Below are 71,230 nucleotides of genomic sequence, written 5' to 3'. Positions count from 1 at the left end.
GAACTGGGGGCCTGGACTCATGCTGACTGACACTATATTCTGAGCCCACCACTCATTAGCTGTGTGGCCTTGAGCAAGATGTGCAGACCTTCATGACTTTATTTCTTTATTTTTTTGATGTTTATTTATTTTGAGAGAGAGAGCATGCACGTGTGCATGCACACAAGTGGTGGAGGAGCAGAGAGAGAGAGAGAGAGAGAGAGAGAGAATCTCAAGCAGGCTCCGCACTATCAGCAGGGAGCCTGATGCAGGGCTCCATCTGACAAACCGTGAGATCATGACCTGAGCAGAAACCAAAAGTCAGACACCCAACAGACTGAGCCACCCAGGTGCCCCTATTTCTTCATCTTTAAAATGGAGCTAGGGGTACCTGGGTGGCTCAGTAGGTTGGGTATCCAACTTTCGGCTGAGGTCATGATCTCACTGTCCGTGAGTTCGAGCCCCGCGTTGGGCTCTGTGCTGACAGCTCAGAGCCTGGAGCCTGCTTCAGATTCTGTCTCTCTCTCTCTCTCTCTCTCTGCGCCTCCCCCACTCGCATTCTGTCTCTCTCACTCTCAAAAATAAACAAACATAAATAAAATGGGGCAAATAATAGCATCTACCACAGGAGGATATATGAGGATTAAATGGGATAATCCACGTAGAAAGTTTGGACAAGGGGGTGTACTATTGGCATAAGCTATTGTTTTCTTTTCTAGCAGTTATCCAAATTGTAATTATAAAATTATTTTTGTTATTACTTGTTTAACATCTGTTTTTCTACACACCTCAGGTTGTAAGGCAGCAAGGCAGTGTCTCTCTCTCTGGTTCCCACTGTACTTGTGGTGCCCAGCACACTGCCTGCCATGTTACAGGCTCTTGATAAACATTTCTTGAGTGAATGGATGAATGTATTTCCTATTCCTAGGCCGGGTCCCATAAAAAAAAGCTCACTTTGTCAGAAAGTAACCGATATTATTAAAGAACATTGTCTGCACATTTTTGATTGTCAGATTCTGGGCTGATTAGCAGCCTAGAGTTAGATGTGACATTCACCGTCTCTCCCTTTCTGGGGCCCGTTCTCACGCAGGGCCTTGTGATGCTCATTGCCAGGCAGATTTATGAAACATCTCAACAGACGCTTACATTCCATATGTTACAATTTACACATTCCTGCTGGGGTCAAGGTGGGGAATGGCATGCGTGCTAATAGCTGCATTTCTCACATGAACTTTCACATAAACCCTTTTCCCAGCTCGTTTCACTGATACATTATAATATACTTTTATAAACATTTTTTTCAAGGTCATGAATGAATGTTTCCTAATTTCCATTTTTAGAGGATTACAAGTCTCGAAAGGGCAGCTAGAGGTTTCTTAGCCAAGCCCCATCCACAGGCCAGAACTCCCATCTGACCTATTCTAGCAGATCTCCAAAGAAACAGGACAATAACATTTTTCAGGGAATCTCACAAGTTCTCACTGGTTCTTCCTTCCTTAGGTTTCAAAGATACTCTGGCTGTACGTGTTGATTGCGCAGTTTTTACTCTAATTATATTTGAAGTCCTAGAAAAAGCACCCTTTTGCCAGAAAACATCCAACACAATTGCTCAACCCAAATGGCCACTGCTGAGCCAGTTCGTCATGTCGGTGGAAACCTCCCACAGAGTGCTTGCTTCTTGGCAAGAGGGAGGACCCACACCAGTCTTCCTGTGCCTTCTTTTTCTTTCTGACCTGAATTGTCAGTCAAGCTAGATCTTTGTTCCATTTGTCAAAACACCATTGTTCTCTCTCTTCCCTGTGGCAGTTTCATTTCTATTGTTAAAAAAAAAAAAATCAGAAGTCAGTGCAGCCTTGGGTTGTTGAAAGCAGGTCTTATTGACTGGGCAGCCTAGCTCGTGGCCAAGAGCCAGCCTCATCTTTGGTGTCCAACAGACCATGGAAATAATCTCGGGCCAAGCAACTTTGGCTCCATTGGGAAACGACAACCTACAAAAGAATTTCTGTCACCCACATTGTTCTGTGCTGGGGTAACTTATTGGATTCTGGTTTCTACAACAGGGTAATCTCCCAGTTATGATATCTCATGTAAAATAATAAGCTTATTAAAAATAAAGCTTATCATTTGTCTTTTTCTTTCAAATTTATTTTTTGGGGGGTGAGGGGTGGAGGGAAAAGGGGACAAAGGATCCAAAGTGGGGTCTGTGCTGACAGCAGTGAGCCCGATGAGGGGCTCGAATTCACGAACTGCAAGATCATGACCTAAGCTGAAGTTGGACACTCAACTGACTGAGCCACCCAGGCGCACCGTGCACCAAATCTTACCATTTTTCTAAGAGAAATGTTTTATAAATCTGCTTTTTGAAGAGTCTGCGGCCCCAGGCTATTGAAAAGACACACGCTGTTTAGTGGTAACCTAGGTTGATCTTACTCAACAGCGATTTCATGTGAGGATAGGATAACAGACATTTTTAGATGTTGAGTAGAAATACTATAATTTTGGATACTCCCACTATCGTGATTTTTTTCCTCCCCATCTCTGACATGATTTTCCCCGGAAGATGTATTTTAAACAAAATTCAAAATTCAATACCTCTATTAGACTGGCCTCTAAATGTTGCTTAAGGGAAAAGTGATTTCTCCAAAAATGGATAAGTAATTCCTTTTCCTGTCTCTGTAAATTGTTTTTCAAGATAGCTGTTGGGATAATTTATTTAATAGATCGATTGGGAGTTGAATTGGGCATTTTAGGGGACTCCTGAAGATCCTAGAAACTTTCAGGAAGAAAAAGCTAATTTATATATGGGCTCAGAAACCAGAATGGCTTTGGATTTCCCAAAAGCAATGCTAGAAGCTGAAAGGCAAAGAGCAATGTCTTCAAAATTCCAAGAGAGAATTATTTCTAATCTATCATTATATAGTCGGCCAAATAGGAATCAAGTGAAGGTTGGGATAAGGTCATTCTCAGGCCTACAAGCCCCTCTGAGTCCATGTCCACCTTTCTTCACCTTGCTCTGGGCCACTAGAGGCTGACCTGTATAGATTGCCATGATGGGCTTTCTTGCCTTCCACTTCCAGTAGGATTTGGCTAATGGGAAATACTGGCAGAGTTTGGAGGGAGTCTGCCATTTTCCATCTGTGGGACTTTGGACAAATGACAAGCTTTCTATGCCTCATATATACAATGGGGATGTTTATATGACTTTTCCTCAGAGTTTCTGTAGGGATAAAATGAAATAATCTAAGAAAATAGGTAGCATAGTGCCAGTCATTCAACAAACACCCAATAAAAGGTAGCCATTATTATTTATTGTTATTCCTATCCTTGTGCCACTGCTAGCCTGCCCAGACCTGTCCACTCTTCAAAGAAGCCAAATGACCAAAATGGCGGGAATGCCACCCTTATAAGCTTTAAAGCTTCATTTGTGAATCCTGAAAGGTTGCAAACAAAACAAAACAAAACAAAGCAAAACAAAACAATAACAACAAAAAACTGAACCAAGAAGTTTCATGCCCAGCCTTTGAAGCATGGCTTAGGCTAAGAGAGCTGCTCTTGCTTTCTGGGTTGGACCCCAGCAGGGTGGGGCATCCTTCAGCAGCTGGCTCCAAGTTCTACCCACAGTCTTCAGTTCATTATCACAGTGCTTACTGCCAGAGATAAAGGGGAAACTGGAACCAAGATGCATTTCTGAGAAGAGTGGTGGTCCCAAATACCTGACTGAGGACCCACAGCTGTCTTCCTAAGGCACTCAGCCAGCCAGAGCTGTCTCAACTTTTGAGTCTGGGACTCCCTCCCTGGGATATTTAACCCATTTCTCCTACCAACTGTATGAGAAGTTCCAGAAAGTCAACTGTAATGGAGTCTTGTCTTTTCATATAACCAGAAGGTGCCAATTTGCCCCTATGAAGCCATTTTCCTTTTTAAATTGGTAATATCCCTTTAGCTCACAACTTCAGGATTGTTTGTGCAAGTGGGAGTGAGGAGGGGAGACACATGTAAACAGAAGCTGCCCTTGTAAGAAGAAAAATTGAGAAGGCTCAGCTCAGTAAATGTCAGGAATGGTTGTGTGTGCGTGTGTGTGCATGCACAGGTGAACATCTATAGTACATGTGAGCTCTGGGTTTACAAAGGTGCATTTTCCTCTTCCTGTGACCATCAGAAAACGGCTAGCCCTGAGATCTTTTGTGAGCCACCTTGTTGGAAGCCTAAGTGGACCTTCAATAGAGTTTCCTCCTGCTTTATCTAAACACAATATTGGTGTACTCATACATGCCATTGCTCCTCTCGATTCAATCCTGCACATGAAAATTCAGGTCCGAAGAGAGGCAGAGAAAGAGAGAGGGGGGAATCATTTAGAAAGGGAAAAAAATTGCCTTGGATTCCTTGAAATAGTAAGTTCTTTCTATAACTCCCCCACAGTGCAGTAATACTGTTATTCACTATTTAACAAAAAAAAATTAATTTCAGGGACACAGCCATTGTATGAAGTAGGGCATGCCAGAATTTGATACAAACAGGAAGCGGGTGGGTAGACTTTGGTTGACACCGTGTGGTTGGAAACAGTTTCTGTGACAAAAGCAATTTAATTTTAATTGGGTCTGTGGATCTTGTCACAATTGGGCTGGACCCTAAGTATGAATCTGAGAATAAGCTAGGCCAAGGGCTTCTGCAGAAGTGGATCCCTGAAGTTTACCTACTTCACTTCCTTCCAGAATTCGGATGCTGCACCACACAGAGCATTGACTGTTGTTCTGCCTGCATTACGTCTTCGGTGGTTAATAGCGGGCAGTTCCAACCTCTCAGCATCTATTTCCTCATCTCAGAAATGGGGATCATAACCGTTAATTAAAATGGTTGTTATGAGAAGTAGAGAGAATGTATGAGAGAGACCAGCCACTCAGTAAATGATGGCCAATAATAATAATAACTATTATTACGAAAAGAAGAGAAGGAGAAGGAGGAGGCAAGAAGGAGGAAAAGGGGAGGAAAGCCAATTCTAATTACATAAAGAAGTCACCCCACAGGGCCATCTGGGTAGCATAAGAGTGATTTTATAGTACACTTTGAGAAATTTTACTTAACATTCTCTTAAATAAGCTCACTAATTTTCCTGATGGGATTATTCTTTGTTTCTAGGCTTCCAACATTTTATCCTGTTTTCAGTATACAATATTTTAGGTCTGACATCAAAAAGTGCATCGTCTGTTTTTATCTTTCTCAGCCTCATCCACATCCTTGGTTACTGTTGCCAGGTATCCTGGGGTCACCCAAAGTACTTTTGTTCTAGAGACCTTTCAAAGTAAGCCAAGGGAGGAGTTTAGAAAACTTCACTTGTTTGTAGACAAAAATATATTAAAACAACCAAGGGAGAAATTACTCTATGGGATAATTATTTTTAATGCCTTACTGGACACGTTTGAAATGCTTTTTGAGTCCTTTGGGAGTCAAATTAGGAGAAAATCTTTGTTTTATTTTGTTTTACATCTTGGAACTTGATCTTTGATAAATGTCTGTGATGTTTGCAGGTTGTGTAACACTCCCCCCCCCCCCCACCATGCTGTCAGGATTTCATCAGCCTTAAACAGGCAACAAAAAATACAGGGTAGAGAGGATTAACGGTTTCTTTGTGGCTTTCTGGTTATCTTCCTTTGATTATGCTACTAAATGCAGTTTGGAAAGGCTTGTGGTGCTTTGGGTTTGATGAGCCACTCGCTTCAATTCAGTTCCAAACCAGAAGAGCTCCCCCTTGGGGCATCCTTGTTGCTAAACGTCTGCAAGGCATCATTTACTAATTCAAACAAAAAAGATGGTTGTCATTGTGTGAGATATCCCTGGATGTCAGGTCCTCCATAAGTTATAATGATGCTTTCTTAATTTTAACAATATTGTGATTAGGTAATTATTTACAGGCCCACCATAGGCCCTCTCTCTAAAACTTAATGAAGTGGCCTTTAGTCTCCCTGATTACCACAGGGGAGAACTGAAGAGAATTCTTGGACCTGGTACGAGGGAGGGTTGTAACAAGGATATTTCTTTCAGTGGAGCTTCCACACCCTGTTTCAATAGTGACCAAGTCCTACAGCACAGCCAGACAGAACAAGTTGAGAGCAAGGACTGGGTGCCTCCTGTTTGATCATTGGGACTGCGATATGTACTCCGTAAGTGTGAACAATGAATGCTGTGACAGAAGGATGGATCTTCCTCCCATGGGCCTGACCTTAGGGAGAGCTCTGCCACTAACTAGCAGGGCAATCTGGGGCAAGTCATATAATGTTTTATCTGAAAAATGAGGGCTAGATGCTCTTTAAAGTGCCTTGCAGTTATAACCTGCTGCAAACTGCTGTTTTTTTTTTAATTAAAAAATTATTTTATTTATTTTTGAGATAGAGACAGAGCACAAGTGGGAGAGGGGCAGAGAGAGAGGGACACACAGAATTTGAAGCACGCTCCAGGCTCCAAGCTGTCAGCACACAGCCTGACATGGGGCTCAAACCCACAAACCATGAGATCATGACCTGAGGCCGAAGTCAGACACTCAGCCAGGCACCCCTGCTGTTTCAACCCAGAGAAAAATTACCTTACATATCCTGTGTGAAGTGAATGTTACCTGGGAAGGTAGCATATTGAATTAGGAAAAGGAGATGATCGAGAATTTCTTAGAAACTATTTAGAATCCTCTTGCTGCTCCACTTCCCCCAAATTACTTAAAGCATGTCCAACATTTATTTAAAAGTGAAGAAGCCCAGCTATCTCAAATATACTTGTCTTTTGAAAATGGTTCTATTGGGGGCGCCTGGGTGGCGCAGTCGGTTAACCGTCCGACTTCAGCCAGGTTACGATCTCGCGGTCCGTAAGTTCGAGCCCCGCGTCGGGCTCTGGGCTGATGGCTCAGAGCCTGGAGCCTGTTTCCGATTCTGTGTCTCCCTCTCTCTCTGCCCCTCCCCCGTTCATGCTCTGTCTCTCCCTGTCCCAAAAATAAAAATAAAATGTTGAAAAAAAAATTAAAAAAAAGAAAATGGTTCTATTGATGGAATTCAGGAGGGAACTCTAGTCTCCGTGGGGGTCTCCAAGCACGTGACCCATCTGAGATGACAGGTGAATTTTTCTATTTTTTATATCTGTATTTCAAACACAGAGATAGACGATCAAGGAGCAGCTTTGGCATTTTGCACTCATCTCAGATCCAGTTAAGATAGACATAACTAGAACTGTGTTCAGTGAATGCAATTGCCTTCAGGAAATAGGGCAAAATTGGCCTAACAGATGTTCGTGTTTATCTAATAATAATAATAATAACAACAACAACAACACCACACTGTGTTTATCTGGAGCACAACTAAATTGTTCCTGCTGATTTCAAGGTCCTAGTGCAAAATCCTGGATTCAGATCCTGTGGATTTATCACACCCACTGGAGGACATCGGCTTTCGAAAGCTCTGAATGGATTATCCTCTTCCAAGAGTGGGCTCATCCTTTCCAAAAGATAACATCTTGTTTCTCTGGTCTGAATTTCCCTAGACTTCTTTCAAAACACAATTCGTGAAAACAATGTGTGAGAACACATGACTATGGGAAGTGCTCGCGGGACTACTGCAATAAATATGTCAGGTATATAAACTAACTGATGCTATTTATTTGGTCTGTAAGAAGAAAGTATCGGGATACAATAAATTACAGTCATTTTTCAACATCTCAGATTTCTCCAGTAACGCATATATGTTGGCAGACCTTAGTGGATCATGCTAATTTATTTGTAAATCATCAAAGGAAAGAATAAAACATATGTTCTCAGGCAAGTGAATGGAATGGAAAACCGAATTGGGCAACAGTAATATTTTCCTCCCCCAGAAGTAAACATGTCAACATGGTGAAGAGGGTTTTGTCCCACTTCTGGCTGAACTTTGAGCGGTGAGATGGCTAATACCGAGGGACCCAGCTTAGCAGTCCTTTCTCACAAAGCATTCCATGATTCAAGAAAAGGGCAGTCTGCAGCGTGACATGGAGAACTAGGTCAGAATAATATTTCTTAATGGTGATTCCTACAATGTTCTATTAATTACAGCAGTGGTTCAGAATTTTCTGTGCCTTGGTAGGTTGTATTTTTAAGTAGGCACTAATTTTTTTTTAATTTAATGTGATATAAAACGGAGTTCGAAGGAATCCCTACTATGTAAGTGGGGAAAAATGATGTAGGGGAGTAGAAAAAAACATGTACTTATCCATATATATACAGCACAAGTCGGTATTCCAAAGATGATCTTTGTGAACATAAAAGTTTATGCTGCTTTTGATTTGTGTGGTTTAAAAAAAAACACAATAACACTAGCAATGTTTAGGGATCTTGGAGCATAACATCAGAACAGAAACTCTTTGCCCTAAATTCACGTGTACTCTCTGGCTTTCTCTCTTATTGCTTCACATAGATTCTCCCTCTTTTCTGGTTAAATTAGTTAACCCACAGTTGCCTTTGTGGAAGGCATCCCTACAACATGCCTTGCCTTTTCTCACCTGCCTGTTTTTGTTCCCACCATTTATTGAGGCTGGGGAGAGGCACCCTCCAGTTCCACTGGAATGGGGTGGGAGAACCTAGCTCAAGGGCCCCTCCTCCATGAAGCTTCTTTTTACCCCAGCTAGAAATGATGGTCTCTTCTCAAGCAGGCTTCCTCAACCTCAGCACTGCTGACATTTTAGGCACGATAATTCTTTGTTGGGGGGGGGGGGACTGTTTAGAGTGGTTAGCAGCACCCCTGGCCTCTAGATGCCAGTAACATCCGCCTTCCTACCTCCACCAAGTTGAGACAATCACAGTGTCTCCAGACTTTGCCAGATGCCCTGCACAGGGGGAGGTAGAAAATCACCCCAGTTAAGAGCTACTACTGCCCTAGGGCTCTCCCCAAATCAGATCACAAAGAGAACAAGGGTCAGGTTCCTAGCAGTGTTTTGGTTCACATTGAAATTTATTTGATGATTAATGAAGAAAAGGTGTTTTTTTTTCTTTAATTATCAGTTGGCAGTTTCTGAAAATTAATGCATTAGGTTAGTTTGAATCAGGCCAGACTCAGAAAACTATAAAAAGGAATTACATTACTGCCTCTTTCTTTTTAGAAAAAGCTTGGGTTTTTTTGTTTGTTTGATTTTTTAAAGAACTATAATTTTGTTACTGCACCATTGGATTGAAATGAGAAGCCACCAGAGAACGTCTCTGCATCTTTTGAAACGTTATTGTTGAAGTCACTAACCATTATCTGATGACCCTTAGAGAAAGGCCAGTAAGCTAAGTTTCTGTCAGAGTTTAGTACTAGAAAATTTTTTCTTTTCTGAAAAAACTGGGTTTCTTCTTACTATTTCATAATGGGAGATGTGTAACTAGTTTTATTTTCCTTTTTTGACTTGGCTGTTGGGAAGCTCAGAACTAAGTTTTATGCTCAATTACAGTAATTATCTTCATCCTTTGATTTCTAATATTAATCCAACTTTTTGTTCTCCTCACTAGCCACAATTAACTCTTGTCTTTCACTTTTGTTCTGATTGCTTTCTTGAATCTGTCTTTTTTATAAAATAAAATTTTAAGCAAGTGGAGTCCTTACCAAGCAGGACACTTTGGGAAGTAAAAAGAGAGCAATTAATGATTAAGCTGGACAATAGCTTAACCTGAGACTGTTTGGGGTAAGATAAAAATGTGGTGTCACTCTAGAAATAAATAATAAACATAACAGAGAACAACAGTTATTCCATTCTCAGGTTGGGGATAATTAAAGATAAACATATGCCCTAAATAGAGAATCAAAGTTATGTGTTTATCATTCATTGTGTGTCACAACTGTTGATTAGAGTTTAATATTTATTACCTCTTAGGAAATTTTGTAATTAGCCACTGTATCGGGAGAGAAAAAAATCTTGGGCTTTCTTAAATGTATTTATTTTCTACTAAAAGGGAGAGGGAGATCCTTTAGATCTGGAACAGTGATCACAATAGAAGTTTCATTTGTGTGTGATTTATGGAGACTTGGAATAAAGGCACTATTGACCAGTATCAGATTTCTAATGACTCTATCTTGTTTTTCCTAAGCAACTTCTCATAAACTTTTGTAATATCTTAAGCGGCCAGCTGATACTATGTTCAAGCCTGTTTACAGAGCTATTAATAAAAGCTATGTGGCAACTCCAGGAAGAGAGTCAAACCATTTTTTTTCTCTTCATTGGCTGGAAACAGTTTTCTGCTTATTTTGAAAAACATGAGATCACTAAAGTTCATGATATATGCTGGACATTCTGCAAAGAAACTCAGAGAAAATAAATGGGATTCTAACTTATTACCTAAAGGACTCATAGTCAAAAAGGAAAGTCATTGCCAATGCCTTGACTGCAAAGTCTTTCCTATGTGGAGTGAGATTTCAATGTGGTACAGGTGAATTTAAAAGAAGATGGGACTTTTTTTCTGTGTGTGCTCAGAATCATGCTGTAATTCAAGTTCTTGGTGGCTGATCTGTTTTTTGAAGTAAATTAATATTCTCTGATTAAACAAACTGAAAATTTAAGAACTACCATTTATTGATTTCTGACTACATGCCAAGCACCATGCAGGCACTTGACAAGCATTGTATTAATCTGTTCTCAAAACAGCTCTGTGAAATGAATGTATCATTAGCTCCATTTTTACAGTTATGAACCTTAAGCCTCAAGGACAACAAAGAATAAAGAGACGATCAGAGCCATCTGATCTCTAAGCCCTGCTCTTTATACTATTTCATACTGCCACAGTAAAAAAAACTATCAGTGTGAAAATGTAAAGCTCAGCTCTGGGAGCAAGGAGAATGGCCAGAGAAAGATAACAATAATAGTAACAGCAGCATTTAGGTAGCAAGCACTCTATGCCAGGTAGTTACATATGTCTCATTTAATTCTTGCAACAGTCCTGTGAGAAAGGTACTATGCCCACTTTACAGAGAAACAGGAGAGAAAGTGATATACTCTCCAGCGCCCTGTAGCATTTCTTGCCCCGGTTAGTTCCCATGTTACAAGTGGTCTTGATGTTTCTCTGTGTGTGTTGCTTAGCATTTTGCAGTTTTTAAATCACTCTGTTTAATTTATTTCATTCTTACGATCATCCTCATTTTACAGATAAGGATATTGAAAAAATCAAGAGCTTAAGCTATTTCCCCAAGGCCATGGCCATTGGGTTATTGGCAGAAACAGGATTTGAGCCCAGGTGTGTGTTTGTTTGTTTTTAATTTGAGAGAGAGGCAGAAGGAAAGAAAGAGAGAATCCTAAGCAGGTTCCACACTCAGCATGGAGCCCTACACAGGGCTCAATCCCACGACCCTGGGATCATGACCTGAGAGGAAATCAAGAGTCAGATGTTCAACCAATGGAGCCACGCAGGCACCCCAAGCCAAGGTAATTTTATACCTAGCCCAGGATTATTTATTCTGGACCACACTGCATATCTGAAATGTGGCTGTAAGGAACAGTACAATCCTAAACTTTTCAAGCTGATGCTGACCTATATAGCCTTCTGTACTGAAAGGAAAGAATCTAAGCTTGATTTTGAAGCAGAAGCCATATATTTCCTTTTCAGGCCTGGCTGTAGGACAGAATGATTTCGATTCACTTTAAGGTGGCAACCACTTTGCTTAAGGTCAGACTTGTTGGCAAAGGGCTTCTTCTCTTCCTGCCCTTCTCCCTGATCCAACAACAGTGCAGATTTTCTTAACCCACACCAATATTGATACTACGTGTAGAACTTATCAACTAATTAGAAGCAAAGGAAAACAGAGTCTATATGAATACAAGTAACAGTCACCATTTATAGAGTGCTCTCCATGAACTAGGAAATTTACATGCCTTTCCTCATCCAGTTCTCTCAACTTGAATAGGTGCTGTTGTTTTTATCTTGAAGAGGAGAAAATGGAGTGTTGCACAGGTAACTTTCACACTCAGCTGGTGGTGGTGATTTTAATCCAGCCCTATAGAAACTGCCACCCTCCTGATTCCATAAGTCCAGCCCCCTGATAGGCAGAGATCTGTCCAGAGCAAACATTCCAAATCCTTCAAGCCCTTCTTGCCCCTCGACAGTAAGGTAGGATACTAACAAACACATTAAGATAGAGGGCAGTTCAGGTAAAAGATGGGAAGAAGCGGGAGTATATTTGTTCCCATCCCTGTCTTACTTTTAGTCCTCTAGTCTAGAAAATCTCCTTGTTCCTTCGTAGCAGTTATCCCTATCTGAAAGCATCTGCCTTGTTTGCGTGTAATTTTTCTGTCATCCCTACTGGAATGTAACCTCTGTGTGAGCAGAGTAGAGCCTGTCCTCTTACTCCTGTCTTTCCGGTCCCTGCCACAATGCTTGGCACAACGGAAGTGCCAGTAAATAGTTTGCCCCATAGTGAATGAACTGATAGCACGCAAAAGCTGAGATGTCCCTGCTGAAAAAAGGGGGACTATTCCCTTTCTCTGGTAAACTCCTTGATTAGAGAGAGAGAGAGAGAGAGAGAGAGAGAGAGAGAGAGAGAGAGCTTTGGAACAATCATTTCTAAAAGGCAAAGAAAGCCTTGGTTTGCCAAGATTTACAGAGAGCTGTGATTATGAGCTTTGCAAGCCATTGCTCCTTAAACATTGTCAGATTTTTTTGTCTTGGTAAACCTCTGCTAGGAATTCTGACAACTCCCCTTCCTCACCCCTCCACCCCTCTTCTCCCAGTCCACCTCTAGTGAATACACATCCTTCTCCTGCCGACCAGCTACATATCCGGGTTCACAGACGAAGGCCCAGGTGGCTCTTCACTAATGGCTCATCCGTTATCTGTATGAAGAGTCAGTGCCTTTTCTGAGTAGATTTTTTTTTTTAAAGCTAAATTGACCTTTGGGGGGGGGGAAGCATTCTACAGATAGCAATGTTTTGCTCTCTATTCATCTCTTCTTTCCTTATTTCTTGTCTTCTCTTCGAATCTATCCTGCATACCTTTCTTCAAAAATTGTCTACTGAGTATTACTAATGCAGACTGTGGAGATTTTTTCCTTTCTGCCTCACTTTTCGAGCCACCATAGCGCTAACAGGCTGCTCTGAAGAACATACCCTTCCTGCCCTGCCATTGCCCCCATATTCCTTACTCAACATTTGGATATTTTTACGGCATATATTCAGTTTGAAAGATAATACTGATACTTTGTTTTATATGAACATTTATACACCAGGACCCTTGTGAGGCACTGACTTCATTGGGATACTTTATGGCTTAATACATCTGAATGATTTATATCTCATTTTGTCTAAGCATTTATGCTAATAAATTTAACAGATTCCCCAGTACTGCCTGGTCCTTCATTTTCTTCAGAGGGTCAAAGCGAGAGGAAAATAAGGCAGCATGTTACTTAAAGAAAGAAGGAAGAAATTGGCCTAACCGATTTAGAACACAAATAAAATTAAACGCAAATAAAATATCTGATTACAGTTTAGCTGGAGCAGGTCAAGTTCCTAGATCCAGATAGATTTCTGTAATTAAGCTGCTTCTCAAAGGCAGAATCACAAAATGACAGAATATTTAGCAAGCTAATTTACTGAGGTATATATTTTGGTCCCATATAATTAAATCCAACACTTAGGAAAAACACGGGAGAAAAAAAGCCCTGACAACTATTAAACTGAGTGCAGCCGGGAGAGGGAAAGGGATAAGATAAAATCCAGTCTATAAAATATATTCCATTATCTTTTATAGGTTAAAAAAAACACAAAAGAATACTTGGAAAGAATCTTCTAAGCTGGGAAGATTTTAAGATTGCGTGGAGATTTTTTTTTTTTTTTACAGGTGCAGAATAAGTTGGTTTGTTTTTTTTTTTCTTTTCCCCATTTTTTCCCCTGTTGTTTGCAAAGTTGAATCTGGGGTCAGGAGTTCTAATTGTAACCTCAGACTAGAATTCCAGATGGTGCGCTGAGGACTGCGAGCAACTCTCAGTTCATCAATTTCATGGGCCTACGTATCTGCTCTGGCCACGGCCCGGCCTCCATCCCCACTGTGGCATTAATGCAGAACAAATTGAGACATATCCTCTATATAATTAGTTCCAGAATTTAAAAAGATTTACGGTATAATAATAGAGGCAGCGCTGCGGAATCCTTCCAATGGGGACTCTGGGAGCTTGGGGACCATCATCTCGCGGTGGCATCAGAACAGACGGGTAACTGGCGATTCCAAGAACTGCACGCTGGGGGAGAGGGGATATTTTTGCAAGACCCAGGTGGTGGTTCTCGCGGGTCCTGAACCCCAAACTGGGTCAGAGAACGGAGTCTGAACTGTAGACGAGTGGTTGTTCAAAAACATCGGGTTATTTTTTCAAAGGGGCAGAGGAAACCAGGGTGGAGGGCAAGGGGAAGGTGGACTCCGACAAAAGTCCCTCCTTGACTTTTTTTTTTAATTTAAAGAAATGAAGCTGGGGTTTCTACCGCCAGCACCGGGCTGGAAACGGGCTTAAGCGCCTGCCGGGAGGCCGGGGGGAAGCAGATACCTAAGAGTTGGGAGCCTTCAGGGTGGAGAGGAGCAGCCGGTAGGCTGCCCGTCCTGCGCTCGGAGCTCCTGCGCGAGGTGCTAACCCAGCGCCAGTTCCTCGGGGCGGCTGGCGGTCGAGCCACTCCTCTTCGGCGTCTGCGGCCCCAGCCCTTGACAGATCGCAGTGCTTCGGTGTGTTTATTCAGTTGTCGGCGGCCGCGGGGTGACGCCCGGAGCGCAGCCTGGGAGTATGCGCTGCCCCCTGGGGCCGCGGCTGCTCCGCCGGGCCCGGCTCTTGGTCAGAGCCGAGGTCAAAGTGGGGGGTTTAGAGGTCCTCAGTACCCCCTCCCACTCAGCAGCGATTTTTTTGATCTTGCAATAATTAAGCACTTTCCAGGCCAGGATGCGTTTTACCAACGTACCAAAGCCATATGGATTGTCAGCTTCTCTCTCCCTCTCCTTTCTTTACTCATTCCATTTGCTCTAGGAAGGCAGAGGGGTCGTGGGGGTAAAGCCCCGAGCTAGACGTTGAGCGACCTGGGTTTCAGCTCGGCTTTGCCACTATCTTGCTACGCATCCTTAAACAAGAATAGTGACAAAATCGTAACGTTTATTGAACGCATAAACCAACACTATCCTCCTGTCTAATCCTTATGACCCCATGAGGTGGACGCTAGGATTCCACTATCCCCTTTGATCAATAAGAAAACTAAGCCTCAGAGAGGCTATGGAACTCATCCAGGGTTACACAGCTGTTACCTGGTGGACCTGAGGTTCCGTTCTCCGACCACCAGTTCCTGGCTCTTAACCACTGAGCTCCACAGCTGCCTTTCCTCCGCTGCCTGGGCCTCAGTTTACTTCTCTGTAGACGGGGAGTTGAACTTCCATCTCTGCCAAACGGTGATTCAGACCAGCTCCTCTGTGCCACAGGTCTCAGCGCTGACGTTGAGTGGGAACGTGGATGAGAGAAGTGCGCGGCCAGGTCTACGCAGCCCTCATTTCCTTGGGCCTAGAGCTCCGGAGGTGCAGGACAGCGCCTACATGCGGGGGCGGGCTACAGAGTGGACCTTCCTCGCGGCCAGACTGTCTGTCTCTCCCTCCGGCAGGCTCAGGGTGCCGAGGCCAGCGTAGCGGGCGCGGCTGCGCGGTTAACCGCCGAGCTCCCGCAGAGAACGTTACCCAACGGAGGAAGTGGGACCTCAGTTGGCTGGTTCCCCGGAGGTGGCTCAGGCGCTCCAGGGCTTCCGGGCGTGGGGATGGGCAGGGGGCATTCGAGTGAGGCCCTCTGGGGTGAGGCCCTCCGACTTCGAGCGGCTCCGGACGCACAGCACTTACTTCTTGACCCCGCGGGTTGCAGGGAACTCCTCCCACTCCTTCGGACTACTAAATCGGGGTGAGGAGGCACCCCAGGATTGAAGCGGGGATCGCACTACGGTTCCTCTCTCCCTCTAGGACTCTCAGACAACAAATGGCGGTGGAGAGAGGAGTCCTAAATTTTCTCGCCCCCCCCTTTCCTCTCCACCCCACCCCACCGGTGAACTTCTTCTGTAAAACATAAAGGCAGGGAATTAAGCACTTCTGCCCTATCTGGGATTCAAAACCACAAAATTTCCCGTTCAAACCACCTCCCCCCCAAATACCCACCAAAAAACTTTGCAATGTTGGGTGAAAGAGAAACAACCTGGATCTTTTCGTTTGCAAATGAAAATCCCTGACTTTTCATAAAGGGCTTTCCTTCCCTCGTGGCGCCTGAGTGAGTCCTAGTTGAGAAAAATTCCTTCGAAGTAGAAATAAAAGTGGGAAGTATGAGACAGGGGTCTGGGGCATTCTAAGGGCAAAATGGCCTGAGAAGTTTCGTCTCGCGGGGCCTTTCTGCACCAAAACGACCAAACGTCCTTGCCCTCTGCCTAGCCCTCAGCCCGGCTGCAGGTTTAGAGATGGCACTTGTGGGAGCGTGGTGGACAATCCACAGAGTGTAGGGGGAGGAAGAGATGGTCTCCAGAGCCTTTTCATTTCTTTAAAAATATATAAAGCTTCTGAGTGGAAACAAGCACAGTCAAGCACCAAAGTAGCGCAGAGAGGGGTGTAGGACCTCGTAGGTGGCCTGGGGAACAACCCGGTAGCGCCTGTGCCCGACCTTTGCCCTCACCGTCTCCTGTGCCTCTAGGACTAGCGACCCCAAGAGGAGGGAATTTTGTTTGGCGTGTGGGCCCTGAGCGTGCTAACGCAACTCCCACTTCCTTCGTTTTACTCAGTGCAGATTAAAAGCAAAGAGCAAGAAATGGAGAGTAAGTCAAAGCTTTTTAAAACGTTCTGTTTCTTTGTAAAACTGCGGCTACCTTGGTTGTCGCTTCGCTGGAGCTGCGGGCCCCATCCGCGGCCAGCCTGGAATAAGAGGCCTGGCGGCAACCGGCCGCTGCCCGCCCGCGCTCCAGGCGGTTCCAGGTTGCGCCGTCGCCGCTACCCCCTGCCTCTCCCGGGCTTTTCCACGTGCCCCGAAACGCACTCCAACCCGGGTTCCCAGCGCTTCTCCTTGCTTAGGGTCTGCATCCCCTTAAATCCTGACTGTTCTGGAAGAACCAAAAAAAAAAAAAAGCAAAAACAAAACAAAACCCCAAACACCTGCCCTGAGGCGCGGGGCTCCCAAAGAGTGACTAGTTGGAGGGAGGAGTCTGTTGCGGCGATGCCCGGATCTCAGAGCTCCAAACCACGCGAACGCTGCCACCGACTGTGGGCCACTGTGTGCTTTCCTTCGTGGTCCTCCTAGCCGGTTTGCGCCTTATCAGTCACTGCTTATCCAGAATGGTACTCTTGACCGTGAGCAGAGGCCGAGCTAGGTGGGATTAACTCTAGGATCCAAAGTCTCCCCGCGTGCTTGTCTTCGAATCCTTTCCACCCCTCACCCTCCAAAACGGGCTCTGAGATTCTCCAGTCAGAATATGTGCAGGCTCTGGGTGTTTCCCTAAGGGTATTCTTCCCTCCCAGACTAGCCGCTGCTCGCTGGAAAGGAAGATGAAGTGCCGCTGGCACCGATTTTTAGGCAGGCGGCAACTGCCCTCCTCTGGGCTAAAATGTCACCAAGTTAACCAACTACCAAACGATCGAAACATGCCGTTTATCACAGCTGATGCACCCCGTCCCCCAAGTCACCCACGTTCACCTTGAGTCTGGCCTCTGGAACCCACAAGGTGTCACCCCCACCCCAGTGAACCTGAGATTACGGCCACCACTCCTGCCCGGCGGCTCTAGAAACGAAGCAAGAGCCGGGCTTGCGGGCGCAGAACGAAGGAATTCGCCTCTCTGAAGCCCGGGAAAGTTTTCCGTGCTTTCCTGAAGTTCCCGCCGTCTGGGAGCTCACCTGCCCCTCCCTTGAGCCCGCCCTCTCACATTAACAACCCCATCCCCCCCCCCCCCATCACAAATGGACGTAGTGGGGACATTCACTGCTCACCTGGAGAGGCTCTCCCAGAGGCGCCCACACTTGAGAAGGCCGAGAAGGGGAGGTGGGGGGAGGGCTGTGTCCCACAGGCCAGCTGGGAGCGCGTGGCGGGTAGGAGAGGAGGGTGTTTCCTAGAGGTAGGCTCCCTCAGGCCCGCCCCCACCCCCGCCGCGAGGGCGCCCCCGCCGAGCCGCGCGCGCCGCCCGGCCAGGCTTGGGCTGCGGTGTGAATGGAACTGCCGAGGCTCCTGGCTCCTCCTCCTCCCCCGCCGCCGGCCCCTCTTATTTGAGCTTTGGGAAGCTGGGGGCAGCCAGGCAGCTGGGGTAAGGAGTTCAAGGCAGCGCCCACACCCGGGGGCTCTCCGCAACCCGACCGCCAGTCCGCTCCCCCTTTCCCGCCCTCCCTCCCACTCATTCAGTCACCCACCCACCCAGAGCCGGGACGGCAGCCCAGGAGCCGGGGCCCCGCTGCCTCCTTGCCGCGATCCTGGACTTCCTTCTGCCGCAGGAACCGGCTTCCACGTGTGCCCCGGAGCCGGCGTCTTCTCACTCGCTCCGCTCCGGGCCAGGGTGCTTTCCGCAGCCCGAACAGCCGGGGCTCCGGGGCCCGGGTGGCATCTGGGGCAAGTTAGGAGCGGCCGAGTCCAGTGCCCAGCATCTGCAAGGCCGAAGGAGCGGCGGGGCGTCCGGGGCTGAGCCGCAGCAAATGGGCTCTGACGTGCGGGACCTGAATGCACTGCTGCCAGCGGTACCCTCGCTGGGTGGCGGGGGTGGCTGCGCCCTGCCCGTGAGCGGCGCCGCGCAGTGGGCGCCAGTGCTGGATTTTGCACCCCCGGGCGCCTCGGCTTACGGTTCCTTGGGCGGACCCGCGCCGCCGCCGGCGCCGCCGCCACCCCCGCCGCCGCCGCCGCCTCACTCCTTCATCAAACAAGAGCCGAGCTGGGGCGGCGCGGAGCCGCATGAGGAGCAGTGCTTGAGCGCCTTCACCGTGCATTTCTCCGGCCAGTTCACCGGCACAGCTGGAGCCTGTCGCTACGGGCCCTTCGGTCCTCCTCCGCCCAGCCAGGCGTCCTCCAGCCAGGCCAGGATGTTCCCCAATGCGCCCTACCTGCCCAGCTGCCTCGAGAGCCAGCCGGCTATTCGCAACCAGGGTAAGCAGGCCGGGGAGCGCCCCCTATACGCGGGGTGGTGGCGCCGGGGCTACCGTCCCGCGCTGGCACTCCCCTGTCCTACCCCTTCCCTGACCCCAGCGCTTACCCGGCTGCCTCCCCAAGGACTGTGTGGATAGCGGAAGCAGCGGCTAAGGGAGAGGAGGCCCGGGAGAGGGAGAGGGAGTATGTGCCGGCATAGGCCCCCGACATCCTCCTGAACCAGGAGCCGGACTGGTTCTCGAGAGCCCGGGGGTCACCTGGAGCCCCTTGCACCCCGGGAGATTCCGGGACTTAGAGTCTCTGTGGGAGTGGGAAGGGGGAACGGGTGTGGTGTCTGGCGCTGTCTCGTCTCAGGAAGGTGTTTTGTGATTCAAGGCACCACCAAACTGTTAGGAGGCACTGGACCTTTTTAGCTTTTAAATTGAGGGACCAGCACGGGTGTGCAGCCGGTGTTCCTACCCTGAGCCAAAATGTCAGGAGCCGCTCCAGCCCCTAATACGGTGATGGCACACATTAGACGTGTGATAAGTATCACGGAGCAAAGAACGAGGCAAGGAACCCGCTAGCAAGTAAACAGTGGCTTTCCTGGAACCGTGTCCCTATGGTAGTATAAGAAGCGGATGTCTCCTGGCGTCCAGCTCAGGCGGCGTCCATGAGGGCTCCAGGGCTGGAAGAGAACTCTGTTTATCCTATTTCAAGCTGTGTGGGACCGGGTCCTCCCTACCGTAGGGCCCAAGCACAGGCCCTCCTTTCAGCGCGCCTTGCCTCCTTCTTGCCGTTAAACTCGGGGCTCAGATGAGGAAAGATTTTTGCAAAGCATGGGAGTTAGAACAAGAACAATTTACTTGCCCACTTCAGTCGGTGTACACATAGGGACACAGCCAATAGTTTTCTCATCCCTCTCTGGCGACTGCACACCTACTCCCCTCAGGAACTAGCTGGAACAAATCGTGCAGAGCCCCTGTAGTTTGTTTTACAAATTTATCCTAATTGGACTTCTGTGCTGTGTGAGAAACTATATCAATTTGAGTTGATTCACTATTTTAGGAAACGCCTTGCGAATTCAATGGCGGAGGGTTTTGCTGGAACAAAATTTCCCGCTAGCTTAGGGACTGGGATGCTTCTGGAATGCGTGGGATGGGAGAAGTAGAGCGTGGACAGTTTGCAAGAGGTGCCAGGGCTTCCAAGGCACTGAAGGGCTCTATGCTTCCCGAAGATTCCTGCAACTTCTAAAGGAGTCTCTTCAGGCGGTTCCTAACTTAACCCAGCCTGGAGCACCTGGCTCTCCAGAAGCCCTGGTGAAATCGAAACCGTCTTCCCTTCTTCGTTCAGGGAATCTGGGATCTGTGTTTTGAGGAGCAACCGCAGGCAGGCTCACGGGGGCCCCTCCACTCAAGGTCTTTCTAAGTGAAGTTCTTGATTCGCCCCAAGGGATGTTGGAACAAGTCGGTGTCGATTCAGAGGCTTGTGTTCTCTGATCGTGTCACCTCTAATTAGCAGGTTGTTACCGTTTGCAAATCTCCAGGTCTCAGTTTCCCCATCTGTAAGAGGAAAGCTGAAATGGGCAACTTGGGGGCTGGGCCTCACCTGAAGTTCTGTGCCACTGGAGCAGAAATCCAACTTTCCTCTGACTTGGGGTTCTAAATTCAGAAGGCAGGAGACCACCTAAAATTGACTGGACCAGAAACCCACAAGACTGGCAGGCAGGGGTGTGATGTGAGTCTGTGTGTGGATGTGTGCTCTTTGCAGAGTCTGAGAAGCCATTTGGTCTATTTCTGGGGCTCAAAATACTACCATGCTGTTATCATTTATTTGAGTTCATCTAGATTCTGTGATGACTTTTGGAACCAGGGCTCTCTCACTTTGTTTGGACCCCTTCTATAGGCAGGTCTGGTGCCTGGGATCCCATCAGGTTAGCATAGGGTTGGGGGGCGGTGAGACTGTGGGCTTCTTAGCCAGCAGGCACTACATTTAAGGGAAACGTCTGAATTCCTGTCTAGTAGGTAGGCCCAGCCGCTGAAGAGATAAAAGTCTTGGGAGTTGGGACCAGGATTGGCAGCTGGAGTTCTCTTCTCGACTCTGGGAAAACCCAGTGGAGAGCCAGCCCCAGACATGTACCACAACCTGTAAGGAGGTTCCTGTCTGTGAATTTAGGTTTTTCTTGCACTGAAAATGTAAAACGGGTCATGCTTGCCTGGCTGTTGGGACTTACTGGGCAGCTGGGAGGTGGGGTGGGAATGTCAGAAGCTGCTCAGCCCTGGCCTCGGGAATCCTGAGATTCTAGATTTATCCTCTTGATTTCTAGTGTTCCTGTGGCTCCCCCCAGGAATGCAGGGCCTAGCGGTGTGTGTGCGTGTTGGGAGAATCAGGGGCATCAGCTCCTTCCCTAAAGTATGGGAATGGCCATCAGCAGACCCAGGCCAAACTCCAGCAGAGAGGAGTCAAGACTCTGAATCCCCGTTCCTAGACAAGGCTGCCTTGCCGTGGCCCACACGAGAGGACAATTGGCACCCTCTCCCACCCCCCTCCAAGGGATCATACCATCACCTCCCCATTTTTTTTTATAATTTCTTAAATAGTATAGGTGGTTTCCTAATATCATAAACATTAACTCGGCAAACATTTGTTGAGCCTCTACTCTGTGCAAGGCACTGGGAAGTATTAAGACAGAGTGCATCTTTTAAATATCTCACAGCCTGATGGAGAAGTTGCTTATTTCTGGATGACAAAATCTAGGCTCTAAGAGATTATGTGTGCAAGAGGTCCCTCTGTGGCAGAGCTGGGACTCGAACCCAGACCATATTAGATTACTTCTACCTCCTTTTCCAGGGGTCTTGGCCCCTCTGTTGAGATGGATTTCCTTTGCTCCATTGGATGGGCACTGAACTAATTAATAGTGGTCTGGGCATGAGGGCTCATGGTTTGTAAGGGCAGTCAGTAGTGGAGTGAGGACTGGGGTAGTCTCAGACTTAATGCGCAGGGGGCATCACCAAGCCACCCTAGGTTCAGTGCAGAGACCAGCTCTAGAGAAGGGCCAAGGGCACTTCTCTTTGAGTCACTTGAGTATTTCGTTGGGGGACAGATTTTCCCCTATTCTGCCACAGCTGTGGAGTCATCATTTCCAGCCTTCTGACCCCCTTCCTAACTGAGCCTCCATTCTACCCCTCAGCTCTCAGGAGGCCCGGCGGCCAGGCGGTTCCTGGGTTCCTCCAATGCCTCGAGCAGGGGAAAAGACGCGCAGAGCGTGTCTCGCCTCTCCTTGCGGTCAAGGTTGCACTCCATTCCCTAGCACGGACTAACCGTGGGAAAAGCGCTACCTTGGCGGATTAGAGCCTCTCCCTCTCGGGCATGTACAAGGAGCCTTTGAATACGCTGCTCTTTTCGCCAACAACTGTCCCTCCCTAGGTCCCCGCCCCCATGCTCTCAACGCCTAGACCAGCACGAGGCCCCAGGACAGCGCGATCTAATCAGTCCCGCGTCGGATAAGCTTCTAATTAAAAGAGCCCTCCCTCCCCTCCGCTGACGCTTTCGCCTCGGCCCCTCCGGGGGGGGGGGTCTTGAGGGAGGGGGTTGGAGGCTGGCCTTTGTCCCCGGGTCTTCGTGTCCTGTAAGGTGGGGGGCCTTGGGAACCTCGCTGGACGCGGAGCCGACGCGGCGGGTGCGGGAACTGCAGCCTGCAATCCCACAGTTGGCGGAGCCCGCCTTCAAGAACAGCACCGTGCCCTGGGCCACAGCTTCTACTCATCAGTTCAGAAATGGAGAAGGGTTTGTCTAGGGACAATTTCTTTGCGGCTTCTGTTTCTCCTGTTTAAAAAAAACTTCTTTCAAAATTCGGCCTTTTTTCTGCAAAATGTGGCACTGAGAGCCAAATTTCGTTGGTAAACTGACAGGCCTCAATCAGGGCTGTGCCTTTGCTCCCAAAAGGAGGCCCAAGGTTCTCACCCAGCCCTGACAGCTAATGGGGCGGGGGGTTATCTTTGCCTACTTAGCAGGCGATAGATTGAGGACTCTGGGGTCATGCAAATAATAAAAGCTTCTTAAGTTGTCAACTTGTGGCACCAAGCAGTGTTCGAGACTTGGCCTGCCTAGTACAATCCGGTAATTGGGACCTGTACCCACCCTCTTCCCCACTCCACTCCAACACGTAACACTGCCCGGTGTGGGTAGGAGAGGCTGGGTTTTTGTTTTTCTTTGGGGGGTTATGTTTCAAAGATTGGGGTAATGGTCTCCTTCCTCTTTCCATTCTAAGTCTTCACAGACACTTGTCACAGAGCCTCTGTCACGCCTGGGGCAAGAGTAGGGGGTGAGGGGCCTTTTCACCCACCCACTCCCCCGAAATTGAATGGAGTTTGGAGATCCAGTGCAGGGACTGGGTGGGGGTGGGCTGGCACTGTGGCCCTGCATGAAGGCTGTGTGAGCGTCAGGGCAGATCTCATTCACCTCCTGTCCTGGACCCTCAGTCCTGAGACTCTTGGGGACTGCGTGTATAGAAGGAGGGAATCCCACTAGTCAGTCTGTTCAGGGTTCCAGGACTGATCTTTATCTTAGCTGGAGGATGCTTTTTCCCCAGAGATGGCAACAGTTTCCCAAAAGCTGGTGAGGAATAGATTTAAAGCAATTTAATAACAATTACAGAAAGAGATTACATTTTTCAATCAAGACACTAATCAAGACTTTTTTTTTTTTTTTTTTAACCCAGCCTTCGGGGAGTTGGGGAAGAACACAGTTGCCCTTAGTTTTTCCGCAGGGAAACTGTAGCAAGGGGCCCGGGCACTGCCATGAAGGGAAAGGGAGGTACAGTCCGGCACACTCTAAAACAAGCGCCCTTCCCCGCCTGGAGCGCAAGGAACGTGGCCCCCACAGTGGTAGAGTTAGGGACGCACTGGGTGCGAGTTGGGTCCGAGGGGGTAAGGAGGAGGGCATAGGACAGAGGCCGGCGGGGCCATCTGGAAGGGCCTCACCAGCTTTCCTGTCGTGGTGTAGGGTCGCGCAGCTTCGGATAACATTACTCGGTAATTACTCTTCCCATTTAAAGCCCATGCCGTTTAACTGGCTCCGAGTAATTAATGAAAGTTGGTGCGCGGTCCCCTGATTTACGGCTCCGAGTCAGCTCGGGGTCAGCCGAACAGATTCATTTCGCTCGCCCGCGCTGCCCCGGAGCAAGAGCCGCGGTGTTTGTTTTTGAAGAAGAACTTTCTCTGGCGAGCGGTTGGCGGTTTTCATACTTCACTTGCCCGAGGTTCGGCTCAGAAGCAGAAGGCAAGGTGGAAGAAGACAAGGGCGTAAATGAATTGGAAAAGGCGGGGAGGTCAGAGTTTTTCTTGAGAAAAGGCGGGGAGCCGCTCCGAGGTCACACATTTGGGCTTGGACCAGGCTCCCCGCCGAAAGTTCTGGAGACCGGTGGGGTGGCATCACCCTATGCTGGGGTTTCGAGTACGGGGGCCAGGCGCTTCTCTACCCTGGTTCTGCTTCAGAATCACCGACCCAGTCTCACCCCTGACGCTGTGCTTCTCTCCGCCGCGCTCGCAGGATACAGCACAGTCACCTTCGACGGGACGCCCAGCTACGGTCACACGCCCTCGCACCACGCGGCGCAGTTCCCTAACCACTCTTTCAAGCACGAGGACCCCATGGGCCAGCAGGGCTCTCTGGGTAAGCAGGCGGGAATGAGGTGGGGTCCTTCTCTCTTTCTTCCATGCCACTCCCGTCCCCATAATTTCCAAACCACAGCAAATCGGGAAAGGGAGAAGAGGACATCTAAAGGGATTTTTAGAAATAATCAGCCCAATCTCACTCAATTTAAAAGAAAAGATTGAGTTTTGTCCCGCCCCCCCCCCCAAGTATGTTAGGGACAGCTCCACTCAAACAAGCCTACGAATATGTCTACGTGTTCTACGAAGTGGCTAATAAAGGACTGTGCAGTGAGAAGCTGATTAGCTCCTTACGATCTGCACGCCCTCTCTCGGCACGCGCCGGCATCCAGACCCCTTGCCCCCAGTTTAGCCGAGGAGACTAGCTGGGGATGCTCTCTGTCCCAGCCCCTGCCCTCGGCCTCGCCCCGCGCGTCCCCACTCCCACCCCGAGCCCTTGGGGCGCGCTCACCCCGCTCTCCTCGGCTCTCCGCAGGCGAGCAGCAGTACTCTGTGCCGCCCCCCGTCTATGGCTGCCACACCCCCACCGACAGCTGCACTGGCAGCCAGGCCCTTCTGCTGAGGACGCCCTACAGCAGGTAGGAAGGCGCTCGCCACGGTGTCTGGGGCGCGCGAGCCGGCGGGAGCGGGAACGTCCGACGCGGGCAGCCCCGACCGCGGGCATGCAGGGTCCTGGAGGCAAAGGACACCTTTAGCTACTTAAAGCAAATTAAAGCAGATCTCCAGGCTCTGATTTGAAAGAAGTAGGTTTCCTCGTCTCCTGGTGTTCTTGGTTTGTTTGTTTTTTTAAATATAAATGAGGGCGATTACTGTTTGAGCTGAAGAAGAGTGGGGCTTCAAGAAGTTATTTTTTAAAGGGCTCCTTATTTTTTAAAGTCCTTTTTAAAGGACTTGAACTCGCTCGCGACCAAAGATTAAACATGGACTCGACTCGCACTCCGGTCTTCTCCCGTCTCAGCCCCCTCCTCGCCCACTAGCCACACGGGCCGGCCTTCTCTGGGAGTAATTCGAGGGCGCGTACACTCTGACCGCAGCCTTCTCCCTACCCCTGTGCCCCAGAGTGTCCCGCTGCGGCGGCGCTCGGTGGGCGTGGTTCCCAGCTCCAGGCTCCGGGCAGGGACCGGACCGGACTGTGTGCCGGGCTGCGGTCGGGTCGCAGCAGCGTCCTCCGGGGACACGGCTCCAGCCCGCGCCCGCCCTCCTTCCTGTTCCTGGGAGGCAGAAGACCAGCTTTTTTTTCCTTCCAAGCTTTTTTCCCGTCCCTTGTGCGTTCTCCCGGCTCTCCCTCCACCCTCCACCTTCTTTCCCCCAAATTTATTCTTCAACTTTGGGTGAACTTGGCCGGCATCCCGCTTCTCCGATAGCGTTGCCTAGTAACTGGTGCACACACCGGCGAGCGCGGGGCTGGAAGGTGGAGCGGGGGGAGGGAAGTGGCCGCTCTCGGCCTTCGAGGCGGGGGATTGGGCGCGCATTACCTCATATTCCGCCCCTCCCCCTCCCCCCACCCCGGTGCTACGGGGATCCTGATACCGACTGCCCCCAAATGCATCTCCATCCTCCCCCCTCTGCTCGAGGACCCGGGGCTGACGTCAAGGGAAGGAGGTAGTGAGGTAATGAAGGAAGGAAAAGCGCCTGCCCTGGGAGATTGGGTGGGGGGAATGGCCGCGCCTGGGGGACTTCTTAGTCCCACAGGTGGAGGAGGGGAAGGAATCTTCGCTCCCGAGCGGGCGGCTCATCCCAAAGGCCGGGTGTGCTTATGAACTTGAGCCTGGAACTGGTCTGATTCCCCTATCCGGTGGAAGTACAGGGTCGAGCCCCTTCTATTATGTATGCTTGAGACCCACGGACTTCGGAAACCTTTCCGTTTGATGGGAAAATCCGGCATACCTAATCGGATCTTGGATTCGAGATCACTCTTTTTTTTTTCCTTTCCTTTCCTTTCCTTTCCTTTCCTTTCCTTTCCTTTCCTTTCCTTTCCTTTCCTTCCCCTTCCCTTTCCCCTTCCCGTCTTTCGTCTTTCTTTCTTTCTTTGAGTGAGAGGAAGCAAAGAAATGCACAAAGGTTGTACAGAGAGAGGTAGAATGACCACACCTTGTCGTCTTCCTATTCATTCTCACTAGCTAGAATCTAGTTCTGTTCTTTGGCACAGCGGGCCCAGTGTTCAGCCCCAAGCTCTCTGTTTCTGTGCTTCCCCTTGGTGGGTCAGTCACTGGAATGGGTGTAGAACTCACAGCCATTCTCTGTTGTGGACACCCCTAGCCCCACCCCAGCAAAATTGTGGTGGCAGGGTCATCGTCATCTTTGAGGAGCTGCTCCTGCCGGTTGCCAGGGTGGCATTGCTGTTACTCTGGTAGCCATTGGGGGCGCAGTTGGAATGGTTCCCCATGGAATGACTTTCGCCCACTCCTCCCTCCGTGGTTCCTGGTTGGTGTCTTATCCCAGGCAGAGAGAAAGACCTTGATGCTGCTGGAGTGAGTGTCATTTAGATGCACTGGGATACCTCCATGGGGCTTGGGGACTGGGAGATGTTGGAAGGGGACCATCAGAGGGGCTGAGCAACCTAGAAAGTGAAGAAGGTGGGGATGAAGTGATCACAGCCACTGGTTTCATAATTCTCTGCCCCTGTGGTGGATTCTGACTTAGTGCTGAAATTGTGGTTGTCTTGGATGTAGGAAAAGTCACTTGGGTTGCATTTTATAGGTGAAACTCTCACATTTTCTAATCCAGCTTTTGATCGGCCACTGTATAAAGCAATTTTGTTAGGTTCATCTTTTGGAAATCTTTGCTTATCCATTGGATCTTTTTTCTTTTCTTTTCTTTTCTTTTTTTGCCATTTATCCATTTTTGAGAGACAGAGCACAAGCAGGGTAGGGGCAGAGAGAGAGGGAGACCAGACTGTCATCACAGAGCCCGATGTGGGGCTTGAACTCATGAACCATGACATCATGACCTGAGCCCAAGTCTGACACTCAATAGACTGAGCCACCCAGGCGCCTTGGATCCTTTTTTGGTTTTCATTTTTATATTTATGTTACAAATATACCATTTTCTTCTGTTAGAGAAAAGTTCTTTTTTTTTTTTTAATGTTTACTTATTTTTGAGAGAGAGAGAGAGCAGGGGAGGGGTGGAAAGAGAGGGAGACACAAAATCCGAAGCAGGCTTCAGGCTCTGAGCTGTCAGCACAGAGCCCGACATGGGGCTCAAATTCATGAACCTTGAGATCATACCCTGAGCCCAAGTCGGAGGCTTTACCAACTGAGCCACCCAGGTGCCCCATGTTAGAGAAGATTTCTAAGCAATAAATCTCCTAAAAAAGGATTTGGGACCCCTGTAGGAAAAAAGTCTGCTCCCTTGAATTTTGTACTGTCTTTGAAATTCCATTCACCCTACATTCATAACATTTTCAATCACTTTTCAAAGATCAGATACAGTAATAATGATAGAACAGACAGGTATAGGATATTTTAAAACTGGTCATATGCAATTACTGACTGCAGTTACGTCATTTCCTTTTTTCTTACTCCTAAAAAAAAGTTTGAGAGGGTACCTAAATGCTTTTGTGAATGCAGTGTTTGAAAAAGCATAGGAAACAAGACTAAATTTTAATCACTTAGTGGCTTAACTTTTGGGTTTTAAGATATTTAGTGGTGCCTCTATTGGCCCCTGGCTCCATTCCCTTTCATCTAAAATTGGGACCTCCTGGGAAAGGCTTGCTTGTATTTTGTTAGCCTCCTTGAACTTGACCCCCTGGGGCCGCCTGCCCAGCCTCTTCCCCACTGCTTTCCAAAGCTTCTGTCTCTCCAGTCTTTAATGTAGTCTCCCTTCCCAGAATAAAATCAAGGTAGTGGTACATACACTAATATTAAATAAGCAGTGCACAATATGTATTTGCTTTGAGGAAATTCTCAAAATTCTCTCCTTGTTATACAAGTCTTTTTCCTCTCTCAGGGAACAGATCTGGGGAGTTATGTGTGAACATTTGTGTGTAGATGTGAACAGTAGTGAATAGAAAATGCTCACAGTTAACTTACGGGAGGTGATAGGAGATGGCTTTTCCCATCCTCTCTGCCCCCATATGAAGATGGGTGGAGTTCTGTCCAAAGGTTACAGATTTTGGCTTCTCCGTAGGGGCCGTGATCACAGCTGGGTGAACCATGCATGAGTCCTTTTAACATAATGACGAGGATTTATTGCATGCTGACTGTGTGTTGCTGGGCACTGTGCTAAGTGCGTCACTCAGTTTACTCATTTAACTTCTGATGACTTTGTGAGGTAGGTACTCTAATCTTTATCCTACTGAAGAGGAAATAGATTCAGAGACGCAAAGTAACTTGCTTTGGTCACACAGCGAGTCAGAATCAAGACCAGGACTTGATCCTCAGTCTCTCTGACTTCAAAACCCATCTGTGCTCTGAATCACTGAGGGATTCCAGACCACCAGCATCCTCCACCTGGAATACTCCCCTTATACAATCTGTGCCAACACTGTTGCTGATAAGTGTGAAGAGCAAATGCTTATATAGACTTACTTCATCCAGACACCATTCTAAACACTGTATCAGGATTGACTTCTTTAATCCAGATGATGACTTTTTGACCCATTTTATAGAGGAGGTCCTGGGAGGTGAATTTGCCCAGTATGACACAGTAAGGTCCCTGATTTCAGGTAGTGAGGTTTCAGAATCCATCCTCTTACCCAGTGCACCCTGCTATCTCTCTTGATGAATAAGTGCCATTTTCTTTCCAAAGGTGGCATCTGTCCGGGGCCTCAGTAGAGAAAGGTCTTTATTTTCCAGTAATGAAAGAAATCCCATTATCCATTAGTTCTACCCATAACTTTCAATAGAAAGCCCTTAATGGATTCAGGGCAGTTTTCTCCCTGGTGAGTGTCGTCAGAAACAGACTTTCTCCTGAAGCGCTCATTCAACAAAGTCTGTCTTTCATACTTCAGACACCTCTAGCTTAGCCTTTACTGCTGGGGTGAACTGCTGGGGGTGAAGTTCAGTCAAGGCACCTAAAGACCTTTCTCCCCATCCCTCCAGACCTAGAAGGAATGACCGCTTGTAGGGCCACTGTGATTGTGCTTGCTCACGGGCAATGTTCCAGGAGTGGTTGGACCCCATGCTCTCCTGAGGGGAGACAGTAGTAAAATTCACACTCACTAAGCACAAAAACTTTCCCTGATTTCTGCCTAAAACAGGAAGCTAGCTGGGCCTTCTCTGCTCACGTCCTTTGAATCTTCTTCCATAAGGCCTTCTGCCTCTTCTGCTGGCTGACCTCAGTTGAGCCCCCGATCTCTGACTATGCCCAGTTCATGGGTTGATTTTCACAGCTACTTGTGAAAAGGAGTTCTGTGCCCTGTGTTTGAAAAATCCTCCTCTCCACACTATTTTTTAAAAGATATTCTAGTCCTTTCCCTTTCTTCTTGCTCTTTTATTAGGTTTGCATATCCTTATTTTTTTTTCCTGGAAGTTTATTTATTTATTTTGACAGAGAGAGAATGAGTGGGGGAGAGACAGAGAGAGAGGGGGACAGAAGATCCAAAGCGAGTTCTTTGCTGACAGCAGAGAGCCCCATGCAGGGCTTGAACACTGGAGCTGCAAGATCATGACCTGAGCCGAAGTCCAAGTGGGAAGCTCAACTGACTGAGCCACCCAGGCGCTCCTGCATATCCTTCTTTAGCAAATCTGCTACCAATTTAAATGAGGATATTTCCTTTTGCCCGTTACTAGGTAAAACTGCTCCCAATTTGGGAAGCAATAATTACTGATTCAGATATTTTTAATTGAATGTTGACAATTCAGGGGCGCCTGGGTGGCTTAGTCAGGTAAAGTGTCTGACTCTGGCTGGGGTCATGACCTCACAGTTCGTTGAGTACGACCCCCACATGGGGCTCTGTGCTGACACCTGAGAGCCTGGAACCTGCTCTGGATTCTCTCTCTCTCTCTCTCTCTCTCTCTCTCTCTGCCCCTCCCCCGTTCACACTCTCTCTGTCTTTCAAAACTGATAAATAAAATTTTTAAAAAGTAAAAAAAAATTTAAATGCTTGAATGTTGATTCATGAGCGACGAAGTTGACAGTGGAGGCTTTTACCAGCAGATTGTTTTTCATGTGAGAGAGACTTCCATAGCAGGCATAGAGTTTCTGGGGAAGCCAGGTCTTTGGGAAGTGCACTATATGCTAGTTAGGTGGGCTTTCAACATAGACATGTGCCAGAGGACAGCTCATGCCCAAGGAAATAATATTATATTCAATAACACTTCTTTTCACTTGCGAACATATGTACATTTACATGGTGTACAAGTTTCACTTAAGACAATACTGATATTTGTTTCCCACATAGGTAGTCATGAAGACAGAAAGGTGAAATGGTTTCCAGGGGTGGGCAGTATCAAAACCAAAGACTTGAAACGGACTTGTCTCCAGGGAGGGGGAAAAATCTAGTTTCAAATATTCCTGCAACTCTTGTGCTGACCAAGTGTTTATTAATAGAAGTTGAATCCCCAGTGGGTTTTTCTTTGGTGAACTGGTGAGCTGGAGAGAAATAACAATACCAAGAGATTGACTGTAAAATAATTATTCACCAGGGCCTGCTGGGCAGAAATTTCTCAACAGGCAGCCTCTATGGCGCCTTGGGGGGAAGAACGCAGGAAAAGGGCAGTGTGGAAGTCTGGCTGCAGCCTCTTTTCCTGAGCCGTGGTTATCAGGTAGAGAGGTGAACCCACAGGGGCCTCTCTGTTGGTGCGGGACAGGCCTATTGCAGCAAAAGCTGGACATCATGAATTCTGATCACAGATGGCAGTTATATCTGCATTTTTCTTGGTTGGTGTTTTCTTTTCTCATTCATCCATCCATTCATTCATTTTTTCCGTCAGTCTTCTGGGGGAAACTCTTTACTTCCACCAAGGTGCTACTTTGCCAGCTGGCAACCATCTGGCAGAGGAAACACTGGTCTTAAACAGGTTTGTCAGCTCCATTCTACTGGTGACATGAATTTTTCTACCTTGTTCTGCTGAATATATAGTAAACACTCTTAAAGATGAAAATGTACTTGAATTACACACACATTTGAAGAGCAGAGGAGTCCCAGTCCAGATACTAGCTGAGGGCTTTCTTTCCTCCTTTCTTTTTGTGTGGAGGTCGAGAACTCAGTAATACTGGAGTCCAGGCCAAAACAAACTCTATATGATCTACTACCGATTTCCTTTTAAGTTCCTCTTTTTGCTAGGACTGACTTCCTTTTATTTTACTCCAACTTGCATTAATCCCAGTTACAGAAGGTTTTTTCCTCTCTCCCTTGCTTCCAACTTCAAACATTTCTTACATAGGAAACAAGGGGCTTTAAAAAAAAGTCTACTTAAAAAAATATAAAGGATACCATGACTTTTGGAATATATTTTGGCAGCCTGCAATTGCAGAGTTCACTTCCGAACAGGGTTAGATGGCGAGCTGAAATGCCTACGTGACCACTGTGGTTGCTTTGAGCCAAACCACCTGCTTATCTGATCTCCTCTGGGAATGAGGTGGTCAACACCTACAGTGGTTATTTAATAATTAGATGCTTTATTTGTCAGAGGCCATATATTCCTTGACCAGCACTGCCTCTTTCTGTGGGTTTTCACGATGAAAGCTGGGTGTTGACCGATTGCCCAAAGAGATCAGAGCTGGAGCATGCTTGGGTCCAGTATTTTTAGCTCGGGTTCACATTCTGTCTCCTCCCCAGCAGAGGAGTTATTGTCATTGCTGTCATTGACTTCCAGTAAAAAGGTGGTGCCAGCCAAAGCTGACGGACGGAACCACTGAGGAACTTCAGCCAGCAGAAGGCAGGATGTGGTTAAAATTGTGCTCTGATCCTATCACTGGACTCAGGAAACCTATTAGTAGGTTGGGGGGGTTCTAAAAGTCCTTCTCCCCTATTGGCCCATCCCATCTTCTCTCCCTTCAAGAGGATTTGCAAGCTGAGCTATCAGGACCACTAAAACAAGAAGTGGGGCTCCTCCTGCAATCTTGGCATAGGATTCTTAGCTGAAAAGGACATGTTGGGCATCTTGCATGTTTTAACTTTTCTGGAGACAGAGAAAGTCACAATGCTTCCTGGAACATGTTCTCTTTCACCTCCAGACTTGTCTGTATTATTATTGTATAATGATTACTATTATTTAAATGGTAGACGATGAGCTTAGAGGCCAAATAATGCCAGGATGCCTTCAAAGGGATGTGGCAGGTGAGGTGGGAGCGTCAGGCAGGCCAGCATCAGGCATGTCTCTGAGCCTCAGTCTTTCTCTGATAAACGGGGATCATCACTGTACCTGTGGGGCATATTGGGGAATGTGTGAAAAGTACTGTGAAAAATTTGATAGATTAGGAAAAATTAAAATTTATGATCTGTATAGTCTTCAAAGAGCCATTTTTAGGGCTTTACAACATCCCTGTAAAGTTAGAATGATTGAGATTAATATTTCCATTTGGCAGATGCGGAAACTGAGGTGCAGTGAGCTGAACTGATTGGCTCAAGGTCTTAAAACTTACCGAGCAGCACTGTCCAATAAAACCAATGCAAACCATATTTATAATTTGGAATTTTTTAGTGGCTGCATTAAAAAATAAAACAGTGAAATTAACTTTTAATACATTGTATTTAATTCAAAATAGTCAAAATCTTATTTCAGCGTGTAGCACTAGCCACATTTCAAGTGCTCAATATAGCCTTGTCTGACTAGTAACTATCTTATTGGGGCAGTATGGAATATTTATTAAGCACACACTAGGACAATACATACACGGAAGACATAGACCGAATATTTGAGAAAATTTGCTTTCTGGGGGCTGAGAAAATGGCCTTAAAAATATTTTCTCTTTGGGGTACTTCCTGATAGAGACCCTTAGGAATCTACTGGACTACTCTTTAAGTCTGTGAGAAAATTCCTAAATCATAAAGTTAGATATTTGGGACTCATTAACCCATGTGCATAAACTTCTGTTCCTTGTCTTGCTTCCCAGCTCTCTTGAAAATTATGGTCTTAGTTTTATGCAAGGATGAAATAATTTCAGAAAGACCCCACATCCCAATAGGGCCTAGGAAAATTGTCAACCGGAGCTGAGTGATTTTAGTTGGTGAACAATTTTTTAAAAATCAGTGACAAAAATACAGAGCTGCCTGGGGAATACAATGCCTGTTGGCTGAGATTAATGGCGAGATTAATAAATGGATTGCTTGATGAAAAGGCGCAAGAGAACAAAAACCAGTAGAGATTGTGGAGGAGGCTGCTTATTAATGAGCTGTCAGCCCAAAGAAAGTTCACGAAACTCTTCTGTGTTAAATGCAGCAGGGCTGGCACTTCTAATAAAAATTGGGGTCCTTCAGGAATTAATTACACCAGCCTTACAGCAAGAATTTGTGGAATTGCGAAACGGTAGTGGCACAGACCAGCACGGGCCGCTACTGCAAATGGAGAAGCTGCAGGAGAAACTAATCATGTTTTTTCATTGATATGTAGGATATTGTAGTAGCATAATAGCCAGTCAGACACGAGGATGAATGATGGGGCCCAGATAGACACTGACTAATGAAAGGACACATAGTTCGAGTTTGAAGTCACTTCACGTTTCATATGTAAAATTCCCTCCTGGAATCTGATTTTCCCCTTATCCTGTGTGCCCGCCACGAAGGAGTTCCAAATCATTTTCAGAGTGATTATGTGAACGGCAGAGGGACTGGGCCATGATTTATCAAGCTATGCCTAGAGGGAGCACGGTGTCCATTTATTCCAAGTTGCTGCAATCTCCCTTACCCCCTCCACAAGTTCCCAGTTTGGCTAGCCTGACAATACCTTCTCTTAATTAAAATTTGGTGTTGCCCCTGCCCAATGAAGCAACCCAAAGGCATGCCATGACAAGACAGAGATTGTCTAGGTTTGGGGTCTGATACCGCAGAGTAGATACTGAAAGCTTCTCTCTCTTTGCCGTGAAGGTAGAATGAAGGTATTCCTCTGTAATGTGTTTAGACCAAGGGTTCGCAGACAACCCATTCATCTCTAGGTCTCAAATTTCGTAATTGACCATGTCGGTTCAGGACTAAATGTATTCCTATCACAGCTTGGTAATTAAGGAGATTTCTGCTCATTGATTTATGTGCCGGTTTTCTAGGAGTGAGATAACTATAAGAGGAGAGGAGAGAACAATTTTTGGTTGGTTTACATGAGAGTGTACTTTCTCCTGTGGAGTCTTAATGTAAACGATCAGAGATTGTTTTCCTTCTTAGAACTTTCTAGAACAAGGGCTGGGGCCTTTTTTTTTTTTTTAACTCCATTCAACTTGTACTAGGGTGATAAAATTTCTAGAGAGTGATTCCTTCAGTTGTGCATAGACTTTATCATCCTCTTCCTTTTGCTTGTCACATCCTTGAGTATTAGACCATCCACCACACATCACTCTTTGACTTTTTAGACCCTCATAATCCACATGATACTTATCCTTTTGATTAAAACAACTTAATGGCCTTTTCACGAATAATTAATCTGCCATCTTTTTACTTTCAGCTCCAGGCTTTTAACTTTAATGTTGAGTTATCCAGCCTGTGTTGCCTTTCAAGAGTTCTACTCCCTTTAGCCTCTTCCCCTGAAAGGTTTAATACCTCTTTAGAAACTTGTGTTTGCTGTACTCAGGTTTTTAAAAGGCTTCCAGATTACTCTCACATCCTTTCTGCTGTGTGTGAAGTGAATAACTGTGCAGGAATCAGTGGGGTGAGGTGAAAATCGTTTCAGACTCCCATATTCTGTCATTTTGGAAAACATGAAGGCTTTCGTTGCAAAATAAAGGTAAACCTCCATTGATTTTTGAAGAAATAGCTGTATATCTTTTTGTAATTATGTGTTTTTAACTCTGGATGTTTTTCTAACAGTGACAATTTATACCAAATGACCTCCCAGCTTGAATGCATGACCTGGAATCAGATGAACTTAGGAGCCACCTTAAAGGGGTAAGGTTTTCTCTGTTCCATGGCCCTTAAAAAGTACACCTGCTTGAACCGTTTTAAAGGCACTTATAACTCATGAAGAAAGTGCAGCTTTAGAATAGTCATGGCTCTCTGTAGGATTAAAATACTTCCCTCCCCCGGTTGGTGGCTTGTGAACAGTATTAAATTTTCAGGAACATAAAGAGGGGATTTTTGTATGTGTCTGGAACAAGGGATTGAGATTATTGAGAAAAACGCAATGTGTCTTTTATTTATTGAATGTTTTAGAATTCTTCACAACTGTGTCAGTTCAACCTCATTTAATGTTTGTTTTGTTAATGATATCACAGATGTTAACTATTACGTTATCTTATTGAGACATCCTTTCAGTTTATAATGCCCAGGATCCAAATTCGTATTTGAGCGATGAAGATTTGGACACTATAGAGTAAGATGTGCTCACACCTGGTTGTACCAAAAGGGTTTCTTCCTGTTTGATATACAGTCACAATAGGGAGAACACAGCACAGGCATGGGAAATGCTTTGCACCTGAATATTTAAAAGGGCAAACAGGTGGGACTTGCTTCCAACAGCACAAGGATTCACTTTTCATTTTCTAACAAGTCTAAGTTGACGGCATTAGGATAGGACTCTAGTGAAGATATGATATGACATTAGGATATGACACTAGTGACTCTAGTGACATCCCTGTGATGCAGTAGGTGCTCTTCTAGGTCACCTCACTTAATCTTCCTGACAACATTGTAGGGCTTAGGTATTGTCACCCTGTTTTCCAAATAAGTGAATCAAGCTCAGAGATGTACATCATTTCCCATGTTCACATCATGTTAAGTGGTACAGCTGGGATTCCAAGTCTGGATCTAATTCCAAAGCAGAGGCTCTTTCCAGCCTCAATGTGCTGCCTTCCACCCCACCAGCAACCCAAGTGGCACTGGGGATTAAGCTCAACACTCTGGACTAGACAACTAGTTTCACATCTCTGTGTATTAGTGACTTTTCATTGGATTCTGGGATCTGGGGGGGCTTGCTAGAGCCACGCATGCTCCATTCCCCATTCCCCACCTCTTCTTCTCTTCTAGAGTTGCTGCTGGGAGCTCCAGCTCAGTGAAATGGACAGAAGGGCAGAGCAAGTGAGTGGATGATGCGATGATGGCAAAGCCAATGATGTAGGCCTTGTTGACTGGCGCCTGGGGTGATGCAGGAGTTAGGATTGACAGTGGGTAATCAGGGTAGCGTTGGAGTAATGGGATGGGAAGAATCTCTCTCCCTCTCTCTCTCTCTCTTTCCCTCCCTCCCTCTCTTCCTCCCTTTCTCCCTCTTATTTATCATTGACATATTGAGGGCAAAAATGGAGGTGGTGACAATTCTCATCAACATACTCCTAGAAAGCAATTTTTACAATGATGCAGCAGGAACCCTGTTCATTTCCTCTGGAATGTTTTACTAAATACTAAATTTGGAGTATTATACATATTCCTGTTAGATCAGTCAGATCTTTCAGGCATACATAACTTTCTTTTTCTTTATTTGCTTTTAAATCTCTTAGGGAGAACTTAATTTTTACCCCAAGTCTGCCAGAATTCTTGCAAAAACTTTTTTTCATTCTCAACATCTGTGACTTCCCAGCGCTATAGCCTGCACCCTGGGACATTCCCGTAGCTCTTTCTTTTGATTTTATTTTCTGGAACCCTGGCACCGGTCTCCCTCTTCTTATCCTTCTTTCTTTTGTTTACTCAGTCCTGGCTTTTGAGTCACCCTTCAATGATCAGCAGAGTTGTTTTTGAGTCTTCCAGGAGTTACTGTTAGATCCTTCTCCCCACGTCCTCCCCCAATTTTTCTATTTTATCCAAATCTCACCTTTCTCTGTCTAGACCCAAAAGTAAAAAAGCCCATTGACTTGAAACTTTCATCTCCACACTTCCATCCAAGGGGCTGCTGACAATTTCAGCATTTTGTCCTTTAGCTTGTCTGATGTCCCTTGGCTTCTTGCTCTCACCCTTTCTTTCTGGACCCTTTCTTTTTCTTCTCTCTCCCATTCTCAGAATTCAGAAACTGTCCCCAAATTAAATGCCAAGAATAGTCAGAACATGATTGTGAAGTGAGCAGTATGTTTCAGTTTTTAAAATTCTTTGTGCTGGAGTACAGGGTTTGTTTGTTTGCTTGATTACAAAAATGACAGATAAGGAATCTTGGCATGTGTTTAACTCTGGGTCTTCCCATAGTAGAGATAATTTTGATACCTTTTAAGGTCTTTAAACACATGATATTAGTCACTTGCTGGGGAATCAGAAGCTATATTGTAAGGATGAAGCACAAAGTGAAGTTTGTTTTGTTCAACCCCATTTAAGAAAAAAAAAAAACTAGAAGAGTTTTTATTTGTCTGGTGCTTGCATTTTGGAAAAGGAGTTCTGAAACCAAAATATATTTCTTGAATACTATTTTTATTCAGAAAGCTGAATGAAAAGGATAAGATATCTCCTATAGGTAGTCCTACAGAGGAGCAACTCTTTGAAGAGCAAAAAAAGTTTCAGTTGTCTAACTTACTGACATCTTCTTTCACACTGGATTTATCCCTTTAGAACATATTGTAAGTCAACCAATGCCTGTTTCCATTTGTGATTTGTGCCTTATGTGGATGTTAACATTATTGGGCCTTGTGTAAGGGTCTTTTGATCTCATGACAATCCTAAGATTCTATGGTATGTCCATCTTTCAGATGAGGTGGGTGGAGAGACTAAGCCAGGTAATCCAAGTTCACACAGCAAGTAAGTGGCAGAGCCATGTTGGAATCCACTTCTCTCTGAGTCCAGGGTCTGAGCCCTTGATCAGAGTGTCTTAAACTTTTTAGATAGTGACACTTAAAAAACCTTTTACACCAAGATCCAGTATACACACATGCACACACACATACACATACATTTTCATAAAACAGTGCTTACCCTTACTCCAAGCTGTGCATGCTGATGTTCTCTACTGTATTCAATTTCATTTTTAAAAATGCTTCTTGTGATGTGTAGATTGATTTTACAACCCACTGATGTGTCATGACCCACAGTTTGCCTCTCTTATGGCTCTTAAAAATGGCTACTCCTTAGTTCTACCCTCCAAGCCCATGAATTGCCAAGAACTGAATTCAGTTGAATTCAGTTATTCCAGTAGAAAATTGGGCTTTTGTCCGGGGGAGACACAATCTGGGTTGGTGTCATTCTTCTTTCTGATGCCATATTCACTTACTTTTGTCACGGTACGAAAACACTGTTAATATGGAAAACACATTTGAATAAAGATATTCCATGAAGAAAGATAAATAACTATTTTTTATTTAAACTCACAGCTAGTGTCTTGCCGCTGTTTGAAATCAATGGTAAGAAGAATCATGGTGACACCATAGATATATAACAGAAAAACTGGAGGTTTGACTCCTGTTTTGGAGAAAAAAAGATAATTTCCATATCACTTATAAAAATGTAGTATTATCAAATTTTTTATTAAAAAGATGTGGACTTCAGAATAACCCCCATTAAATATTTGTTCATGTCTTTTTTTTCCTTGAAAATTTTACTTAAAAAAAAAAGAACAGGGCTTTTCCCTGTGTCCTAACCAGTTCCTTGGAGACATCTTTCATTAGATGTCAGGGAGCAGTGTTATTACAATGGTTGGGGATGGGATTTTAGGGAGAGTATGGGCAAGATGAGATGAAAACATGATATAATGGGGAGGAAGGGATACTCTTGACCCTGATTTACTCCTCTCTCTTCCTCTCTCTATTCATTTTCTTATATCTGTGTGCCCATTGAAATCAGAACTACTTTTATGACTTCAAATGGGAGAGTATTGTATTTCAATTTAAGTCAGAGAAGGTACTTTATGAACCCACTTTCTTAACTCCGACCCTTTTCGTCACTCACAAATGAAATTAGATTTTTTTAAAGCGGGTCACTGGGAGAGAAAATTGCCAGGAAAAGCATTAGTCTACCTTTATGAATAATTCTGTTTATGAGGCCTTTGTGTTGCCTACTTTTTATTTCTTTAAAAATCTTTCCTGTGTGTTCCTAATGGATGCTGAATTCCTAAAGCTGCCCACAAGCCCCAGCTACTCCGTTAGTCTGTTTTGTCTCTTCTGAAGAAAATATCCTACAAAATGGAGTAACACATCAACCTTGACTGTGGTCCAAGTTATTAAAACAAGGAAGAAGTCACTCTCCAGGGAGCTGGGCAGGGGGAGTGGGAAATCGAATACAATAGAAATGTTGAAGGAGTGCTGAGAAAAATGAATGTCCCTTTGCTGGTCCAAGAAGTTCACAGACTGTTGGGAACACACAGTATCTGACCTGTGGATGGTTGAAAGGAAAAATGAAAGGCTCACGATGAGTGATGGATGTATGGTGAAAACAAAGCTGTGCATTTTGGTAGGGCCAAGGCTGTCGAATCTGGAGAAAATCCCCGCTAGACATGGTCTCATCCCTGAGAACCTGTGCCAAGAGAGATAACTGTCTTCTCTGGCTGGGAGTTCCAGTACACAGCCCAGCACCTTCCCATTCCAGCTCATAAACATAAGGTACTCGTCCAAGAGATTTACTTCTTGAAAATAGATAGCCTGCTTTTAAGTGGCTCCTGGAGCTCAGGATGTAGAGGGAAGGTAGAGAGAAGCAGTTCTGTGAATATCAGCATTCTTGAGTGAAATTCTCCAGCTACACCCCCAGCAAAACTTTGTTAATTTCTTCTTTTAAATGGTTACCTTTATGCCAGGGAAAGTGGTTCTTTGCTTTGATTTGGACTCCACTAGGATCTCCTAATGGTACTGCCGGCACAAACATGGGACTCCTGGGTCAGCAGGATGGGGATGGAGACTGATTTTGAGTTGTGTCTCTGTTCCTTGCATCTGGAGTGGACTTGCTTCTTTGCCCTCACTTCTCACTTCCGTGCTACTTCTTTCTTCCCCATCGCCTCCTTTGCTATTCGCCTTTCCCACCCTTTTCTCTTTGGCCATATATTCAAATAATGTATTAATTTTTTAAATTATTGAAGTAATGTTACAAATTATGGAACACTTAGAAAATACAACCATACAGGGAAGGAAATTAACCCCACCCCCAATATTTCAGATGAAACTACTGTTAATGTTATGTTGCATACACTTTTAGACCTTTTTCTATGCAGACATATACATTTGTATCCTTTTCTTTTTTTATAACAAATGATTGGGCTTCAGCTTCTGTAGGACATTGCAAAGTTCTGCGTTTCAATCATCAAGAGAGCGTTTTTGAAAATATTCTCAACTTGTTAAAAAAAAAAAAACTTCATTTAAAAAACTATTTGGGTCACGATCTCGCGGTCCGTGAGTTCGAGCCCTGCGTCTGGCTCTGGGCTGATGGCTCAGAGCCTGGAGCCTGTTTCCGATTCTGTGTCTCCCTCTCTCTCTGCCCCTCCCCCGTTCATGCTCTGTCTCTCTCTGTCCCAAAAATAAATAAACGTTGAAAAAAAAATTAAAAAAAAAAAAAGAAGATGAAGTCGGATTTCAGCCTGTTGATAAGGGTGTGTGTGTGTGTGTGTGTGTGTGTGAGCGTGTGCATGCATGCAAGCACACATGAGCACATGCATGTGTGTGGGGCTGTGGGTGTTGGAGGGGGAGAAGTATACTATCATTTACCCAAGAAAAAAATCATAACCTCCAACTAGGAAAACATCGACATAGAAGCTACGCTAGTAAAAGGCCATCCATATAAATGCTTCTGTGAAGTGAGGGGCTGTTGCATGTATCAGTAGGGGTTTTTATTTTTCTTATTAAAAGTGAAAATTTTCATTTATCCTAGCTTTATTTCTTCTTAAAAAATTTTAAATGTTTATTGAAAATTTTTTTAATGTTTATTTATTTTTGAAAGCGAGACAGCACAAGCAGGGAGGGGCAGAGCGAGAGGGAGATACAGAATCCGAAGCAGGCCTTTGACTCAGAGTTGTCAGTACAGATCCCGACGCGGGGCCCAAACTCACAAACCCAACCCCGAGATGATCTGAGCCAAAGTTGGGTGCTTAACTGACTGCGCCACCCAAGCACCCCAATGTTTATTTATTTTTGAGAGAGACAGACAGACAGACAGACAGCACAAGCAGAGAAGGGGCAGAGAAAGACGGAGACACAGAATTCAAACCAGGCTCCAGGCTCTGAGCTGTCAGCACAGAGCCCAACACAGGGCTCAAATTCACAAGCCATGAGATTATGACCTGAGCTGAAGTCGGATCTTAACCGACTGAGCCACCCAGGCATCCCATTCTAGCTTTATTTCTAACTCTTCATTTTAAAAGCGAAGCCACAGATACAATGTTCTTAAGGCTAAGATGGTACTTTATCAAAATGAAAACAACTTTTCCCCCCTTGATTGTAAAAGTAACACAGGCTTACTTATGTATTTAAAAATTCAGGCCAGCACCAAAACATTATAGAGGAGAAAAGATATCTCTTCTCTCACCACCCAATGATAACTAATTTTTCAATGTATTAGGGTGTGTTTGCATCTGCAAAGAGAAACTCCTGGAAACATTTACTGAACTAGTAACTGTAGTTGTATCTGGAAAGATTAGAGGGAGAGAGAGAAAGCCTGATACAGGTGTGTGTATCGGTGATCTAGGAGGAGATAAACTGGAGGCATTTGTACGAAGACACTTCGTGGAGTTTTGCTGCAAAAAGGAGCAAAGAAATGATGTTATATATAGCTCAATGAGGATAGAATGTCAGGACAAAGTGGTTTCTTATTGTTTTGCTTTATTTCACTTATTTATATTTAGAGAGAAGTACCTGCATGCTTGTTTACCAATGAGAATGATCAAGAAGAGGGAAGAAGTTATTGGTGGGAGAGCATAGAATTGCTGGAACAGTGTCCTTGAGAGAGAAGAGGCTCCATGGGAAAGTGGTGACTGGTTAGCTAAAAGCTGGGATAGTTCATCTAGTAACCTTGATTTGCAAGGGTTCTTTGTTGATAAGAATATTAACCCTTTATATGTCATATGCACTTCAGGTATTTCCTCTGGTTTGTATTTTAATTCTTTTAATGGTTTTATCTTTTCCTTGCAGAATTTTTTTGTTTTATGGTAAACATTATCAGTTTTACTGCTTCAGGTTTTTGGCTTTTATATCATGCCTAAAAAGATTTTTCCCATCAGGGCGCCTGGGTGGCTCAGTCTGTTAAGTGTCTGACTCTTGATTTCAGCTCAGATCTTGATCTCATGGTTCATGGGATCAAGCCCAGCATTGGGCTCTGTGCTGACAGCATGGAGCTTGCTTGGGTTTCTCTCTCTCTCTGCCCCGCCCAACTCACATGCCTGCACGCTCTCTCTCTTTCTCTCAAAATAAATAAACTTAAAAAAATTCTTTAAAAGATTTTTCCCATCTCAAGATTTTAAAATTTTAATTGTTTATTAGTATCTTTTTGGTTTATTTTTTAATTTACCTTTTTACATTTACATTTTGTTAATGTTTGTTTATTTTTGAGAGAGACAGATTGCGAGCAGGGGAGGGGCAGAGAGAGGGAGAGACATAGAATCTGAAGCAGGCTCCAGGCTCTGAGCTGTCATCACAGAGCCCCATGCGGGGCTTGACCTCAAGAACTGCGAGATCATGACCTGAGCCGAAGTTGAATGCTCAACCGACCAAGCCACCCAGGTGCCCCTTACCTTTCTACATTTAAACATTTAGTTCATCTTACATTTATTTGGCAACTTGATTCCACCTTGATTTGTTTCTAGAAGACTAGCCAGTATTCCCAAACTATTTTGAATAATCCAGTCTTTCCTCATTAACTTCAAATATTACTTTTATCAATCCTTGGATCCTATCAAATTCCTTGGGTCCATTTCTAGACTCTACTCTTCTTTTGATCATTCTGGTTCTTTTTGTCAAGCTATCATACTGTTATAGTCTACTTAAATATCTGATAGAAAAGTTTACTAGCATTGTAGATCTTTTTTCAAACTAATTCTGGCTATTATTTCTTGTTTATTCTTCAAGATGAATTTTAGATTTACCTTGTTAATTTCAAAGTCTTTGTCAATATTGGTTCATTAATGGTGACAAATGCACTTATATTAATGTGAGATGTGAATCAGAGAGGAACCTGGGTATGAGATATATGGCAACTATCTGTATTATCTTAGAAAATTTTTTGTAAATATAAAATTCTAAAATAACAAGTTTATTTTTAAGTCTTAATTAGAATTTTGAATGGATAGTTTAAAAATTAACTTTGGGGGCACCCAAATTTTGGTGACTCAGTCAGTTGATCATCTGACTCTTGATCTCAGCTTGGGTCTTGATCTCAGGGTCATGAGTTCAAGCCCTGTGTTGGGCTTTGTGCTGGGTGTGGAGCCTACTTAACAAAAGTAATTTTGGAGATGATTGACTTTTGAAAAAGATCTAACCCTTTCTTCAAGAGCGTGGATGGTATTCCTCAACATTTTTTCAAGTCTTGTTCTGTGTCAGATGTGTCTATTTTGAATTTCCTCCTTTTCAAGACTTTTAGCAGTAATGCTCTGGCTCCGAAATCTCTTTGAGAATGAATGTGATTACACTCATGAATATAGTACAAGGATTTTCTTTTGTTTCTTCACCTTGAAATCCTTTGTTGTGTTACTAACATTTGTTTGGAGAGTGGGGCCTGTGAAAAAGATGATTATTCACACAGCCTTCACACCTACAAGCCTCCATTTCAACTGGAGAAGCAGAGGACATCTAATCCTTAAAAAAAAAATTTTTTTTTAGCGTTTTACTTATTTTTGAGAGAGAGAGAGAGAGAGACAAAACACAAGCGGAGGAGGGGCAGAGAGAGAGGGAAACAGAGAGAATCTGAAGCAGGCTTCAGACTCTGAGCTGTCAGCACAGAGCCCGACGTGGGGCTCAGACTCACAAACCGTGAGATCATGACCTGAGCCACAGTTGGATGCTTCACCAACTGAGCCACCCAGGCGGCCCTAATTTTTTCTTTAATGTTTATTTATTTACTTTTGAAAGAGAGAGAGAGACGGGGGGGGGGGGGGAAGAGTGCATGTGACGTCAGGGAAGGACTGAGGGAGAGGGTCAGTGCAGAGCCTGACGTGAGCCGTAACTCATGAACCTTAAGATCATGAGCTGGGCACTTAACTGAGCCACCCAAGCACCCCAGGGGACATCTAGTCTTAAGAGCCCTGTGCTTAATCCTAGGGTTTTAGGGAGGATAATTTTTTTTAACTAATTGAGCACAGTTGAGTAAATTTTTCAGATTCAAGAGCATGTAAGCTAGCTGGGTAGGAGCCTTTAGGAATCCAGGCTGAAAAGATCCTGTTCCATCTTTTCCTGTTTGTCTCTTGTGTGGGTTTGTCTCTTGTGTGGATCTGGGACACCCTAGCGGCAATTTCTGGCCGTAGAGCCAAAGCATTGAGAATGGTAAACCCAGTGAGTTAGATGAAATTGGGATTCTGATGAACGATCACCTCGATGCCAGACACATGTAAGGAGAGATCAGTTATTTATTATATGGTCTGAATAAGGTGGTCTGTGAAAATGTAGTTCCTGTGTTTGTGTGTGTTGAAGTAGGAATGTAAGTCCCACCTAAAAATACCCTTCCGAGTGGTAGGGCCCAGTAAAACTGTGGTGTTTTTGGACTGTGTTCTCTCCAAAAAGTTGTGAGAAACTGGATTTAAATATGTAAAATATCTCTTAGCTCTGCTCTGAGTGTTAAATAAGAGGGAAAAGTTCAGTTGAAGGAGGTTTGTGTACCATTTCAAGTGGTGAGGAAAGCTTGTTGGTTCATAAGGGCTGATTTATACAAGTGTTGTTGTCAGGCTGTTAACCACTCAGCCTGTGTCCCCTGTTAAATAGCGGCTGATGACAGGATTGCATGGGAAGTGAAGACCTAGGAGCCAGAACTATAAAGAAACTCTCAAAAGAGGAATACAACTTAGGTTTTAGTAATGATAACATGTTTGGAACAAGTAGGCATCTTCCAAAAGGTAACAATTTGAAGGGACCATTACTCATTTATAGATACCATGTTCTGAGAAATTTGCTGAAAAAATAAATCCAATTACTTTTAGATAACTGCTAGATTATGTATGAATCAAGACTTTTCTTTTTTTTTTTAATGTTTATTTATTTTTGAGAGAGAGTGAGACAGTGTGAGAGGGGGAGGGCCAGAGAGAGGGAGACACAGAATCAGAAGCAGGCTCCAGGCTCTGAGCTGTCAGCACAGAGCCCGACGCAGGGCTTGAACTCACGGACCACGAGATCATGACCTGAGCCGAAGTCGGATGCCCAACCGACTGAGTCACCCAGGTGCCCCAAACCAAGACTTTTTCTATAGCAGGTGGCAGAATCCCAGTTGTAACTGGCATCAATAAAGGAAAAATTTAAATTTGGCAGCTTACTATATTGTATTTTTATTTATCTATTTTTTAACGTTTATTTATTATTGAGAGACAGAGAAACACAGAGCGTGAGCAGGGGAAGGGCAGAGAGAGGGGGAGACACAGAATCTGAAGCAGGCTCTAGGCTCTGAGCCGTCAGCACAGAGCCTGATGCAGGGCTTGAACCCACGAACTGTGAGATCATGACCTGAGCCGAAGTTGGTCGCCTAACCAACTGAGCCACCCAGTCACCCCTGTATTTTTATTTTTTTTTTAAGTTTATTTATCTATTTTGAAAGAGAGGGAGAGAGAGCCGGGGAGGGGCAGAAAGACAGGGACAGAGAATCCCAAGCAGGCTCCGCATGGACATGCGGCTCAAACCCATGAACCAGGAGATCATGACCTGAGTCGAAGTCAGATACTTTACCGACTGAGCCACCCAGGCACCCCTTACTGTATTGTATTTTAAAACTCCCATGTCTGGATTCAGGGTCTCAGATGGTGTTATTAGGACACGGTTTCCTTGTCTCTTATCTCTACTGTTTTCTGTGCTGGCTGCCTTCTCAGACAGGCTCTCTCCATTGTGGCAAAAATAGCTCTGGTTTTTGGCAATTACAGCCTCAAAAGGAGAATACCTTTCTATTGGTTCTTTTCCGACAAAAGACCCAGGGAAGTTTCTGAATGGCCTGGGTTGGGTCATGTGGCTAGAGAATGCACTGGTCTGATTGGCCAGGTCCTGAGCATGTCCTCACCCTTGGAGCCAGAGGGGAGGATTAGAAGAGAAGGATGGTTTCCTAGAAAGGAAAAGGGCCCTGTTTCCAGAGGAAGGTGGGATGGATGTGGAGTGGGCAGAACAAGAGATACTCAACAGAGAATTAAAACAAAGTTAATAAAAGTGGGGTGAGTCCTCCTCCCTTCCAGATAACATGTGGAGCTGGATACCATAGGGATGTTTGAGACCTGGATAGAAAATAAAATGAAGGATGGTGCAGAGGAGAAGCCTTCTTTCTAATGCTCATGGGAAAAGTGCTCATTAAAAGGTGTAATAGTTAGAATTACTATAGTATACTTTCCAACTAAAAGTGAGACCACATAGGGGCATCTATGGGGCTTAGTTGGTTAAGCATCCGACTTCAGCTCAGCTCATGATCTCACAGTTTGTGAGTTCGGGCCCCACATCAGCCTCTGCTGTCAGCACACGCCCCCACCCCTCTGCCCCTCCCCTGTTCATGCTCACACTCTCTCTCAAAAAAAAACAAAAAAAACAAAAAAAACAAAAAACCCATTAAAATAGTGACACAAACTATATTATGTTTTCATTAAAAGTCAAAAATGCATCTTATTCTTTTTTGTATCTGATACATACAACTTATATTTTATTTTTTTTAATATGACATTTATTGTCAAATTGGTTTCGATACAACGCCCAGTGCTCATCCCAACAGGTGCCCTCCTCAGTGCCCATCACCCACTTTCCCCTCCTTTCCACCCCCAATCAACCCTCAGTTTGTTCTCAGTTTTTAAGAGTCTCTTATGGTTTGGCTCCCTCCCTTTCTAACCTTTTTTTTCCCCTCCCCCTCCCCCTCCCCCATGGTCTTCTGTCAAGTTTCTCAGGATCCACATAAGAGTGAAAACATATGGTATCTGTCTTTCTCTGTATGACTTATTTCACTTAGCATAACACTCTCCAGTTCCATCCACGTTGCTACAAAAGGCCATATTTCATTCTTTCTCATTGCCAAGTAGTATTCCATTGTGTATATAAACCACAACTTCTTTATCCATTCATCAGTTGATGGGCATTTAGGCTCTTTCCATCATTTGGCTATTGTTGCACCTTATTCTTGAGATCTGAAATGAAACACCTGAAGGGAGGAGGAGGACAAATTTTTCAAGAAAAAAAAAATAGCTGATTGTTTTCTGTAGACTATACTTCAGAGGAAATTATATACCCATGATTCACCAGATTGTGGACATTCCCTTTTTTTTTTTTTTTAACTCAATCAACTTTAACTTAGTTGTTTTATTTTTAGGTTCTACTTTCTGTGCTGGATTCATAAAAGAATCTGCATTGCTTGCTCTTTCCCATTATGTTTGCAGGAACAGAATAATCCTTTGACCAATTGATTTGTTAGATTCCTGCTATAAAAGGTGAAATTACTTGAAGAAAGAGATTGGCTAGATGGCATTGCTGATGATGTTTGTGCAGAATTTGATTTAAATATTGCCCTTAGCACATCACATCCAGGCAGAGAATAAAAAAGCACTCACGTTGAGCTAGAGGTGGTTGTGCTTCATTGCCACCACCTCTGACTATGTGCAGAAAGAGAATTCAATATGTATTCATCTTCTCAAGTCACATCTTATAAGTGGATGTGAAAGCGAATTTTGAAATTACTCTGGCTACAGGGAAATTAGGTTTTCAATCAGTGAAGCTTTTAAACGTAAGCATTCTGGTGTGACCACTTAGGCTTCCTAGGTGAAGTTCCTGTTCTTTCAGCTCTGAGTCCTCTAGTTTGAGTCCTCTAGTTCAAGTCCCAACTATCTCTGTGCATGGTGTGTCCTTGTGAATGCTGAGCATTTGTGCAGAGGCTTATTGTTTCTTTGGGCTTGGTTTTATTTCTTTGGTTGTCCTCCCTTAAGTTTCTTTTATGCTGTAACTGTCCTCACCCCCACCTCCTCTTTTTTTTTTTTTTTTTTTTTTTTTTCCTCCTCATGGTATTGATATGTTGGAGATAGCAGGTCAGTTGGCTGGTAAAATATCTCACAACCTGGATTCAGCAGATTGCTTTCTTTTACAGTTTTTTAACTTTAGACCTCCATCCCCTGTATTTCCTATATAAATAGGTAGTTAGATCTAGAGGCCTGATTAGATTTGGGTTCTTTTCTTTCTTCTTTTTCTTAGCAAGAGTAATTTAAACTGGTGTGTTTAGCCTTATCTCTTGTGTCTAACCTTTAAAGAGGCACACTTTTTGAACATGGTTCCAGTGCTCTTTTCCCTCAAAAGTGGCACATGGGACAGGGGTGATGGTTCTCAAGGCTTGCAGCAAAGTTTATTTTCAACACCAAAAAGAATCACGCATTTAAGCATCTTGTATATAAGCCTGAGTATCAAGGATGGACAGAGACCAGAGATTGATGGGTAAATTCAATTTTCTGGATATGCAGGAGTTTGAAGTTTTCCCAGGTGCTTTCCTTCAACCCAATTAACTTTGCAGAGGTGAGAAGACAGAGGTGAAGATAGGGGGATGCCTACCTGGCCAAGGACTAGAGGTGGAAGAGAGAAGTCACAGGTGGAGGTTTCCCCTTTTTGAATATTTATATCAGATGTTAATTACCTTCAAAAGTCTCTTTTCTTTCTTTCCTCCCCCCCCCCTTTTTTTTAAACCTCTTCTGTTGATAAGGGATTTCAGGGCAGCTCTGGTTTTCTTCATCTGTAAAACCTCAATTCCTTTTTATTAATCTTCTTGTGCCTGTGGAATATCAAAATTAATCATTTCTAAAGAAGCTACTCTTCTAACATTACGTTTTTTTCTGGGCCAAACCTCAATGTACAGGTTTTTAGCATGAAGAGGGTTCATAATTTGTGTTCTATGAGGGACATTTTTCTCTTTTTGTAAACTTTCTAAGGACACATGTTTACATACTTTAAAGCTGTCTAGGAAAAGCAGAATTTCTCAGGATGCATTTTTATGCATTTTAAAGCTGTTTAGGAAAATGTACAGTCCACACCTCCTCCAAGAATAAAGTCACGAGGTATATGCTCTACTGATAACTGTTCCTGCTCAGTGTACTTTCCCAGTTATGTGGAAAGAATTTTCTTTGTAACAGTTGTGCTCAGTTTTGGTTGCTCTGTCACATATAAGCAGGCCATTTCTATCATAGATAGCTTTGTGCTTTCTTTATACCATAACAAAAATAGTGCCTCAGAGCAGAAGCTGGAGTGCACTGAAGACTGAGTATCTTAAACTTGTTCCTCTTCACTGCTCCCCTTCTCTTATCTTACCCACTCCCACAACATTTTTAAGCCTTCAGCATGCCTGATTTCATTCATACCACTGGAGAAAAGAGCTGGGAATTAGTCCAGTGTCATGATGATAGACGTGAACCCAGGATGGGGTTATACCACCAGAATTGTCTAGCCAGTTTTGAAGGAAGAAGAGCTGGGCTGTCCTGCATTCAGGCCCCATCTCTGCCACTTGCCATCTGTCTGACTTTGGGCAGATAACTCAATGTCTTCTTAAATCTCAATATTTTTGCTGCAAAATGCAGATCTTACTAGTAAGTAATAGCAAACATTTACCGAGGGCATACCATGTGCCAAGCACTGTGCTTTATTCACCTAGTCTCATTCACCTAGTCTGATGGGGAGGTGATGTTTTTCTTCAGGACTAGTCATCTAGATTCATCTGGAGATAAAGGATCCAGATTAACTGAGCTCTTTCAAATGTATCTATCTGTAAGAAACTGAGTAAGTCTGATTCCCTTGGTATGGTAGGTTGAATAATGAACCCCCAAAGATATCTAAGTCCTGATTCCTGGACCCTGTGAATGATACCTTTTGTAGCACAAGTGACTGTGCAGGTGGGATAAAGTTAAGGACCTTGAGATGGGGGAGATTATACTGAATTATCTGGGTTGGCTCCAAATGGAATTAAGTGTCCTTATAAGAAGAAGACAGAAGGGAGATTTGGTTACAGAGGAGTTGTTAGAGATGTGACAAAGGAAGCAAGAGGTCAGAGTGATGTGAGGAAGACACCAAGGAATGCAGGTAATTTCTAGAAACTAGGAAAGACCAGGAAAGAGATTTTTCCCCTCAGCCTCTAGAAGAAAATAGCCCTGCCCACACCTTGCCTTTAGGACACCGAGGCTGATTTTAGACTTCTGATCTGCAGAATTGTAAGGGAGTAAATTTGTGTTTCAAGACCCCAGATTTGTGATAATTTGTTACAGCAGCTGTAGGAAACTGATACACTAGAATTTACAGTCTTCTGTCTATAGCTCCAGTGCTTAAAGCTACTTGCAAGTGGGCCAATGAAGGTTAGAGGTAAACCGCTGATACCTGTAGATGACGAGTGCTTCTGGATTTTGCCATCGTGGCACTGGTCAAGCTTGCTATATAGGTGTAGCATCTTTTCACACTTTCAAGGGTTTGGAAGGTTTTAATGCTGTTTTTTCAAGAATCAGGTGCATCCCCACCCCTACTTTGTTGCCATACAGAAGGAGAGAACAAAATCAAGACTGAATTTTCCATTTTGCAGCTTAAACTTCCTGCACAACCTTTAAAGCTGAGGTGGCAAACCTCAGGTGGCCCTGAGGCCAGAGATCTTTTGTCTGACCTGACAGTGATTCTGTAAAATCTCAGTTATTTGCCAGAATTTAACACTGAAACGATCTCACATAAAGATCTTGGTTTCTGACTTTCTGGAGAACGGAAAGATCTGACAACACTGGGTTCGTATGATTGCCAGTCCTCGGCTGGTAGAGCAGAGTTCTTACTTTCCTCCTCACTGTCTGGGTTGGAGGGGAGGTCTAGCCACTGCATATATTTCTACCCTATGAGAGATTTGGGTCTCTCGATTGCTTGATCTGGTGGGATTCACTCTCCACTCTGGAGTTGCTCCATGAATGATAACATTCTTGTCTCCAAGTCCCGATAAATTTTTACCCCATACTATCCAGGGCTTTGTGAATGCTTTATTTGGAAGGTGCGTCTTTGGCTCCAGAAATCTCTTCACTAGGCAGATAGCTCCTTGCTCTTCTTGGAAGGCTTTATGGCTCCAGACCTCTAAGAACCCTACCCTCACTCCTATTTAGTTCATTTACGGCTTAGTCACTGGAACTTTTTAAGGCTAATTCTCTCAGGGAAAAGCTTGGCGTTACCTGACCATCTAAGCTACCGGCTGGGTCTTAATGGTGGTGACTGTTCCATTTCTGCCTCAGATTAACTCCCACTGATGACATTTGCCCATCCAAATGACTAGATTCTCTGTGATGGCCTCCCTCAGGTTGCTGCATGGACAGACCTTTTACCATTTCCTGAATACCAGAGAACAAGTATAGTATATATATTGTAAATATAATAGTTCCCCACAACAATAAGGAAGATCCTTTTTTTTTAATTAAAAAATAATTTAATGTTTATTTTTTTTTTTTGAGAGAGAGAGAGAAACACAGAGTGTGAGCTGGGAAGGGGCAGAGAGAGAGGGAGACAAAGAATCCAAAGCAGACTCCAGGCTCTGAGCTGTCAGCTCAGAGCTTGATGTGGGACTTGAACTCACAAGCTGTGAGATCATGACCTGAGCCGAAGTCAGATGCTTAACTGACTGAGCCACCAAGGAACCCCAATCCTTTTTTTTTTTAAGTGGAAACACAGAAAAGGTGATTTTTCCAAGGTAGAGGAAATATGAAATGGGATGGAAAGCCAATGTTTTGGAAGCCAAATTGAGTCAAAAAGATTTCAACAGTTGGAAATACTTCCTAAAAGAAATAAAATGGAATTTGAAGGATAACTGTGTAGTTTTGAACTGAATTAAAAAAAATCATGTCTTCAAGCTCAAGGTTGGAGACATGTGCCTTACTTGCAGTTCTTGCTGTTGTGGACGATGAGGATTCTGTTTGAGGGGGGGAAGACCACTGTGACCTGAATGCTAGAAGCGATGTCCCCTTAGATGCGTTCATTGAGTCCAGATAGCCTATGGGCCTAACGCATTGATTGTGCTGTGTTTGACTAGCATACTGATTTTCAGAAATTTGCAATGGAATCTCTTTGGCTGAGGCATGTACTCTCTGGCCTTACGCATTTATGTTATTTTCATAATTCTTAAACTTTCTGTGTTTATGGATGGTCCTCCTTCCCTACTCTTCTGGGGGCACTGGGATCCATTTTAAGCCCATGCTTTGAGAGAGACGTTACAAAAGGAAGGGAATCAAGAGGTGGATGATACAGACACTAAAGGAATTAGATACCAGTTTGTTATGATCATTGAGAGAACCCCAGCTCTGTACCCTGGAAAGCTGTCTTCAAATATTTGAAGGACTGTCATGTGGAAGAGGAGTTAAGTTCCATCCATCTCATGGGACATTATGGACTCTGTGCCTTAACTTCAGTCACCCAGCTGAGAGGATACAGAGAGGGGCAAGCTGGTCTGTTTTCAAGGCCAAGTTTACCATAGAGCAGAGGAGACACGCAGGGTTGGCTGTAAAACACTAAGACTCTGTGGTTCTCCAGAAGACAGAAAGGAGGCGGCAGATTTCTGCTTGGCTCAGAAAGGCCTTTCTTCACAATTAAAGCACTCCCCAAATGGAATGGGATTCTTTAAAAATTCGCCACCAGTCGTGTTGTGCAACTGTTGATGAGCTAGAAGGGCTTTGAAATGAGGGTTGGAGTAGATACCTTTTCTCCCTCTGTTAGTATACAGTCCCAAGACCACTGACCTGATTTCCTTTACTTATCTAGAGAGAGTTGTCACCATAGTAAATACCTGTGGGTTATACTTAGTGTTCTGGGCAGACCACACTGGGAAGAGCTTTGTAGGGTTTCCACAGTGTGGAATTACATTGATGTGTTGTTTGTCTTTTGGAAACACCAAAGCCAGTAGGCAGGACCCAGCTGTAGTTTTTATTCACGGACTTGGTAGAAGAACCTAGGGGTTTATTTGGCAGGTAGAGTCTTGTTTCTGGTTGCTTCTTTTTTTTTTCCCCCCTTAAGTTTATTTATTTATTTTTGAGAGAGAGAGAGAGAGTGTGCAAGTGGGGTAGGGGCAGAGATAGAGAATCCCAAGAGGGGCTCTGTGCTGTCAGCCTGGAGCCCAATGCGGGGCGGGGCTCGAATCCACAAACGTGAGATCATGACCTGAACTGAAAATAACAGTTGGGTACTTTACTGACTGAGCCACCAGGCACCTCTCTGGTTGCTTCTTCAGTGTGTTGGCGTATATCTGGCTATGAGGTTACCTTTGAGTAGTATAGCACTTCATTTCCTGGAACAAGTATTTTGAGGAAAATCTATTTCTCACACCCTCCAGGAACCCAAGTAACATCCAGAGATCAGCTGCTAAGACAACAGATTCCTAATTCTTCCTCTTTGATAGCAGAACTTAAAAATAATTCAGATTTCTATTGTGTCCCTAGAGAGCCCTCAGCCCCAGAAAATGTGTAAGTCACATTTTGGCTCCATACAGATGATGAAGCCACACAGAGGCAGCATGTGTTCACAGCCTTCAAGGCAAAATGTTCTGGCCACATCGTTCTTGTCCTGTCCTCTTTCTGCTACCACATCACCACTGTCCTCAGTCTTTACATCCCCACTGCTTTTATAGTATAACTGTAAACTGCTACCCAGTTCCTGAAACTGCTCTCACTATCTATGCAAGGGAGACAGGCAATTCTTTCTAAAAAGCTTGGAGCCAGAATGAAACATGAAATTCCACAGCTGCTGTGGCCGCGGGATGTGCGGACCATGTCAGTCATCCTGGCAAACACCCTTTCTCTCCAGGAGTTCCCCCCCACCCCCAGCCTTGGAAGTGGGAGTTGAGCCAGCCCCAGGTTTTCCCCACACCCTCAGATGGAGTGGGCTGATCAGCCAAGCTGCCTGCCTCCCACACTGGGACCCCTGGCATCTCTAGAGTAACACAGGCAGAGGGTGGAGGCTCTCAGCCCTGACAGCGAGTTAATTACACCTGGCGGCTTGGGGGGAAAAAGACTGTGCATGGACCTCATTATTCCCCAAGCTAATTTTGTAAAGCAGCTTTATAAATTCCACATCCCATACAGTCCACTCGTTTGGAGTAGAGACATCAGTGGTTTTTAGTATATTCACAGAGTTGTACAACCGCTCCCACAGTTCTAGGACATTTTCAGCAATCACTCTCCCATTTCCCTCAGCTTCCCCAGTCCTAGGCAGCCAATCACCAAACCACTTTCTGTATCTATAAATTTGCCTATTCTGGACATTTTGTTTAAATGGACGCACACACTGGGGCGCCTGGGTGGCTCAGTCAGTTGAGCGTCCGACTTTGGCCCAGGTCATGATCTCTTGGTTTGTGGGTTTGAGCCCTGTGTCGGGCTCTGTGCTGACAGCTCAGAGCCTGGAGCCTGCTTCGGATTCTGTGTCTCCCTCTCTCTCTGCCTCTCCCCTGCTCATGCTCTGTCTCTCTCTGTCTCAAAAATAAATCAAAAACATTTAAAAAAAATTAAATGGATGCACACAATAGGTGTGCCCTTTGTGGCTGGCTCCTTTCACTTAGCGTGTTTTCAGAGCTTGTCCACATTATCATGTGTCAGTACTTCCCACCTTTTTATTGCCAAATAATATTCCAGTTTAGGAATATACTACGTTCATCCATTCATCAGCTGAGAGACATTTGGGTTGATTCCATCTTTTGGCTATTATGAATCATACTGCTAATACACAATGTGTACATGTTTATGTGTAGATACATGTTTTCATGTCTCCTGGGAATATACCTAGAAGTGGAATTTCTGGGTCAGATTGTAACTTTATGTCTAATCTTTTGAGTAACTGCCAGATGTTTTCCAAAGCAGCTGCACCATTTCACAGAGATATTCCATAGAAGCTCCTTGTGGTGATTGTAGATGTGATTATAATGTCCTGCCCATGTAGATAAGAATCTTTACTCTGCCTCATTTGGAAGTAAAATCACTGCAGAACAGATACCAGCTTTGACCTAAAGGAGAGAATACTTTCAGAGTATTCGCTTCTCTCAAGCTGTTCATTTCAATGTTCCACATCCCTCAGCCCTTGCTGGCAGGCCAGGATTAGCCTGAGCACCAACTAGAGGACTAGGCAATCTAAGGCTAGGGAAGATTATCCAGTGTCCGCTTACGGCACGGGTTGGCTGCAAAGAGTTAAGTTGATCTGGAAAACTTATCTGTCCGTTAAGTGGAGAAGGGTCACTGATGTGTAATCCCCACTTCTGAGAATGTGACATTTCTTCTGTGTCATCACTTTCTTGGGGCTATCTGGTAAAAACTGAGTCACGAGGTGCCAACAAAAATCCATTGAACTTAATGTGAAACTTGAGGTATCTGCTCATTCCGGAGACATTCGCAGCTGTCTGTTCTGCTGGCTAGATGGTAAACAACTTGCTGGGGATGAAAGCCATTGTGACTTTTCCCAGCTTGTCTGAGAAGCATAGACACAGATGGCCTCCCTGAGCACAAGGGAGGGCCGCGTGGTGGTGATGCAAGGGTTGAACAGCCCCCTGCCCTTCACAAAGCCCTGCTTCCAGAGTAGCGAAGGATGCAAAAACCAATGGCTGTTGTCCTGTGAGCTTTTTAAAAACATTCCTTCTGCTGTAGACGCACATTTCTAAAGGGTGCCTGTGGACCGACCTGAGCCTTGTTCTTCCCTCTTTGTGTTTGCAGCCACGGCACAGGGTATGAGAGTGATAACCACACCACGCCCATCCTCTGCGGTGCCCAGTACAGAATACACACCCATGGCGTCTTTAGGGGCATTCAGGTGAGAACTCGGGTCGAGGGGAAGAGGGCTGGCTGGAAGGGGACATCAATGCCTCTTTTCCTTCTCAACAGCCTTTCACTTGCTTGCTGATGGCCATTTGGCCCTGGTAAGTCTGTTCTTAATTATAGGCTCCTCTGACAATAAAGACCTCTCCTCTCCTCCTGGGCAGAGAGGGCAGCCTCCTGTCCACAGGTCATTGTGAACGCGGTCATCTCCCTGACTCAGACCAAGATGCTTCTGGCAGAATCCCGTCCCTTCCCCCTTCACTGCTTAATTCACTCCTCCAGGTGGGCTTGCGGCTCTTGTAACTAATGACCTGGACTCCTGACTTCCCAAGTCAGACCCTTGAATTGGTCTGCATTGTAAAGTGCCCAAAGGTAGGCTGTGCCTTGCCGAGTGTTCTACTAACCATAATGATGGTAATGGCGCCCACTCTGTGGGTGCTGCCCCCTTTCTATGTGCCAGGCACTGTGCTGACTTTTGTAATGGGCTTTTTGTCTTAATAGACGTAATTTTTGGAGCAGTTTTAGGTTTAAGGAAAAATTGTGCAGAAAGTAGAGTTCCCAAATTCTCCCTCATCCCCACCCTCCCCCACAGTCTTCCCTATTGTTAATATCTTGCATTGGTGTGGTACACTTGTTACAATTGATGAGCCAGTATTGGTGTGTGATTGTTAATGAAAGTCCATAGTTTACACTAGGGTTGACTTTTTGTGCTGTGTGGTTCCATGGGTTTTGTTAAATGTGTCATGTCACGGGTCTACCGTTACATTATTGCACAGAATAGTTTCACTGCCTAAAAATAAAAATGTCTATGTTCTACTTACTCATCCGTCCCCCCTTCTTCCCCTCCCCCGGACAGCCACTGATCTTTTCATTGTGTCTGTAGTTTAACCTTTCCCCCAAATGTCATATAGTTGGAATCACACAGTTCAGACTCACTTCTGCCACTTAGCAGTAGGCATTTAAGGTTCTATACTTAAACTTTCTTTTTCCAGTTAATCCTTAGTGCACCTCTATGAGGTAGGTATTATTATCTCCACTTGATGGATGAGGAGACTGAAGGCCAGAGATGAGTGGCTTGTCCACAATCACATAACTACTTATAAAGCAAGCTTCGCCTGACTCCAGAGCCCCTGTTTTTAACTACCACGTTGCATTGCTTAGGGAAACGGGGCTGTGAACAGTTTGGAGGAGAGGGGTCTCCAAGGAGAGTGAGGAAAGAAAAGTAAAAAGGTAGACATTCTGGAGAATTCGGGGAAGTCATTGGAAGGCCACCTCAGCAGAGCCTCTTTGGGGAGGTCAGAATCACACGCAGTGACCAAGGGTTTGCGTGTGTGGCTTTCACTTATGACTCCGTGGCTGTAACATGAGTAACTGTGGTTATACTTCACCAGCATAGTCAGTACTCTAGAAAAAAGTTGTGTGTGACCCAGGTCCCCACATGACGTGTGGGGCAGGTAGCTCTGAGAGGTTCTGACTGATGTTTCCAGAAGCATCATGGTGACAGAACAGCATGTGCCCTCAGCCCAAACCTTCCAGGGGTGAGAATAAAGCCGAGGATTGCAGAAATACGGAAATCTGATGGAAGTATGGGAAGAGTCATCCCAGTCTCTCCTTCAACAAATACCACCGGAATCCTCCACCAGGACTGACATTGACAACTCAGTTTTATATCCCAGTGCTGTGTGCGCTGCATCTAGATTGAATTAAAGGAAGTGAAGGAAGCTCCATTTGTCTTTCTTTCCACAAAGCCCGGTTTGTCAGACTCGCTGTCATGGCTGCTGATAGACTCCAGATCTCACAGGTGCTGTTTCACTACCGACTCATTTTCTCCTAGAGTCTACCATTCAAACGTAGCTGGCTCACCATTTAAATTTACGCCACCATTTGCCTTGAGACACTGTGGCCTGTCAACAGCAAAGTTGTATGTCACTAAGTACTTTTCCTTCAAAAAAGAAGCTCCCACAGCGCAAGGCAGTGTGAAATAGAAACTAGAACATAAGCATGGTGTGGAAAATGCACAGAGCAGGGGATGGGTTAAGCTCAGAGGCAGTTCCAGGTCTTAAAACATAGATGTGTGCTTTGGTCTTGACTTTTGCACATCTGTAAGAGAGTGAGGAGGATTCAGTGGCCCCTGGGGCACTCCCACTGCTCCTGTCTAGGGGTCATGGATCCTGAGAGCAGGAAAAATTTGCCTCACTGTGGCCTTTTAGCGCCTTGTCATGAAGGACTGACCATTCACCTACCCACTCCCACAAGATCAAGGGAATAAACAATGAAGGACATGTAAAGTGCACAGAAGGCAGACAGTGTTTTCTGGTGGTATTACTAAATGTTTACACTGGCTACACCATTGGCCTTTGGTGGTTTTAGCCCCTTCACAAAGAGAACCCTCAAATCTCAGGGGCTCCTCCTTCCTTGTCATTTACTCCCACATGGAAAGTGTGGTCAGCTTGGGGTTCATTTAGTATCCCATATTTCTCTCTAATAAGGACTTCCCTACCTGTTGCAGGTGGGGCCTGAGGCCATGTGGCCATGTGTCCAAATGGGAGAAAGTAGAATAGAACCTGGGACTTCGGACTTCCAGACCTCACTGCCTCAAGTGGAGAAGCTGAGGGATGGGATGGATTGGGAGCTCTTGTAGCACCAGCATTTCTTTGCCAGATCCTCTGGATCAGCGTCCCCAAACAGACAGATGAAGTACTGATTCTGGTTGATCAATAGTGATGACGTTGAAGTATTGCATTGTAGAATGTCCTGCTCTGTCACCCATTAGTGATGCTTGCTGTGGGTGTCTGGGGTATGCGTGGGAGTGGTTTTAGGTTTTAATATCTGCCATCCCTTCCTCAGGTTTAATCTAAAGCTCACTTTCCCTCAGGACTGACACGAATGTTCACATGTGGCTTAAAGCCTCCATTTCTCTTACACTCTGCCTACAGGATGTGCGACGTGTGCCCGGAGTTGCCCCGACTCTTGTCCGGTCGGCATCGGAGACCAGTGAGAAACGCCCCTTCATGTGTGCTTACCCGGGCTGCAATAAGAGATATTTTAAGCTGTCACACTTACAGATGCACAGCCGGAAGCACACTGGTAAGTGTGTCTGCTGTCCAGCCTTGTTTCCAGTGGCCTTTGGGCAAGGGTGGTTCAGGAGCTCCTCCTCCTGGCTGTCACACCTCTAAGGACACAGGAGATTTCTTGGATTGACAGTAGGCAGTGCTTTGAAAGGTCTGGCCAAGGTGATTAAAAAAAAAAAAAAAAAAAAAAGGTTGCAGGGGCATTTTGCATCCTGACTGTCCATCCTTTAATAAAAAAGTCAGTAAACTGTCTTCAGGAAGGGCTGAGCAGAGTGATGGAAAGAGAATTCCACAGAACTAAAGAGACTTACTTGTCTTTGAATTCAGGCTACACGACCAAATGGTGAGACATTGAGCATTTGGTCCTCATTTTGCCTTGTGGAAGATGGAAATGACAATGCCTACCTTGTATAATTTTTAAGACTAGGTTAACTTAAAAAAAATTTTTCTAGGGGCGCCTGGGTGGCGCAGTCGGTTAAGTGTCCGACTTCAGCCAGGTCACGATCTCGCGGTCCGTGAGTTCGAGCCCCGCGTCAGGCTCTGGGCTGATGGCTCAGAGCCTGGAGCCTGTTTCCGATTCTGTGTCTCCCTCTCTCTCTGCCCCTCCCCCGTTCATGCTCTGTCTCTCTCTGTCCCAAAATAAATAAACGTTGAAAAAAAAATTTTTTAAAAATTTTTTTTCTAATGTTTATTTATTTTTGAGAGAAGGAGAGACAGAGTGTGAGCGGGGGAGGGTCAGAGAGAGAGGGAGACACAGAATCTGAAGCAGGCTCCAGGCTCTTTGCTGTCAGCACAGAGCCCAACGCGGGGCTCAAACTCACAAACCAAGAGATCATGACCTGAGCTGAAGTCGGATGCTTAACCAACTGAGCTACCCAGGTGCCCCCAAACTAGATTATCTTTGAAAATAAAATTGGATTAAAGGCATTAGATATGAAGCACGTAGTATAGTACGCTATGTCAATGGCCTGAATAAACAAGTGTCACTATTGTTTTGTTAAAGAGAGAGGTTCTCTATTAGGCTCTCTAAAGAGAGAGGACCTATTCTGGGAGTTTGGTAATAAGACAGTTTGAGAGATTGATGGGCAAGGTCATCATAAGACTTAAGGAGAGATGGTCCAAAGAAAAACTTTTAACTGCTTGATTAGTAATAACCAACCAGATAGGAATAGGAAAATGGATTTGTAGGTTTAATTTTTGTTTTCAATCTTAAAAAAACAAACAAACATGACTTTTGATGATGTGTCAAGGAAGGCTGGGTTTTCCCACAGGTCAAGGGATTTGCCTCCCTCTAGGGAAGAGAATTGGCCTCGTCTGGTTGTTGGCCATCTTGGATGTGATTTTATTATTGATCACAGATGTTTGCTGTTGGCCTTGTGGGCACTGGACGGGAGTGTGGTTGGGTGTCGGCTGCAGGGAAAGAGTGTGGAACACAGCCTTTCCTGCAGGGGGGTTGGTGTCATTTTTTCCCCATAACTGGAAGGACAGCTTCATTGTTACAACTACCCTTACTGTTTTGTTATTACTGCTTATTTTGCTTTGGGGAAGCTGAAGAAGAGAGTGAGTTCGCACTCAGTAGACCACATGCTTTGGGGCTAAAGGTGAGAGAACTAGGGATGTTATATTTTTACATGTTTCCCCCAATATGATCATTTGAGAAGTATCTGTAAAAGTTATAAGGAAAATGATAGAGTAAAATTGTGACTGGAGAAATGCAAGAGAATGCATTGAAGGCAATATGGTTGTTGAAACCTTTAATGGGGAAGAGACACTTAGCAAGCAGTAAAGGGGAGATGTCTGTGTGAAGGGAAAGCAGTGGACAAGCTAACCAAGACCCTCAGACCCACCTGAGGCTCTAAGAAGCTCTTCTTTGCAGAAGACAGGACAGCAGCCTGGTATTTAACAGTCCTGCAGCCCTTTTCTTGAAAGAATGCAATCTTATCTATATGTAATAATGTTAAGTACTTCTGTATTAAATACTTTTTATGTGCCAGACTCTCCACATGCATTATTTCATTTAATCCTCACACACCTGAACAGTTATCAGGTGGGTAGGATATAGTGGAAGCAGGACCCAAACTCATGCCTTTTAACTCCCAAGTCACAAACTCCCTTCTCAAAAGTTTAGAGTCTGTTTTGGAGCTAGGCTACACACAAATGAAAAGAGATGAAGAGAGCATAGGATAATGTACTAGAACAGAGGCTGGAGGAACTTGAGGAGAGTTGCTGATTTGAGCTAAAGTCATCCCAGAAGGAGGAAGGGCTTAAGCTAACCATCAGAGGGTTGGTGGGGTACGGTAGAGGAAGTCAAGAAGGAGCAGAAGCAGAAAGGCAGGGAAAAGATATTAGACTGAGTAGTGTTGTTGAAGTATAAGGCACCAGGCCAGATGTAAATACAAAGTTAACGGGAGGCTCTTGCCCTCAGGATTTTCCAGCCCACGGTGAAAGGCAGCCCTGGACGCAGCCTCCCACGTTAGGTGTTCTATGATCAATTCTGTACTGAGGGAAGGAAGGGCTTTCAATCTGAACATGAAATTTCCAAGAAGGCATTGAAGAGGAAACAAGGGGCATTAGAGAGGGATGTACGGCAGACTTTTTGATGGGTGGGAACGTGGATGGAGATAGGGACAAATGGCGGTTGGGGTCAGCAAAGTGCAAGGCAGATTTGGGGAAGGGTGAGCTCTGGGATAGCAGGAATGCAGACTAATCAGGGGGAATAGAGGAAGTTATGAGGCCTGAAAGGCAACTAAGGGCTGCCCTGCAACAGAAAGACTGACTGGTCCTGGGATAGCTTGCTCTCCATCCCAGAACACTGGTGACTCAGAATTCTCATAAGAAGGTGGGAAGGCCCAAGGTCGCTCAGTGCACTCATGGGGCTTAGTTCCCAGTATTTGGCTGAACTTTCTCTAGCAAGGACAGGGGTGGGGCTTCTGCATTCTGAGGCAGAAGGTTGTGTAATCCCACTACTGATGTCTCTCGGATAAAGGGATACCAGAATCTTTCTAAATACTTTGGCTCCTGGTTTAACTTGGGTGTCTCACAACCATGGGGCTTTTTGTGCTTGATTCAGGAATGAGAAGTCAGTAGTGGAGAGCACCAAATCTTTAGGCCATAAAACATAAAACACTTATTTCATGAGGCCAGCTCCAAGGCATATCCATTCCAGAATTCTGCCTCCAACTCAGTTTAGGAGTTAACACTTTTTTGGTTTATTATTGATCTAAAGATTCTCTACCAGTATTTAATTTAATTTTATTTTTATTTTTATATTTATTTATTTATTTTTATTTTTTTTAGCAGTGCTCTGGGCTAAGCTCTTTATGTGGATGGTCTTGTGGTTTTTTTTGTTTTTTTTTTAATTTTTTTTTAACATTTATTTATTTTTGAGACAGAGAGAGACAGAGCACGAATGGGGGAGGGTCAGAGAGAGAGGGAGACACAGAATCTGAAACAGGCTCCAGGCTCTGAGCCATCAGCACAGAGCCTGACTCGGGGCTTGAACTCACGAACCGCGAGATCATGACCTGAGCCGAAGTTGGACGCTTAACTGACTGAGCCACCCAGGCGCCCCTGGATGGTCTTGTTTAATCTGCTCATAAATCCTTTGAAGCTGTCAGATTATCAGCCCCATTTCTCAATAAGGAAATAGCCCCTCACCCAGAGCTTTAAGTGTCAGAGCTGGATGTGACCCTAGTGTCAGACTTCAGAACCCGAGCTCCTGTCCGCTTGTAACTTGCAGGTTAGGGACCATCCTCAATCAACCAGTTCCCCATTCTACACCCAGCTTAGTACAGGTGGGCCTTTAGCTTCACATTGCCGTTGGCCTCACCACGCTAGCAAGGTCCATCAAGTGCCTTAGGCATTTTGGGATCCCTTCAGTCCCCTGAGGAGAAGTAGCCTTTAATGACATCCCCATCTCCAGTGTCATTTTCAAATGGAATGTGTGTCTTCCCCAAGGTGAGAAACCATACCAATGTGACTTCAAGGACTGTGAGCGAAGGTTTTCTCGTTCAGACCAGCTCAAAAGACACCAAAGGAGACACACAGGTTTGTAGGCTCACTTCTCCTTGCTGGTAGTATGTTCTGGGTTTCAGCTGCTTTTGTGATTCTCTTTGTTGTTGAATATGGATGGGAGAGGGTTAGCCATTTGTTTAGTTTTTCCAATAATTCCCTCCCCCTCAAATATCTGGGGATTTTCCTGTTCTTAAAAAAAAAAAAGAAAAAAAGAAAAGGAAACATCCCACATTTCTCCAGCAAACCGCGGAACAGTGGGATCCCACCAGCCATCTGCTGATGACACGTTGAGCAGCAGTAAAGAGCAGGGTGGTGGAGAGCATAATCCAATTTATAGTGTGTGATTCACTTTTTCAGTCTCGGACACAGCTGGGACGTTGGTGAGAAGCTGGACGTTTGTGGTTAAGGACTAGTTGTTCCCAAAACACAAGCAGGTCTTCAAGGATTACTGTTGCAGAATCAGGTGGTTTCATGCTAGGCCTGGGGACCTGGGGAAATCTGAGGGTGAGACAGACATCACAGGTGGCTGGAAATGCCCGGCTCTTCGGGCCACCAGGAAGCAGGCCTTGTGGGCCTCGTTATGCTCCCACATTGTTAGGGCTGCGGCTAGACCTTCTCTGTCCATTTAGGTGTGAAACCATTCCAGTGTAAAACTTGTCAGCGAAAGTTCTCCCGGTCTGACCACCTGAAGACCCACACCAGGACTCATACAGGTAAAACAAGTGCGTAAACTTTTCTTCACATTTATTTTTCATTATTTTTTTAAAAAAAATACTGTTGAATGAAGTTGTTTGTGATGAGAGAGAGATTGGAAAAGTCTAGTGGAGAAGTTCTGAGCGGGTTTAGACTCAGTTGAGAGGAAGAACAATGCATGGCTGTCTTTAAATAATAACATTGTTTCAGAAGAGGTGGGGTGGGAACTACTAGCAAAAGGGAGATGTGAAAAGAACTTATTACTGAGCGTCCAGAACAAAAGGAAGAGTTGAAGTAGCCCAGTTTTCTGTCACATCACATTGCATTACTCAGTTTGATAGGATAATCAACTTTACAGAAAAACAGCAGAAATTCTTCCAAGCCAGATATTTATTCTTTGGAGAGCTCACATTTCATGACACAATTTTCAGAGACCTGAATCCTTGCTGTGCTAAAAGTTAATGTCCCAGGAGCAGTCATGGTTTCTGCCAGACTTGTATCAGCATATGGCTACTATTTCCTTTCTACTGGTATAGAGAGGGGAATAAGACATTTATTCCCTGGCTGCTGAAAGTTTTTGCTTTTCCACAAGACTGGTGTGATTCATAATGAAAATAGCTCCATCTTTGTTATGTATTTTCTAACTTTGGGAGGAGGGCCAAGGCTTAGGGTTATCTCACTGTATTTTTGCAACACCCTTGTAAGAAGAGGAGGGTAGGCGTGTTTTATCCCCATTTTCCAGATCAGGAGACTGAGGCACATAGTCATGAAATGACTTATTTACAGTCCCAAAGCTAGTAAGTAGCAAACCCAATTCTGTTTGCTCCCAGTCCCACAATATCCCACAGCCTTCTTTGTTGGAGAAAGAGCATGGGTTCATCTCACAGCCCAGGGAATATAGAAATCAGGAAGAGAGTCAATGTCAGCAAAGCTGAATGGCATTGAGAGACTGAGGAGCGTAGCTGACCAACAAGAGAAAGGGTTGGGATGTGTCTATTAGGAGATAACCTTTGACAGTCTGGCTGGAGGTCAGGTGGAGGGGCAGGAGCTAGATCAGGAAGAGCAGAGGAACAGTGAGTGGGAGGCGAAGGAAAACGTGAGATCATGAGTCCCAGATTCTCAGCCCAAATAGGCTGCATTTACAGAATCAAGGCATCTGTGCCCCTGAGTTGGTGGGGTGGGCATAAATTTTGCCCTACTCAGGTGCCTTTGGTATTGCTTCTTTTAGTCCCAAGCTCATAATTTGGTGAGAAACTTATCGTCCCTTGTACCCTGCCCCTTCTGCCCCACTTCCCCATTCCATCCACTGAACCCTGTGCATATCTGCATGTGTGCAAAATGACCTGTGTCTCTGGCAGACTGTTTCACCCTGTATTTGATCAGCCCCCAGTCCTGACGCTGGGACAGTGCCCCCCCTGGGACATTTCTTGGTGCTTGTCCCAAACAATAGTTCTCATAGGAGAGGCAAACTGGAAAGATCTCCCTAGTGGACCAGAGATAGGCTCCTGTAGTATTTTTACTTAGGATAAAGCCACAGCTCTATTTCCATTATGGCCAGGTCTGGGAGGTGGGATACTGCAAAGTGCATGAACCTTGGAATAGACAAACCTGGATTTAAGTCCTGCTTGGGTCTGCCCTCACCAGATGTCCAGCTTCATATCTAGAGTGGGGATACCGATGCTTCTGTTACAGGGCTGTTGCAAGGAATACATGAAATAATGTATATAGATGATGCCTAGCACAAGGCTGGGCATATTTAATTTAAGGCCCTCATTATCCTCCCTATCCAGAATGAAGCTTAGAAGGAACTTCTGAGAGCTCCTTAGATGGAAAAGTCTCAACCTTTTGGCAGTCTTGTTAAGAATCTTAAAACTATGATAGGGATTATACTCTGAGTAACACTTTAATGTTAAAGAAGCAAATATCCTGCAAACTGGTGTCAGGGATTTATTTTAAAATATCCAGCCCATTCAGAATATCTACACAGACAGACACAGTAAAGTTACAGTCATAGCTCTGTTATTGGATGGCAATCGATCCGTTAGTATCCAGAGTAATGATCCTGAGCCCCTGCAGCCCAGATGAGCTCAATTCCCTGAAAAGGCAGTGGAGGGGAAGCATTTACACAATTCCCAAAATGGCCTAATAGCAGAGGCCGAAACAAATGTTTCTCCCCCTTGATGACATATGAATTGCCCAGACACTTTCATTAACAAGACTCATTCCTTCTCTGCCATTTCCCCAGTCTTCTGACTGAATAATATTTTATAATTTTTACAGTTTTTTTAATCCTTAATGGCCCAGAGGTGCTGCCGTTTCAAGGCTGCCTATGAAATGAGCCCGATTTGTTAGCCTAGGGAAAGAGCTAGAGGGAATCGGGAGTGGGTGTCTTGGGATAATTTAACTCGGGCCTTTGATAGTTGAACTTGTGCCCAGTCTCTCCGCTGCAAGTATCTCTGACTGGCAATTGTGTCAACAGGTGAAAAGCCCTTCAGCTGTCGGTGGCCCAGTTGTCAGAAAAAGTTTGCCCGGTCAGACGAACTAGTCCGCCATCACAACATGCACCAGAGAAACATGACCAAACTCCAGCTGGCGCTTTGAGGGGTCCGACCCGGGGACAGTTCTGTGGCCCAGGCAGGACAGTGTGTGAACTGCTTTCCAATCTGACTTTAAAGTTCCTCCACACTCACCTCTCTAAGAAGGAAATGGCAGGTGATCTTCATCCAGCTTCCAAGACAAGATGCCTGTACCACTGGATCCTACCAGGTTTGCCCGGAGGAGTTGGGCTCTGCTTTGCCTGCTTTTAGTCAGCTCGAAGGCCCTGGAGAAGTGGCTAACAATGTCCAGTTAGTTAAAAGCCCATCTCTGCCATTTGGTCTGGATTTTCACTGTAAGAAGAGCCATTGTTGATAATGTCCCCCCGCCCTCTTCTTCTCCTTTTACGCTCTTTTCACTAGGAATGGAGTCATTGTACCATTTTCCATCATAGAATATTTATAGGCCAGGGCATGTGTATGTGTCTGCTAATGTAAACTTTGTCATGGTTTCCATTTACTAACAGCAAGAAATAAATCAGAGAGCAAGGCACCGGGGGTGAGTCCCGTCCGACATTCCGGAGGTTAGGCAGGCCGCTAACCTGGAAGGCAGGATGTAGGACTACCATGCAACTTTAAAAATTTCGTGTGTTTCAAGCAGCTGAAAAAAAGAATCCGAACTAACCAGTACCTCTGTAGAGAAACCTAAAAGAATTTTTCCGTTCAGTTAATACAATGTTAACATTAGCACAATGCTGTTAAGAGACTGTGCTTGAAGATCTGAGATTTTGGTTTTATTTTTGACTTTTTTGTGCGGTAATCCTATGCATCTTCAGAGATGTACATATTTCCTCACACAAAAAAAGTGGAATTCATTATTATCATTTGGGGTGTCCTTTGAGTGTACCGACCACGTTGGTTATGTGGCTTCAAGTTGTAAAAATTAAAGTGACTCTGAAAGAAAATAGGGCTGGTCCAGGATCTCCACTGATAACTTTGAGTCTACCAGTGTATGTGAAAAAAATGAGACTGGTGTGAGGAAATCCATTGCTTAAAGGTGGTTGGGTGTGTGTATGTGTGCGTGTGTGTGTGTGTGCAAACGAGGGTGTTTGTTATTTACTGTTGCTTGAACTTATTGTGTAAATAAAAATACTGATAATGATTTGCTCTTTGACAACTGAAGTTAGGAAATGTATAAATGTTAGATGCATCACTGTTTTGGTGTTGATCTTACAACGTATCAATGATAACACTAAAAATGTAACCTGCATTTTTCACTTCGCTCTCAATTAATTAAAGTCTATTCGAAAGGAAAGTGGCAAGATTGTATCGGCTGTATTGTGTTCACATCTTAAGGACAGTTGAGACGGTCTTAAACAGGTAAGAAGATGCTACTGACATGGACAATCACGAGCACTAGTGTAGTCTATCCTGGTCCTGACTATTATCTGTTTCTCTCTGTCAAACCTCAGGAGGCAATTATCCATTCTGGAAGCAGCCAGCACCATAAAGTGATCATGCTCAAGCTGCAGTCAGATAGGTTTGTGGATGGCATGGTCGGAAGTGTGTTTGAGGGTTTATTTTAATCAGGCTATTATTATATCACTTTTTATTCCAAGTCAGCAAAAGAGAAGAGGGATGCTACTGATAACTGGCCTTTTCTGGAAAGTTCACTTTCCAGAATTTTCCAGGACTTTCTGGTATATACTGCAACCAGGAGGCTATAGGTTGGACACCTAGCACAACGGAGTTTCCAGCTGTAGTTGCCATAAATTAGCTCAGCAGGTTGAAAACTGCTTAGACTTTCCAGGGCAGCCAAGTGTAAAAGCACATTATACATTATACATTATCTATAAACTCCCTTTCTGGTTCTAGTGTACGGTTTTTCAGTTGTAAATAAGGAGATTAATTTGGCGCTGCCCCTCTCAGCTCCATTAGCTTGGAGTTTGCATGCATCCAGGTTTCATTTCTTCATTTAAAATGTATCTTGAGCAGACAGCAGCTCAGCCATGAAGACTTTTCAGCCGCTCAAAGCTTGGGCCGCCTAAAAGTCAGGTCCTGAGGCCGCTCTACGTTTGCATCTGGCTCTTGCATCACTGTTAATTATAGCGAGTATGGTGACTCATTTGTATCAGCCGTTTTTATCTTTTCCTGCCAGAAGACAGCATTTCTCTGGAGAAGCTCAGGACAAGCATGGCAAACGTCAGCAAGTCAGAGCGAGCCAGGTTTCACAACAAAAGCAAAGCCACATTGTTTCAACTGCAGGAGGAAGACCAGAGATTCTCACACTGCCCTAGTGGTTTAGCTTGCAGTTAAGGTCATGGGCTTTGGAAAGCTGGGAAAGCTTTCCTCATCTGTAAGATGGGGGCAAAAGATTCCCCTGCCTGATAGGATTGTTGTGAAGATGAAATTTAAAAAAGTAGAAGAGGGGCACCTGGGTGTCTCATTGGGTTGGGCATCCGACTCTTGATTTTGGCTCAGGTCATGATTTCACAGTGTGTGAGACTGAGCCCCAAGTTGGGCTCTGTACCGACAGCGTGGAGCCTGCTTGGGATTCTCTCTCTCCTCTCTCTGCCCCTGCCCCACTTGTGCGCTTACACTCTCTCAAAATAAATAAATAAATAAATATTTTTTTAAAAAACAGAAAGAAAAGAAAACATCTACAATATAGCAAAGTCTTAATAAGCATTACCTAGGAAAACTATTACCCAAGCACTCACCTGCTAATTTCCTTTACCTCCCCCTACCCAGGCCGTCCTCTCACACTATCCAGCCATCTTCACAGCTCTGCAAAATGACGAATCCATTTTCATAGACTCCCAACCAGGGTTAAGATTTGCAGCAATAGGGCTCTTGCCAGCATCCCCACAGAGACATCTAGCTTTGTGTCTTTTGCAAAGCACTGGGTGGCCCTGACTTTGTGCTTCTGAGAGCCACGGAGTTGACCGTCAGTCAACTGAGGATGAAAGCTGGTGAAAGTTGGTCAGTGGGAGCTCTCTGTGGCTCCGGCTAGAGGCTCTGTTAGGTGCACTTGTCACAACGTGCATTTTTCCATCTTGCGTTACTGTAGTGTCTAGTTCAGTATGTGGTTCAGTGTCTTAAAGGCCCCCTTCCTCTTTGCCAGATCTTCCCAGACTGTTCCAGACATCTTTAGCGCTCTCATCTCTGAACTTGTGTAGCACTCTAAGAATGGAACATTAAATAGTACCTTATGTGGGTGTAGCACTTTCCCACCTGGGACAATCTGTAAGGTAGACGGGGCAAGTATTATTGCCACTTAACGGGCGAGGAAGCTGAGGCTTGGTGACAGCAAGTGGCTGAGGCAGGACTTGATGTTTTATGTCCACCAAATCACGCTTGATGATGTTGACTTGCACTCTGCTGCATTGTTTCCTATCTATAAATCCTATCTTCCCAGAGTGTGAACTTCTGGAGGAAAAAATCTCCCCTTCCATGTTACTTAATAAAGGCCTTCGCAGCCTTAAGTGACCACACGTGTTACCTGCAGAGTTGCTAAAGGGAACGCTGAGATTTGGAAGGAATCTGAGGGCCTGAGAGTCTTCATTTCTCCCAAGCTCCCAGCTGGGCTGTGGGCCGCCCTTTATGTAGCAAGGACCTAAAGAGTGGGCTCCATGAATACTTGCTGAACGGTGACTGATGAGATTTGCACCTGCCAGTCGTGGGACCACACTGAGCCTTTCCAGCCCTGAGAGAGCAGGCAGGGAAGATGGCCCAGGGCTGTGCTGCGGTGGCCCATGGGGCTGAGGGCGGGGGCGTTCATCCTGAACGTGGCCAGGAGAACTGCATGTGTTAGCCCTGGTGAATCCGTTCACGGAGCAGCTTGTTTTCCAACACAGTCTCCCCATCTTCTGTTGATGGCCTCCCGCAAGCAGGGAGGCCACCCTCAGCGAGGTGACGTGTGCCCTGTGGTCACACCTGCACATCCAGCCCTTGTACTTTGCTCAGTCCCCATCCCATCAGCAGGCCTCAACCTCCCTGACACTTGTAAACTGGAATTCTGTGGCTTTGGAGAGGCCAGCCTCGCTGGCAGGCAGGAATTCCCCATGTCCTGCTCCTACCAGGAACTGCTTGTTTAGCATCTTGGGTACCAACAAGCAAAGGCAGTGGCTTCTAGAACCCTATCTTCCCTGCAGGACATTTGCACTTCTGGTCTTGGACCAATAGGTGTGTCAGGGAGAGGTGTGTGTGTGAGGGGAACAGTGGTTCTCAACTGGGGGCGTTTTTCTTCAAAGCTTCGCAGCAGACGGGGTGGCTTCTAAGAATTTCTCACAGGTAGGGGCGCCTGGGTGGCTCAGTTGGTTAGGTGTCCAACTTCGGTTCAGGTCATGATCTTACGGGTTCATGAGTTTGAGCCCCGC

At 45.1% G+C, this 71,230-nt stretch overlaps 1 protein-coding gene across 3 annotated transcripts; it reads left to right on the top strand.

The window, feature by feature from the left end:
• The first annotated feature begins 18,605 nt into the window (after positions 1 to 18,605).
• On the top strand, positions 18,606 to 66,918 carry WT1 (WT1 transcription factor). 3 transcript variants are annotated; one of them, XM_047072245.1, is made up of 10 exons: positions 22,806 to 22,815; positions 24,580 to 24,702; positions 25,177 to 25,279; positions 35,602 to 35,679; positions 36,757 to 36,807; positions 56,438 to 56,534; positions 59,476 to 59,626; positions 63,568 to 63,657; positions 64,254 to 64,337; positions 66,797 to 66,918. In XM_047072245.1, the coding sequence occupies exons 1-10, from the start codon at positions 22,806 to 22,808 to the stop codon at positions 66,916 to 66,918; spliced, it is 909 nt and encodes a 302-aa protein (XP_046928201.1). The 3 variants fall into 3 exon arrangements, with proteins under 3 accessions (XP_046928200.1, XP_046928201.1, XP_046928202.1); XM_047072244.1 differs by lacking the exons at positions 22,806 to 22,815; positions 36,757 to 36,807 and adding an exon at positions 18,606 to 19,050 and having other exon boundaries at positions 64,254 to 64,346; XM_047072246.1 differs by lacking the exon at positions 36,757 to 36,807 and having other exon boundaries at positions 64,254 to 64,346.
• The last annotated feature ends 4,312 nt before the right edge of the window (positions 66,919 to 71,230 follow it).

The sequence above is a fragment of the Lynx rufus genome, unplaced genomic scaffold, assembly GCF_022079265.1.
Source record: "Lynx rufus isolate CCGP_SWC_20201006 ecotype Redwood Valley unplaced genomic scaffold, mLynRuf1.p SCAF_9, whole genome shotgun sequence".
In the NCBI taxonomy this organism is placed as follows: domain Eukaryota; kingdom Metazoa; phylum Chordata; class Mammalia; order Carnivora; family Felidae; genus Lynx; species Lynx rufus.
Note: the sequence above shows the minus strand (reverse complement) of the source record. Positions and strands in the feature narration are given on the sequence as shown.

Bases quoted from the DNA above. Each gene is read 5' to 3' on its own strand.
- WT1 (XM_047072244.1), top strand. From the start codon at position 18,606: ATGGGCTCTGACGTGCGGGACCTGAATGCACTGCTGCCAGCGGTACCC. The intron at 35,680-56,437 runs GTAAGGTTTTCT...TTGTGTTTGCAG, and splicing joins TTAGGAGCCACCTTAAAGGG to CCACGGCACAGGGTATGAGA. The intron at 59,627-63,567 runs GTAAGTGTGTCT...GTCTTCCCCAAG, and splicing joins GCACAGCCGGAAGCACACTG to GTGAGAAACCATACCAATGT.